We start from the raw sequence: 72,089 nt of genomic DNA, 5'->3' as shown, positions 1-72,089 counted from the left end.
GAGCTTTAAAGCTCCCTTCCAACCCAAACCATCCTATGATTCTATGATTTGTCCCTTTGGCAGTGTTTCTGTTGCTATGCACACAAACACACTTTGCCAAGTCCTAGCAGCCTTGCTGGCTACCACCATCTACACACAGAACCACAGAGACAGCTTCCTCTCTGCCTTTAGCTGCTAAGTCAGGAGTATGTTTCACTCTCCTGCCCCCAAAATCATCCAAACTGCTGTGAACTAATGCTAGGGCTTGCTTTTTCTGGCTGTTGGTGAACAAGAAACTCTTCTGAGAAAGATGATGGTAGAAGCCACTGAACCTTAGTCCCTCCGGCGGAGGCGGATGCTTGTCATACATGCTGTGGTCCCTCAGGAGCGCACATGTAAGCCACATCCTTCCCAGCCAGTCCCTGGCAAGTCCTTCCTCACCATGGTGGCCCTTCTTTGCTCCCTGGGTCTCCTCATGCCAGGACACCCCCCTCTTAGAAATTACTGGGTCTGGGCAAAGTGAAAAGGTAGGCCTCGTAGAAATCCCACTAGTCAACTTTGGGTTTCTCTAGGTGTGCCATATCCTTAGACCCCACAAGTGTTCTAGAACAAAAAGCTGGCTATACACTCCAGCATTTCTTGACTGGGCTGAGGCAACCCCTCAGACCACCCTAATCTAGTGCAAACTAATTCACAGATTTGGGGAGAAAAATGAATTGCATGCCCTCAAATCTAATTCAATCTTTCCATGCACTGTTTTCATAAAAACAGTGTGTGATTCATGGAATATTGCCTACATATTTTCTTTTGCAGCAACTCATTCTGCAGCCACTTATGGAAGTTGTTTCTGCCTAAGACTTGCTTCCATGGCAGTGAATTTTCTGTTTTCATTGTTTGACCCTTTATTTGTGGTCTCTTAATAACCATGCATTACGTAAGCCAGTTTTACAAGCTAAAACACAAGCTCTCCACAAGCCAGCCTCCACTTTTACACAATGGAACAATGAAGAAATGGATGTATGTTTATTACTGCATTGATGATCCGTCTTCAAGATTCTTCCACATTAAGCTCAGTACAACACAGGGTCTTTTATTGAAGCTCAGCATTATTGCCTTTTGCATTTCTTCTAACCATTACTTCTGTTAAAGGAAAGAATAAAGTGATGAGACCATCTGTATAAGAGCATTTAGGAAAACATCTCTGGGGATGTCATTATTGCTTTGAGACTAAAAAATAACCAGAAGGGGAACCAGAATGTTTCCTATTCATACAGTATTCCATCATCATTTCATTCTGTGGGTCTCACAGTTCCCAATATCTCCACTTTCAGGGATCACCAATTGCAAACTTGTTAGTGATAAAATTAATTTACTGCATTTCAAGAGTGTTTCCAGAAGCTGAAAAGCTTCTTGCCCCTTATATAATTTTTATTTGTGCTCTTTTCCATGGTTTTTTTTCAGATTTTTGACCCAAAGATCATTGTTTTAATAAATGAGTGCCTTTAAGATATGACATTGTTAATTATGTAGTAAATTATATTAAGAGACAAGATTAATGATAATAAGACAATGATAATGAAAAGCTATTATTTATTTATTCCAAAGGCGCAAAAGTATAAATTAAATCTTCTTTGAAAGTATTAATTAATGATTCTGCTACTGTTGCTAATACTGAGCCCACAAAGAGATGGAATATTATGTCAACGCAGTGCATGGGAAGTGATTCAATTAAAAGTATAAAATATTTATGTCTCCAGACTGTGAGCTGGCACTGTAGGTTAGAAATAAAACATGAAGTTTTGAGGCTGATAATTTTAACCCAGATAATTTTGCACAGAGATCTTTGTCCTTTTCCACAGCATCCATTTTTCAGCATGTTTTCTGATGATTGCATCAAGAATGTAAACACAAATGTGAAGATGGGCATGAGTCAGCGTGAGAGAAGGCTCCTGTCTTTTACAGAAAGACACTTCCCAAACAGGCAAACATACCAGCAAGATCTTACAGCTCTGATTTTGTTAGTTTTTTAAGGAAATGGCAGCTAGTGACCAATTCAGTACTGAGACGATATAGCAGCGGTACTTGGGTGGAGATGATGAAACAACACTCATGATGGCAGAAGATCTTCACTTGTGGAGTAGGCTACTACAATTACTTTGACCTCTTCTGTATAGCACACCAAGATAAAAACTGCTGTATCACAACTCAGTGAAACATGATGTCTTTCACAGCATTGTATGAAGGCAGCCACAACACAGGGATCAGCTCTGTCCCCAGCGCTATTCTAAACTGTGGTTGCTTTGGCCTGCATTCATTGAAACAAGGGCAGGGCTGGGAAGAAAAAGATAGAGGAGAGGATTATTTTACTCGCAGACCTGTAAAAGTAGCTGTTAAAATTACCAGGACTCTTCAAACCCCTGACAAAGTCAGTGGAAAGACTCCCTTTTTTGGGAAGGAGTCTTGTGTGTATTGGGTTAGTCTTTGTGGATGCAAAGGGAGTCAGTGCCCCTCAAGACATGATCCAAGGAACCAGGATAATCAAGACCTATAGCACTTCAGTATTTCAAAGGCACCTATTGCCATTTTCAAATTTAATGGAGTCCAGATTCTTAAACATTAAGGTATTCTCAGTATTTTCTAGACTACAGTTTAAAGATTGTCTTATCCTGATTTGTAAAAAAGTGTGGATAACACATACTTCACACACACACCTGGCCTCTTTCAGAAGAAGCCCCTTTACGAGCTCACTTGCAATATAGTTGTATTGTGTTTATAAAAATAGATGTGGTACACGCGTCTGTGCTGAAGCTTTCAGTTATGCATTTACATGCACCAGTGAAGGGTGGAATCTTTGTTACCGACATCAACAGTAGGCTCTCGCAGCTTACATGGGATTCAGGCTTACATTTACTAATGCCTGTGAGTGATGCTGAGCCTGTTGCAATGTACCTGTACAAATATGGATGGTTGTACACACAAAGTATCTGATTCTTCACACGCCTTTTCAGTCTCACTTGCAAATTATGTCATATTGCACAGCGGCTGAGAAAGTTAGCCAAAATTCAGTTGTTACTGTTTGCACCTCATGGTTTTGTTACTGGGGCAACTGGGGACCTTTGCTACGGAAATGTTGCTTTCAGACTTTGAGATATTGGCAGTGCTACATAGACTTATTTTGATTATTAAATAATTTTTAAAGATAAAACTGGAATTAATGGGCATGCTTTGAGAAAGGACTGGAATACTTTGTTTGATGTAAACAGCTAGACTAACTACGGCAGCAGATTAGCAACAGATTCACAAAATGGAAGTAAAACAAACTTCCAAGCCTTTTGACATAAATAAGATTAACTGTCAGAAGGGAGAAAATCTGCTTTAGTAATATGCTGGACCATGATTTCAAATCCAAATTTATGTCTTGAAACTTATTGCTCCTGAAGGACAATGTGGACATTAAAAGAACCTGCAGAGTGCCGGCTATATAAAGACCTGCCCAAATCTTTCATGATCCTCCCTGTTTTATAAAGTTTCCTTCCTCATTTTGTTTGGTCTGATCTGATTTCTAATACACCATGATGGGTTAAGAACCAAATCTCAAATCTCAGCTTCTCTCTGATGTGCTATGACTGTGTGACAGAACAGGAGCAGCAGCTTCATAGCATCAAAACGAGAGTCCTAGCTTGCTGATATCACAGAAGTCCAGAGAGACTTCCTGCTGTCCTACCTCAGCCGTTGTCAGAGGTCTGCAAAGGGCCATGTGCCAGCAGTCAGACATAGCAGAACCATATGTGGTCCTGCCAGGTTCTTACTTCAGTCCCAAAGTCTTTTCCGGGGAGCTGCCTGACTTGGGACCCCCAGTGCAGTTCTCTGTTGATAACTGCTGTTATGCCAGCTGCTACCCACAGTGGCTTTTCCTCCCCTATTTGAGGAATGAAGTATTCAGTACAGAGGAATGAACAGTGGTGAGGGCTTCCACATTTTTTTTCCAGGTCCTTTCCTCAAAATGTTCCCACAACAAAGGTGGCTTATGCTTAAATGCCTATCCTTTCCTAAGCCACTGTTCAAACTGAGCTCAGGTAAATCATAGGTATTTGATGGGAGAGGAGAAAATAATGAGTCATCTCATCTAAAATTATTATGAAGAGGAAAGTGATTAGTATCCCCTTACTCTAGTTGTCTTCAACATGGCTGCTTCCATCAGAGTACTCACCCTTGGAGCTTCTGTTAAAACCAAAGGAGCAAAATAGGCACCCTTATAGCAAGTCACCTGGCCTATTTTATCTCTATTAGGCTGCTCCAAAAGTGCCTCTTTCTCTCCATGAGCTAAACAGCCTAAATGACTGGCACTATGCTGGGGATGCCTGCATTTAATGAGATGAATTCCACTGCTTCTGACATTTTTTTGACACGTAATGAAGAGCCTCCTGATGGAGCGGAGCCACCAGTACCTGTTTGTCACCCACACTGCTGTGAAGCATCGTGAGGGGGCAGCGGAAGGAAGTGATCACTCCCGACGCTATTTCTGGCCCGAAAACGCATGCCTTACTTGGAAAACGGCAGTGGGAGTTTTATCTGAGTAAAGATGGGTAGGGAGAGGGGAGAGTCAACCAGTTATGGATAAACAAAGGATTTGCATCCCTGTCACCATCAGTCTGACATCTCTCACCTTCTCCTGTGTTCACCAGAAAACCATACATGCAGAGAAGTCAAAAAGCACAGAAAATTTAAAATGCTGCATGAAAATAAACTAAATGGTTATGAGAATTTGTCAGAAACATGGTTTCCAGAGCGAAGATACCTGTTGTTACCTATTATCTATAGCTGATGCTGTTCTCTGAAGTACCAAAGAATACTGTTTCTCACTAGGTTTTCTCTCATATTTGCTAGTGACTCATCAACAAAATCCAGCTTCTGACTGTAAGAAACATAGGGAAAAATATGTTTCCTCGAGTTTTTGTTATGCAGCTTACAAGCTGGGTTCCAGTTGCATGTGACTCATTACCTCCAGGCTGGGCACAAGCCATCCATGGCTTTTTGTGGGAGGCTTTGTAATTTGTTTTGGGAGCCAGATATGACAGACCCTGCCACCTCCTTGTAGGCAGGGATTTTCCTGGGGTTTAGGTGACCTGCTAAAAAGTACTTCTAGGTTTTGTTTTGCCCAGTGTAAAAAGTGCCCTAGAGACTGAAGAATACAGCTCCATTACCTAATTAATATTTAATAATTAATACTAAGTGGAGTATTTCTCACAAACGATTAGGAAAGAATCACTCCCACAGTTTGCTTGCAGGGACAAGCCCCTAATGCTAGTGCTCTTGATTCCCAGCAGGTTCTGACCCTAGGTTGCCACAGCCAAAGGGAATGCTCTTAGCATGCTGAAATCAGTATGTTTTAATAAAATTCCAATTTTCAGTGAAAATTGTTTTCCAAAATTTTTCAACCACCCCCACATTCTGGTTCCACTAATGGGCCATTGTGGCTCAAGTGTATTTTTCATTCAGTGGAGAATGCCTCCTGGGTTTCAAATGAGGGATTCAAAAATAAGAAGGTGAAACAGCAGCTTGAAATAGATGATGTTTTGCAGCGGCCTTTCTCTTTAGTGTCCTGAAAATTGCGGCCAAAACCTAACTTGACAGAGAAATACATGACTGGCGGATTGACCAATAGCCTGAAGATAGCTTTTTCCAAAGTTAATTCATCCAGACAGATTCTTCAGGGAATTCTTAAACACTGTGAAAGTTCCCAGGAGGTAAATTGGATGGATGAATCTTCAAATGTTAGTCACATTAAAATGAGCTGCTTTAAATTTGTCCTATGTCATGTGCTTGCTGTAATTGCCTACAGACAGTATATTGGATGCCATATCTGAACATCGGTGCGGTACATCTCTTTTATGCAGATAACAGTGCTTATACGGAGCAGATAGCATGGAAAATTCAGTCTGTGGATTGAACACCCACGTGCCAAGACTAGAAGCACAGAGCTTAATTTAATATGAGTTGTGACTGTAAATTAGTGACAGCAGGGTTATTGTTCTGTTTCACATGTATGAATTCTTGGCCTGCTACCAAAGGAAGAATAAATATTCAGGGAGAAGCAGCTGAAAAAGGAAGTGGTTGTATTTTGTTATTCCTGACTCCCTCAGCATGTAAATGCAAAAGGGGAGAATCCTCCAGCCTCCTCTCGGAGATGCTGAGTTCTGCTCCACCGGCACCTCTCGCTCCGGGCTGCGGCGGCTAGCGGGCGCAGGCAAGAGCCTCGCTAGAGGGGTGGTGAGGGAGTTCAGACACTCAAACCCAAGATGTGCTCAGTGGTGGAGACAGGCAGGATAAGCTAGCTGAATCAAAAATTTCTCAGATCGGATGAACCAGACCACTAAAAGTGAAACCTAACTGGAATGGTGTCTACTTCTCTTGATCACAGGAAAACACAAACCGAAGCGAGACAGTTACTTTCAAGTAATTCTGTGTGTAGACCAGCCATAGGTAGACAGTCATGATAAAACAGTTGGAATCTCTGAATCTCCAAGGTAGTCCCCCACTTAGAGAAGTTGTTTGGCTCTGGTCCTTCAGCTTCTCTGATGCACCAGAGAGGAATAAAACTTCACCACATTCAGCTGAAGTCTTGTGCAATCCTCAAGGAACTGGCAAGATAAGCTTCCCCAAACCAGAAGAGCAAAGTGAGATGATGTGGGACTTGGCAGGGCACTGGTGGCTGAAAATAAAGCCCCTACCAGTGATGGTAATGTTTTGATCGACTCCTGTGGTATTCAGATTAGGCTTTTAGTGGAAGAGAGTTGCTGTCTGTGTTCTGTCTTAGGACACAGGAGTGCTAATCCTAGTGCTTTGTTCAGGGAATTCAAGTGACTAATAAGGGACTTAAAATATTGGATTAAAAGATCTGTAGAGATTATTTTCATAATTGTATGTGTAAGTTTAAAAAGGATGTTGTAATTTCAGGTAAATCCCCATTTGTATTTTCCTTAAGTCTCAGCATAACCTGTGGGGGAGAACAGAGCTGGAAAGCTTTATCATAAGGGATCCCAAGCAAACTGGCATCCTCTCCCTGCTCTGGGCAATCCCCTGGGGCTGACTGCCAGAAGTGAGCCCACTGGCTATTTTTTTCAGTGTCTCTTCAATGCATGCAAGCTTTTCCTCAGTGCGCGTAGACTTGGCAGCCTGGAAAGTAGAGAAGTTGAGGGATGGGAAAGGACACAGTAAGCCTAACACAGGAACCAAATTTAAGCATTAAGTCTTAAATTTGCCTCCTCACAGCCATGGCTGCAGCAGAGTGGGTAGCAGTGACTTCAGTCCTGGTATAAGCATTTAATTTCCACGTGCTCTCACAAGAAGAAGTTTGCTCCTCAGCAGATGTCCAGAGGGAGACCCGGTTCACCTAAATTATGCACCCATTTCACTGAGGGCATAGTGAACCAATGTGAAACGTTAGATGCAATATCCAGTCAGCATACTTCTGAAAGCAGGTGTGTAATGGGGAGAGTTGGCTTTAAAAAATTGTGTCTGTACCCTGCTGTCATTTCTGTAGCTGCCTGGGAGACATTGCTATTTGAGGGGGCTTGGACCCACACTTGCCCCCTTTTAGAGCAGCGCCCTAACGAGGAGGCTGATGTGCAAAAACTATTCACAGCCGTCCCTATCTGCCACAAGAAGCTAACAGTGGTCAAAACAATAGTTACTCAGTTGAAAGGAAAGGTAGGTGCAGGTTAGGTAGCTATCTTGTATCCAACTTCTGTGTACCCAGCTTGGAATCACAACGGCGTTCTCTAGGTAGCAGATACCTCTCAAAACCACCAATTCCAGTGCAATTTGGGGTAAGCAGGGGAGCATCTAATAAGTTTAGCTGCCTACAGACTCAGCTGTTTTGTCAGTCTTCTTTCCAATATCCCCTTTGTAACATACCCAACAAGCCTTGCTTGAAGCTTTTTCATAAACTTTATTATATTTTTGTCTAATTTTTCTCACCAAAAGCAGTCAAATTTAATGATGGTAAAAATAATACTTTTTGAGATTCTGATATTTTTGGACCCTGAATTTCAAAATGGATAGGAAAGTAGATATTGCTGGCCTATATGAAGTGATGTACAAGATAAATAAAAAAAGATTGTCATGCAATCTGCAGTTGAGATTTATCACAATTTGTATTTCTTTGCAGTTCATGAATACTGCACTTCTGATATGAAAGACCTATTAATTTCCTTTCTGTTTTTACCTAGCAGTAACATTCAAGCTGTGATCAAGTAACCTTCATTCTTCTTGTTCAAATATCCATTAATATGGAATATGCTACCCAAGGGATTTGAACTGATTCCCAAAACTACCTGTAGATTTGAAAATGCTTCAGACTATAATACAGTACCAAAATCCAAATGAATAGTTCCTACGGCAACTACTGTTTACATGTGGAAATTATCTGTCATAAACAATCTATTCAGTGATGCCTGAATCAGATACTAGTAAGAATTACAGCATTTTCTATTACATTAATTTAAAATCCTAATTCTTTCTCACTAAGGCTAAGATCACACTAGGTGGATTACTGCCAGACTGTTGCCTTGCTGAGGTGCATTTAGAAGACCGTATCTGTTTGTAGCAAGGATGCTGACAATTCATTCTGATAGCGTTTGGCAATTTATAATTGCTATGTTCTGTCTGAAGACCTTCTGTCATATTAATATAATCTCTGTCAGAGATTTCCAAACAAAATGAATCATAAAGAGCCATAATTAATTGGAAGAAAGCCAGATATCTAAAACAAACACTACCATTAGCATCTCCGGCAAGCCCAAAATAGCCTCTAGAGATGCCACTGTCACGATGAAAAAGCAGTATGAAGATGTATTCTACATGTTAATGGAATGATTCTGCACAGTCCAAGACCTTGAGAGCTATATTTAGAGTACCATTTTATGAAACTAAGGTGACTACATCATTGCTGCTAGCTGTGTAACAGCTGCCTCTAATTTAAGGACCAGGTCATGGCACACTTTGTTTGCCCAAAGTGCAAAGGGAACCCAAAATGCCACCTTAACCCAGCTGAAAGCTCCAGCCTAGGAGGGCAACGTGAAGGAAGGAGATTTCACTTGACCACCATTTGCCATCATCTCTATGTATGTGGGAAGGTGTGAAGAGTGTGGAAATTCAGTAGTCAATATAGCAGCTAATTTGAGTGTGCAAACATTAGGGTGCACTGTAAAGCTTATAATCAACATTGCCATATCTTTCTCTTGTCTATCTGAATTATGGGAAAGGGCATGTACCTTGGATAAGCACATAAGCATGTTACTGGTATTAATTCAGGAAAAAAACTATTAGTAATCAAGAGAATATTTCATAGAAAAAAACCACGGGAAAACAGCACAGATAAACGAGATGGAGGGTGCTATTCAAGACATCTTTAATTGAATTAAACGTGCTTCATCAGTAACTTTTCCAATCCATAATGATACTGAAAATATACATAGTTCATCTTTTAATATAACAGGCCAAATTTCTACTTCATCAGCGAGGGCCGTAAGCAGCAAGTTATGGCTTCCTTGTTCTTTGCCTAACGTTGGCTTGTGAGCTGGTTAGGGCACGCTAGACACTGCTCTTAAGTGCATCTGCTGGCCAGTCCCCAGTGGGAAATTTAGAGCTGTGGGTTAGCTAAGTGCACAGCTTTCTAACCACATTTCCTCTCCGCCCTCCTTGTGCCTGACAGTGACCCTGCCATTAGAGGAGATAGGAGGGAAGGGTAAAAATTAGCTTAACCTGTTATATGCATAAGTGAAACTGTATATTATTGGCTTACTTGTAAGCTCTTTAGGGTAAGAGACTCTTAGTCTTTTTTATAGTGTATTTTATTGATTCAGATACATTAATGATTTTGTAATATAAATAATTAGGAGCCTGATTCTGTGGGTAACAGGGAGAGAAAGCTTTATGTGCCTTCCCCTGTATTGCAAAGTAGGTACCAACCAGACTGTTCAATACCAGCTATCAGTGAACTAGAGTATTCACGTTTATCTCCTTAATTTTGGAGGCCTGAAATGTACCTGAGTGAAGGCTAGCATTGTCACCTATTTCTATACTTTCTGTCAAATCAGAAAATCCTTCAGCTCTGACCTTTGAAAGGCTGAGTGTCTTCTGTGAGCATGTGCTCTGCTCAACGTCATATTAAAATCTATGTTTTTATCAACAATATACTTACTATAAGTGGGTCTTGTAAAGAGGTGCTTTCATGACGTTTTTTTCCTTTCTGAAAACTTTAACAATATTGGCTATATTGAATAAAAGGGGGTGAAAGGAGAAAGAGCTTTATTTGGAGTGCGCATACTGATTGATAGAAAACTGAATTAAATGGATACTTTCTACTCAGTAAGACCAAATCTGAAATTCCTCCTAAACTCTGTATGTGCCTAGAGCAATTTAAGATATATTTAAGCTACTGATAGAAAATAGATTACTCCTCTCCAGTTTTCATAGAATCATAGAATAGTTTGGGTTGGAAGGGACCTCTAAAGGTCATCTAGTCCAACCCCCTGCAGTGGGCAGGGACATCTTCAACTAGATCAGGTTGCTCAGAGCCCCGTCCAGCCTGACCTGGAATGTTTCCAGGGATGGGGCAACCACCACCTCTCTGGGCAACCTGTGCCAGTGTTTCACCACCCTCAGCGTAAAAAATTTCTTCCTTCTATCTAGTCCATATCTACCCCCCTTTAGTTTAAAGCCATTCCCCCTTGTCCTGTCGCAACAGGCCCTGCTAAAAAGTTTGCCACCATCTTTTTTATAAGCCCCCTTTAAGTACTGATAGGCTGCAAGAAGGTCTCCCCAAAGCCTTCTCTTCTCTAGGCTGAACAACCCCAACTCTCTCAGCCTTTCTTCATAGGAGAGGTGTTCCATCCCCCTGGTCATTTTCATGGCCCTCTTCTGGACCTGCTCCAGCAGGTCCGTGTCTTTCTTATGCTGAGGGCTCCAGAGCTGGACGCAGGACTCCAGGTGGGGTCTCACCAGAGCAGAGTAGAGGGGCAGAATCACCTCCCTCGACCTGCTGGCTGATATTCCAAAAAAAAAATCAAGTTCTGTGGTAGATCTGCCTGCAGATATGTAATTTCGTATAGCATGGCACAGAAAGAATTGCATATAACTGATTGGCTAAAGAGGAAAGATAGGTGAGTACAGGAAAGCTGTGAAGTGAAACATCCTGTCCCTGATGAAGTAAAAATCTGTAAGTCTGTGTTAACCTATAGGTGTGAACATTTCTCCTTGAATGCAAAATGGAAGCCCTAGCATCAATCAAGAGTGATCCTAGAGGAGATTGAGGAGAAATGCCTATTATTACCATTGTCAGGAAATGTAATGAAGCACTACCCCTCCCCATTAAAACGGGATGCTGGTCTGAAATGTAAGCATGCTAACCATCACGAAGTAAGATTAGCTGGAGCGATGGCTTTGTGGATGAGTCATGCTGACTAGTAGGCCTATAAACAAAGGTTCTTTTAAAGGTCTATTTTGCTTCTGTGCTACTGTTAAGTTCTCATACAGAAATAAAAGCAATGGAGTGAAAATCAAAGGGGATTTAAAAATTTCTAAAATCAGTGTTTCATCTATTTCTGTACAGCTTTCAAGATACACTGGTTTGATAACACAGGTAATAAAAGCAACACAATTCTACTTCAATCAGCTGCTCCAGGGGAAGAGCTACTCACTATGTGTTCCCTTTCTCTGCATGCAGTAATTCACCTCCTCATCAGGCTCATCCTCCCTGTTTTCCCAGTCACCTCTTCCTAACTGTTTCCTTGCCTGCACCCTGCATGCAATAACACCAACCCCCTTCAGCAAAGCTGTTGCTTCCCTTCCAGGCACAACTAGAATGTGTATGAATAATCCGTATGCTATGACCCAATCCTTTTCAATTCAAAATAAAAAGATTTCAGGGTAGGTAGGTGGACAAGGTTCCTTCAGCAGCTTCAAGAGTGTTTGACTAGCTAACCTAGATGAACTAGAAGATTTCTGTTAGAGTCCACTAGCTCCACCAGCCCTGATCTCTAACCTCTTCAGTGCAATCCTACCCCATTGCCCTCCTCATATGCCAGCAGGAAAAGCCACATGAAGATGACTGATTTGCTCACATTCATTTCTAGCCATTGACGTGCTTTCTGCTTGTTAGTAAATTAGAAGTGGCTAAAATCACTGTTGGTTTCTAGAAGTGCTTAACTTCTATGTTGCAAAAATTAGAAGGAAATATATCCCATTTACATGCTGTACTTATCCTGGATGATAATACTGCCTTTTGTACCCTGTTCTCCTTTGGAAACCACAGAACTGTGATATTTCCATGTCTAGTTCACTAATATGTTGGCACTGGAGCTGCCTTCCAATAAACATAGCTGGGAGATGATTCTGTGAAAGGTGTTTGGAAGATGTTAAGTCTGGAGGTAAGCCTCTGAACATGCAGATAACCCAATATGATTAAGAACCTTAATGTCTTTAGTTCGATTGATGCGTTTGATGGACCAGATGGACACGGTGCTGGTTGTGAGTAGCTATTGCTTTATGGCTCAACGGCACAACCAGAGCGACATCCTCTATTATTAAGATCATTAGGAAACAGGTTTTGTTTTGAATGATACTCAATAAAAGATGACAGGAGTAAAGAGAGCCACAGAAGGTATTTAATAATTGAATGGATGGTCAGGAAGTTCAGCAAGACATGCAGAAAGCTGGAAGCTGCTATATCATTTACTGTGCACTGCAGTCTGATGGTATGGACAAGCGGTTCCTCCAGGACAAGGCTTTTCCATGATGGTAGGCTGATGGAGGTGTAGGTAGAATCTGGATGTCTGTCTGCTAAAATTAGACCATACTAGACATCTTGTTAGGAAGTAAGTACCTTTCTCCCTAGAACTGTAATCTTGGAGCATGAATGTGCGAAAAACTACTTACTTAGGATTGCATTAAGCAGGGACCTATTTACAGAGTTACTGCTAGAAAGTTGTCAGATGAGAGCTAAGTGCTCTGTACTCTTTCCTTGTGTTAGCAGGGATAGCTGAGCACATGAAGACTGAGAACCGATTAGCTTGCTTGTCTCAAATCTAATATGCATCTCTCTCTTTCCTTAGGCCTAAGAAGGCATAAAGTGTAACTCACCCAAAGAGATAACTTCTTTAATTTTTAGAAGTTTGGGAGGTATCTTTGTATCTTAACACAGAAAGGGATCTCTGAGAGGGAATTGAGAATTAGTATCGCTGTCCATGGAGTACATGATATTGCTGAGAAATGCTGTGGAATGTGCAGGCATCTGTGGACTGAGCAATATTTTCCACTAGCACAAAAAATGAAACTTCTGTGATGTATATTACACTGCCACCTTCCATCTTCATTCACTTGTTTCGCTTAGGGATCTTCAGGATGGTTGCCTTGCAACTGTGGCTACACTGATATCTCCTGCCAGAGTGAAAAACCCTATTGTGTCTAAAAAGGTTTGCCTTTTCCAATGAAGAACTGTGTTGAAATGGGCTATCTTTCAAACCCAGGAAATGTTACAGGATATCTGCTGATTTCATCTTGCTTTGCTCCAGATGATTTTGCTTAGGCAATGAAAATATTTAGGCTGTAACATTTCCCCTCTCTAGTATTTGTTGGTGTTTTTTTATTTTAGTCTTCTGATAAGAATAAAAGGTCCCCATACCTTTGTAGGGAGATGGGAAGTAGAAACAGTTTAAACCCTGCTCTTGCCAATAGAAATAGAAGAGAGTGAGAATCTTATTCTCCTTATCTCCTTATCTCTAGGCCACTTTGCATCTGGACTAGAGCAAAATGAAATAAGCAGCATCAGATGTCATCTTATCCTCCAGCTGAAACACATAAAGAATGATAAAGCAGCTGTACTCCTGCCCTGAAAGAGGAATTCAACTCTTCAAATGGCCTTTTACATACTGTTTTGGTATACTTTGCTCCTAATAGTGCATATACCACAGCTTGACATTCTGGATGAGACTGAAGACTATGTATTAATGAGCCTTTGATAAAAATTCTCACACAGGTCCTGCTATTGATATAGCAAAGAGCGGAAAAAAACATGCCAGGAACTATTTAATGGCATTAGCTCTTCAATGATTAGGAGAAAATGTTAAATACATTGGGTAAAACCTCATCTGGTAGGAAGACATCAGTAAGTCACACTCATGAAAGTCTTTTTTCAATAGAAGAATATAACATAGATGTAGAGCCTAAGTGAAATGCCACTAGAACTATGATCTCTGTCTTTTGTGGCATCATTCATACCATTGTAGATATTCAGGTGAAGTGTGCGCTTTGCTTCATTTTTCCTTTCTTTTCATCTACAAAGGGAAAAAAACCCACTAGCTAAAAAACTCAGTTCTGTCAATGAGAAATAAAGTGTGCAAGCCCTTGTACTCTGAGATCCAAATGTATCAGAATGCAAAGTGAATTCACCTTTGGAAATCCAATTTAAATTGAAACTGAGGTCATGTGTTATCATTTTAATATGAAATAGTAGTATTGTTTTCAACTGGAGTCTACTCATCACTCTGTGAATACTTATAACAGGACTTTCCAAATGAAACTGGTCATAAAAGAGAGAAAGCTTTTCTGCTTTTTTTGCCAGCAGAAACCAGTTTGGAACTTAGCTGAATATTCACACCAGCCCTTCTTAGGTTTTTTATTTTTGTTATTTTTATTTTTGTAGCTCGGAGGTCATGGAAAATATGAATATGAAAAAATTCCATTATGATGTACTCTACAACTGAGTCAAAAAAGAGCACTGGATTCTGGGAAATGCACCACAACAGAAAAGAAATTCCACAAGGCTGTTGTTTATCGTATAAAACTATGTAACAAGCGGATACCTGCATATGAAAATATATTTTCTATCTTCTCAGATAAAGAAATTAGTGTTTAATGTATACACATTTATACATATGAAAAGTTTAATGTGTATATATATACACAAAAGTTAATGAAAAGCATGATAGTCATAACCATCTGGACAAATATGGCAGGTATCACTTTGCATTAGACTCTGCTCCTAGTGCTTGTTTGACTCACTATTCCTTGTCCAGAAACACTGTGTCTTGTATCAAGTAAGCAGGGGAAAGGCATGATGGAACAGCATCAACATCGAGCAGCAGAGGTTTCACCGGCAGAGCAGAAGAGCCTTGGGCATGGAACTTTTTAGAACCTGAAATTAACAGCCAAAGTCTCATTCATTGATTTTTGGCCTGTAGAAAGGACAGCAGAGCCATCGATTCCTGAGGGGTATCTGCTCTGAGAAGGGCTGAACTTAACAAGGTTGGTTCCATTGACTGTACCAGGCTTCATGTTGGGAAGCAGAGTGGCTATTCTGGGTCAGACCAGCCTCTATCTAACCTAGAATTGTCTCCTAGAACCTAGAATTGTAACCTAGAACCTTGTCTCCAATACTGTGCTTTTAACCTTGAGATAAGCTCAAAGAAGAGCTACAGAGGGCAGCAGCAGGATTAACATAGCCCATGGCATGCTTTCTTCCAGTCTTTCATACTTGGAGGTGGAGTGCTCCCCTAATGAAGCAGATCGCCTCACAGATTGGATCCTCTCTCAGACTTCAATTGTTTTGGGCTATTTTTTTAAATCATACCTAAGGATATTGTTTTTCACAAAACCGTATAAATATTTTGACTTGTAAGGTATATTTTTATATGCAGTTGCTGTTGACCGTGCTCCCCCCATCCATACAACAAGCAAAAGCCGATTTGAGATCTGGAAGCTGCGTGAATACAGTTCATTTGCTGAAGAGTGTGACCTAATTAGCCATGCTAAATGGGTATTTTACTAGCTGAGGAATGGTGTTTATTATGACAGTCCAGAATACAGATGACCCACTTTTCCCTTGCACCTGTCCCCACCCAGCCACAGGGGTGTTTGTTATGTGACTTTTGATCTCTGAAACACCCTGTACGTCTTTACTTCTTTTACATCATTTGAATGTTTTACCTTTTATTTTCACTTAATGTCTTGCTAGTTTTGAGGGTGCTTCTGAGGACTGATTGTTTTCCCCTTCTTATAAAACAGGCAGAGCAGAAGTTTTTACTTTGCCATCTGTAACCTGTACTTTTCTGTGTGCGTGTGTTTGCGTGTGCAGTTTGGAGGTCATGGAAAATATGTATGTGAAAAAATTCTATTATGATATACTTTCTCTTATTCATTGTGTTCCTTCGGTAGCCAATATCCCACTCTTTATACACAAGTTATTTTGGAAAGAATACTTTCCCAGAATTCTGACACAGAATTATGACACTTTTATGTGCTAAGGATAACAATAATCACCAAAAGGATTTGTCTTTTTAAGTGCACTGAACTAAAGTAAGGCTGGATCACTTTTTCTGTTTCCATTGTTATTTTCTCAAGTTTCAAATAGATTTAAACAAAACAGACAAACACACAAAAACTTCCTTCACTCACAAAACAGCTTTCAAATTTCTTGAGGAAAGCAGGAAATAATTTATAGAAAGTCCTTGATGCCTACAAAAACATAGAGGCCTTTGAGACTTCAGATGACTGAAATTCTGATAAATGAAATGGAAAGACAGAGGTCAGACCTTGAGATCTGCAGAAGCTTGGAAGGAATTTGGTTGCTAGGAAGTCATGTGTTTTTAAATTTACTATATAAAAAACTTTAGAAAGGATTTAAAAGAATTTGATATAAAATATTTTCTTAATTTACACAGTTATTTTTATTATATGCCCCGCTTTTATTGATTTGAAATGATAATGTCAGCCGTTTTCTATCTTGCAAATGTAAAGTTATGCAGTTTAACCTCTATGCTACCATGTTACTAACACATCAGAGATTATGCCTGCAAACGCCTATTCATCCATGTTTGGACATGTGGGTCATCCCGTGAAAATCAATGGCAAAGTTCCTGAATATGTAAAGTTTGTCACCTGTTTGAACTTTCTTCAGAAATCTATTTGCTTTGCCACTTCTTTATACTAGAGGCTAAGGAGAGCACCCTGCTATCAGCAAATTCAGTGTAAATCCAAAATAAATCTCCTAAATCCACTGGAATCATCTGGGATTTACAGCGGAGTGTACAGGGAATGGCAGCACTTCACTAATGCCCGTGGCAGAAGGAGCCCGCATGCAGTGCTGCAAAGAGCACGGGGAACAGACACGGGCAGATCGGCTGGGTAGCAGGTCCCTTGGATCCGGTCTGTGCCTCCAGCACAACCCCGGGGGCCACTCATGATGAGAAAAGGCAGCAGACTGTGCACACAGCATCTTCCGCTTAAGGAAAATCCCGCAACAGCAAAATCCCCTGCTAAACTGCATGAAAACAAAACCATGAATAGACTTGAAATATTTTGATGCAAGGTCGGTTTCACATTTTTCTTTCTACAGTCTGGCTGTAAAATGACATCAGCAATCAGCTCAGACTTTATAGCTGTACATTTGTCACCATGCCCAGAATACTCCCCTAAGGCAGGGTAGCTTGTGTGATCAAACAAGATCCCCAAGGTAGGACGGGTGGCTACCTGTCCAGAGCACCTTCCCAGTGATTCCTATTATAAATCTACATTCTTAGGATTGAGGAGAGGAAAAATAGGATCACATCCTAAAAACTACTCTGAGAAAGAGTGCAGCAGACAGTAACAGAGAGAAAAAATTGCAGTGATCTAATATTCCTATTATGTTATGATTATCTGCAGAGCTCTGGCTCTGCAGTCTTTCTCTCTTTCTCTTGCTGTAATCTATGTGGGCATTTCTATTATGCCTGTCAGCACAGCATCTGAATGCCTTCCAAGCAAGAAAAAATACTACCTCTTTTTTCCCCCCATCAGCAAAATATGGACTTTATCTCAGCTAGCATGGAGTCTTCTAAAAATGTCAGTGTGCCGAGAAGGAGAGCATGGAGATTCATCATAGATACAACACCTCATTCTCCAGTCTGTTTTCTGTTCTGTTTATGGTTTGCGTTGGCTCTCTCTGTGTCAATGAGAACAAGCTGATGACCGTGGTATTAATAGGGTATTTATATAAGGAATAGTTCTTTAAGTACAGCGACAAGGTTAAGTGTGATGTAGCAACTCAAGAAGTGCTTTCGATAAAATGGGTAACTCCTCCCAGAAGAGCATCGTCTGCTTTATTTATATTGCAAAGGGCACTTAAATGTAAGATACTTAGTGATACTACTTGCAGTATTAGGTCTGTATTCTATATGGTTTTGTCATGCACAGTCTCTATAGAAAGACACGGACTTACCAAAAGCCACAAAATAATCACAAGTCACTGTGTAACATGCTTTAGTTGTGGCTTCTATGATGTAAAACTCATAAAAAGATGCTCACAGTAAGTTCTGCTGTCTTCACAGGGCTTTAATTAAAGTTTCAACTCAGTCAGCCCCTGTTCTGCTGCTGTCCGAGGAAGCAGAGTAGAGCCCTCTCACCTCCATTCACATTTCAAAACGAATGAACCTGCTGACAACACTTTGCATTTTCATTGAATAGAGGGAGAGACAGAGAGGTAATGTGTAAAGGTCCTTATAATTTTATGAACATTTATTTTACCTTCGTTCTTCATATTAGTAATTCAAACTGTCATACAGTATACTTCAAGAATGAGACAGGAAGAAGCTTGTTCACTTCTTTGTGTGTTGGTTTTTTTTTTTTCCTTCTCAGAACAGTCCTTTGAAATCTTATTTGCATTGAAAATACTTATCGAAAAGCTGAGTCTCATGTCAGGGTTCCTATTCTACTCAGAGGATGTAATTTTGCTTTGTAAATGGGTCTCTCATCTTGAATGAGGAAATAAGCATCCTGGTAGATGCCAATTAGATGAACTTTTGTATCCCAAGTAGAACTGCTGAGAGCAATTTTGATGGACTGATTTTGCATTTCAATATGTTTTCAACTGGATATAAAACACATTGTAAAATCAGGTTGATCTATCCAGAGTTTCTCCAATGAAAAAGATTCCAGTAATGTTTAGACATTTTATTTGGACAGATTCAAAGCAAGACATTTTGATTTCTGTTTAGTTCCTAAGGCTTTTCTTTTTTTTTTTTTAACTACCTAAATATCATATCTTAAAAAGTCAGTGTGAAAATATTTCAATTTTGCTGAAAGTAAACATTGAGAATAACTCCAGCTTTTTTATTTGTATGCTTTTGAGACTTAACTTCAAGGAAAAATCTGGAACACTGATTCCTATCAGAATCAAGTCAAACATTGAAATCCTGAAATTCTTTTGAAATGCAACTTCCATTCTCACAGCTCATCTGTAGAGGGAAATGCATTGGTTGCTTAAAATGTTTCCAGCTGCAATAATCTAAATCAGGAATTTAAAAACATTTTTTATAGATGCTGCCATTGGTAATGGCAGCACTGGGTATAATCACTGACAGGAATAGCACTGATTACTGGTATCAGTCAAAAGCACTTCCAGCTCAGACTGTCTGTCTGTCATTTAGAGCCAGCTTCCATAGCCTTAATATTATATGTAGTGCCTCCAGAACTGCTGGGATTTGTACCAGGGTTTCTGGTTTACTAGAGTGTGTACTAACCTGGACTTTCACTGCTTCCTCATATCCAAGGCTGATGTTCAGGGAGTTCTAAGTAGGTTCAGGGAAACAATTTTTCAGGAGGAGGTGTCGGTCACCATCCTTCCACGAGCAGGCAGCATTGGTGTCCACTTTTAAAACCTTTTCCACCGCATCCTAAACCCCCGAGGCTCCAGTGAAAGCACGTCATTACTTCATCTTGCCTTCGGACAAATTATATACCAGCCTTTTGCTGTAAAAATGCTTTTCTCTCAGCTCCACAGAGCTACAGACTGGTGCTATTGATGTACTGTAATCCTTTTTCATCTGGACTCACACACATAACAGCAAATCTTTTTGGAAGCAACTGTCAGGGAAGCTGAAAGGTGCTGGACTTCCTATAAAACCACTTGTGAATTGTTAATTCTGGTTGGATTTAAAAGATCAGATTCAGCAGCAGTGGGCATTGCAGCATGAGGACAGGCACTGGCCAGCGCTCTGTGCTAAGGGATCACACCAACTGGCTGAATAGAGGTTACCCAAGAAATCACTCTTCTGTAGTTCCTGAAGTCTAAAACAAAATCTTGTATCAGTGAGAGGTATTGAGCCCAGCATTGCAGGCTAAAAAGCAATCACTAAAGGAAAGACAGCTCAGTGAACATATAGACAGTCTCCTATTCTTTAAAGTAGCAATGGTAAAAGTTACTGTGCTTCACTGGAACAGAGGGAGAGTGAGCAGGAGACGCCTCTCTCCCTTCTTTTATCAGCAGTCTACATCAAGGGCATTTTTCTAAGGACTTCCCAGCACAGCTAACCTTATCCCAGTGACAGACCTGACGGCAGCCCTGGTGAAGACATTTGGCTACTACTGTTGTTTTATGTAACCCTGATCAGAACAAACGTAACTGAATCAGTTATTTAAAATTAGCAACCCGAGGATGAGCTGGAGGAGCCATTCTGTGGGAAGCCTTCTCCTGCGGCAGGCTGCGAAGAGCAGCTAAGGGACTGCTCTGCAACCCAGAGTCTCCCGAGAGTGGCCATCCTCAGATGGCTGCTGTGTCCCCCACAGGCTCAATTCCCAGCCCCAGCACACCTTCCCTGACAGAGTTTGCAAGAGACAGTGAGTAACACCAGCCCTGGGGCGTTGTGCTGCTTCCGCTGCCTCTTACAGCACCCGTGTGCACTCAGGAGAATTGGGGAGGAAGAAGAAATGTCTTTCCTAGCTTTTTGCCCTTTCTTTTGAACGGAGCTATTTCTTCAGTCACCACCTTTACAATTCCCTCCTGTGCCATGAGCTGTTTCTTTGTAGCCAAAAGGAGGCTGAATTTACCAGATGATGTCCCTTCAGCCACTAAGTCTGCATCATGGTGAATGTTTCTGTGGACAGCCGATGTAATGACAGGGAACCTTTGAAGGGCCTGGAAGGGACAAAGGAGGGAGAGCTGTGTCATCTTGATGTCTCAAAAGGCTATCAGTTTCCAGGAATAAAGAGCACCCTTATCCCTTCCACACCCTCCCAGCCATCAGATCCCACCTCCCCAGACCCATCTCCCACAAAACCCTGGGCTGTATTGCTCTTTGAAGGAGAACCCCACATTCTTCAGTCTTTACATAAAGATCTGATGCACACAAAGGCAGGCCTCTGTTTGTAATGGCAGCTAGACAAACTCGTAAACAATACCTCTCATAATAGCCCAAGTTCATACAAAATCCTAGTCTTCAGGGAGCTGGAGGATAAACATGAATCTGCGTTGTTCTTTGCAAATGCTGAAGATCAGAGCCTTAAATAGAAAGTTCTACAGCAAATGACAGCTTTGTCTCTTTAAATGCCTGCCCCACAGTTTTGGGGGATGAAGTTTGACTCTTTATTATAGGTTACTAGAAGCACAAGAAACACTTTGCTACAGCTAAGAAAAGCCTTCAAATCATCATGAGTTTAAAGCTTCACGTTGTTCATGCTGTTGGGTTAGCAGCTTCCTAACTGCTGTAATTTTTGTAGCTGCAGAAAACGGCATGTTGCAGTTCAGAACTGTTTGGGAGAAAGTATCTATTGCATACAGATGGAGGGGTTGGGATTTTTTACCCCCAGGAGGGCTCTCTGAAATGGAATATATCAAAAGCAACCCATAAACTTTTCATATTCTCATATAAAGACACTTGCATGTATGCACACATGCGCATTTTGGCGCACCGCTTTGTTCTGACTTACATCCAGTGACAGCGCTTCATCTTGTAGGCCAAGTTTGCTTTAGCCATTTCTTTTCCAGACAGAGCTGGCCTAATATCTTCACCTCACTTCTATTCAGCTAGCCTGCTGAGAGGTCAAAGTTAGAAGTATGGTTTCCAGAGACTCTCTGTATAACCACTGCCATGATACAGTCACCTTCAGAAAGATTATCCAGGTCATCTTGCCCCTAGGAAACTTGGAAAATGGCAAAAGAAAAAAAAAAAAACCTTAACAGAAGGTTCAAAAGCCTTTAGATTGCTTGGCACAAGGCATGGGGGAAAACACCAGCCTAATTCCCTGCTTGAGCTTCTTTTTGTTGGTGGTCAGCTAGTGTTGCTGACCTGGACCTCTCAGACAACACGAAAGGTTACCTGGCAAATGTTTCTACAGTGCTTTGCAAACATGAAATGCAGATTTGATGCAGTCCCACTGAAGGCTGCAGCCTTGTCTGGAAGAAAGTGAAGGCAAAATCTGTCCTCGTTACATTGCATGTTTTTCCTCTCAACAAACAAAATTGCCAAAGTTCAGAATGTTTCACTGCAAATCACTTTCCTCAGAGGAAGAAAGCGAAGCTAATGAACCTGGGAAAGGAAAACTCAGTTAGCAATACAGAATCTCTCCTATTCATGAAGAACCCTCTGTTTCAACCTGCCACATTGAACAGTCATTATTAATCTCATTTCACAGCACTGATTACATTAACATTATTCTATTGTACAATACTATGTAACACTGAAACTTTGAGGAGTTAGAAGCTAAACAGTGAGGCTAACAAGAAGAATCCATTACTCCACAAGCTAAAAATATCTGACCTGTGGCTGCTGCAACTTGAGCAGGAAAGATCCACTTCCTAATAAACTATTCAGAGAGAGGGAGAAAGAGAGAACAGGCTGAACCTTTTACAAGATGCTATGTGCAAGTTTTTTCTTGGCTAACATTTTTTCAGTCATGACAGCTCTCAGTCAATTCCAGATGAAAGCAGCTGCTTCGCTAGAATGGGCTGCAGCTTTCCTGACTTCTCTCTCTTGGCCTCATGTCTGTCAGAATTTGATATACAAACTTTCACTAAAAAGCATATGCAAGCCTTTTTTTTTTGGTTATGAAAATATTCTTGCAATAATCTTTAAAGCTACCACATGTTCCATTGCCTCAGAAATGTGTTCTCTGTAGTACCTTTTTTCAATATTCTCTTTGTAACTACTCAATGTGCGGCTTTTTTACTTATTTTGACTGTATATGTAAATTCCATGATACGTTGCTGTTCTCTGTCATTAGGTGGGTGTTATTTGATTTTAGCATTCAATTAACATTAAGAAAATGGAAACATTGAGGCACATTCTGACTTTTGGCACTTTTGCTTATTTTCACAAATCCTATATGCTGTTCTTGTTGCAGAACCCTTTACGAAGCAAGTAATGTTTCAGGGCCCAATTCTATCAAGTGCTGAGTACTTCCAGCAAAGTGCTCAAGTCCCTTCACAAAGGGATCTAGGTAGCAAGGTCTTTTTTGGTATTGGATTCTCCTTCAAAGAGGCGTCTGCATTCCCACTTATGTTTAGAAAAGTCAATCTCTCTGCAGCAAATCCTTCTCTACGGGATTTCTTATTGACCGCACTGAGCTCCTTCTGCAGCATGCTGGCACTTGCTACCTCACTCTGACTTGCTGAACTCTTCCCTCTCACTTTGTAGGGAACTTCACCACTGTACTCAGGGGAGTGAATTTTGCCTCAAGAGCTCCTTGTCTGTGTCTAAATCCCTTTGCGCTGTGTAAATTTCCCAGCACCCAGGTCTGGATGTCTGCCTGAGCTACCTGCTGCAATGAGAGCCACCACCTTATTTTGGGTGCTTAAAAACTGAGAAATCTAAAAGCAAAGGCAATCTTTGAATAAGCTGTACTCTAAAAAAACAGTGAGTCTGTTTGCATTTTGCTTTCTGCCTGCTACTCCTTCACAATCCATCTGTTGGATCCATACCAGCAGTCAGAACCACGTGACTTGCACTACAGGATGAAATGACTTTAAATGGCAACGTGGCACTAGTACAGCATTACCATCTCAGCAGCAGACAGTGTGAGATTAATGTCACAATTAGCAAGTGGATGTTTGATATCTTAACCTCAAGGATTCATTGCACTTGTAAATCTGTAGGGGCTCAGTTGGGTGCTCGGTTGTTACAGATCACAGAGATAATGTACACAGGCATTTACTGGGGCCTGGTGGAACCAGAAGGTTTCTGTTTGCATGAATAGTCTTTTTAAAAGGTAGAAATCTTGTTATAATATAAACACCAAGGTATATGTATATAAACATTGTTTTATGGAAGAAAATGTAATAAACCTAAATTCAGTGAACAAAAGTTAAAAGCAACTCCATATTAAATACTGGAAGGGGAAAGCAGCAGCTCCTTCATACTTGTGAGCTCAGGGATGATAAATTTAAGCAAATATTGTGGGCAGAACTCCTCACTATTCCTGTCAACCTAAAGAAAAATATAAATGAGAACAGCAAAATACCGAGCACTATCACCTGTGCAGACCCTGAGCTGGGAGGACTAAGGCATAGCAAGCAGACCTGATTTTGAGAGAGTTTTCGGGATGCCACCTGTAAGTTAGTGCCCGCAGGCCCCACTGTGTACCTAAACCAAATAAAACCCACTTAGATCTTGCAGGGTCTAGCCCTTAATGATGGGGGTACTACTGCTCTCTGCTGTTGCAAAGTCAGACTTAGTAAAACATGGCTGAATGCAAACCAACTCTGAGAAAATGAAAGCTGCTGCCTAGAGCCATGCAGAGAATGGGCATTCCCCACCAGGGAAGATTCTGAGATTTTCACCGTTTCTCTTTGTTTCTGCTTTTAACAGATGCTGGTAGTTCTTCATACATGAAAAGGGAAAGAGTTGGGATCTATCAAAATATTTTATTTCAACAAAACAAACTGTTTTGTCTGAGCTTTGAAACTTTTCAGTTATAATATGCAAAATTAAAAAAATAAAAATGGTTTTGAGAGGGAGAAAATGAGTGTTATTTAGTCTGAAAATGTACCTGTCCTTCATTTAATTCCCTTTCCTTTGAGCCTGGCCACTTTCACCTTGTTTCTCTAGTTCCTGTTCTCTGAAGTCCCAAAATTGTTACACAAGTATTTTCTCTGCCTTATGTGGCTTTTCAGAGGGAGATTTATTTAGAATTTCAGATTACTTATAGTATGAAAAACACTGGCTGTAAATGAGCTCTAAAGTAAATGATAGCTTGTTTTTTCCAAAGAAGAGCTGTAATGTATTTTATTAAGATCCAGCTGTCATTTTACTTTCATGTAAGTTCTACTTACAGTCTCTATTTAACTAATGGTTTCTTTTTTTCAATGGAAGAAACCCTGTTTTTTCTAGCTGTTCTCTATTCTAAGCACTGAATTGAAGCACATTAGATTAAATAAGACACATTATTCAACAAGGTCATTATTGATCCCATGTAAAATAAAAACAAGGAAAGAGAGAAGAAAATAAACTTAGACATTGACACACATAGACATAAGAATTCAGTGAAAATTCTCAAAGAGCCAACATATAAACTAACTGCTAATTGCTGTTCTATTACTAATACAATATATAGTGAACATCAATTTTAAGCAGAACTCCTAAACAAGGTTTGTATTGGCTTTCCAATAATACAATACGGGAGAAAAAAGTTATCAGATCAAACTAAGCATGAGTTAAAAATATCCCCTATAGTACATCATGTTATTGATGTTAAGCAGAACAATCCACTAACTCTTAATTCACGGTGAGCTCTGATCAAAACTCAGTGGCATGACGTGATCCACCTATAACTACAGCGGGTATAGCTCACAAACCAACTAACTGCCTGTTTTACAGGGAAAAAATGCACTTAAAGGAGACATTAAGGTTTCCTTTTTACAAATCTCTATTCATAACAGGAATGAACATGATGTCCCCTTAAGCTGCAGCTCTTTAGCACAGCTTCAATCAACGCACACAGCTTGTAAAAATATCCTCAGTTCTACTATGTTCTTTCCCCTCATAAACCAAATAGAGTATCAGAGCACCTCATTCCTCTCTACACACAAAACCAGCTATCACAAAACCAGCCACTGAACAGTGCTGCTGGGTAGCAAATTGTAGTTTTATATCTTTTGCGTAAGATCCCATATGAATGCATCTCCTGGCTGTATAATTTCCTCTTACAGCTTCTTGCTCCTGTGTGGACAGGATTTGCACCCATGGGTAAACACAGCGCTTTTGATCAATGCGTGTTCAGCGGGTAAGTGCCCTTGGATCTTAGGTCTCAGATGATCCTCCTATGTGCTTCTTCAGAATTTATCATTTGTTTTTAATGGACTGTACCAAGGATAAGAAGCTTTCACAATGCTCATCATCAGAGTCTCACTGTCCTGTGATTTATATGCCATTCCTATGCTTTTAAAATGTTATAGAAAAGGGCTGGATTTATGGCAGGTTTTCTACAATGTTATAGAAAGTGGGTTTAGGACATGCAATGTATCTTATAGATACACATTATAAGGAGGGTATATTACCTTTTCTGAGTGTCTTGCAACCTTCATTGACACTAATAAGATTTACATGTCCCAGTGGACAAAAGAATGGACTGCAGAGTCTTTAATTCAATTTATTAGAATGAGTGGCTGACTCAGAGTTGAGAAGGAGCATGACCTTTCCACATCAGTTGTTTGCTCCTAGGGCCAATGTAGAAAAACTCCTTGTAATCCCCAGGGAGGAAAATATTCTTTGGGTGTTTCTGGAGTGGCCTTTCTGGCTATTTTGGCCCCAGTACAGCAGTTCTACAGTACAGCAGTTTTACTTGCTTAAACGGTTCTTTTCATGTTCTCAGTGACTGAGGTTTTTGCTAAATCAGGGCCTTGGGAAGTGTTTCATCTTCAAAGATAAAGCAGTGCAAAAGTAAGTACATCACAGGATGACTTGTTTCCTTCTCTAAGATTTTGCTTATTGCCAGTTCTCAAGGGAAGACTTAAGATTTTTTTTCCTCTCATGATAAAAGGAATCAAACATTGGAGCAGGTTGCCCAGAGAAGTTGTGGATGCCCCGTTCCTGGAAGTGTTCAAGTGTAGGTTGGACGGGGCTTTGAGCAGCCTGATCTAGTTGAGGATGTCCCTGCCCATGGCAAGGGGGGTGGAACTAGCTGATCTTTAAAGGTCCCTTCCAACCCAAACCATTCTGTGATTCTATGAGCCTTAATCCCTCTGGATGTTTCCTGGGATTAGATGCAGGAAAAGAGAAGAATAAATGGGGATGCAGTAAAAGCAAATATTTAGTTAAAAGAGAAAAGGGAAAGAAGATTGACAGAAACCTAGGAAAAGGAACTCTAGAATGCATGTAGAGATATCTTGTCACTGAAGTGGTCCATATCCCAGATAAGATCTCACGGATGTTTCACTTGTAACTTTTGAACTTCAGAACAGATGAAAGTAGTCAAGGTCTAGTCTATTTCTTGGAATTGTAGGGATAATAATATTAGTAATCAATCAGACATAAAAAATAAAACCCTACTGTCCTTGCCTATATAGAAACCCTCTTAGCAATGTTTAAGGTTGATGCACAGTGCTTCGTACCCTTTATGTAAGAGAGGGACACACCATCGGTACCAGTTCAATGCATGAACAAAATTATCTCACACAGCCAATCGAGCTGGATTTGCAGTGCTGCAATTGCGAGGTTTTGGATGCCAGTTTCAAATTAAAGTAAAGATGGGTCATTCAAACATTCATGGACTATCAAAGCCACATGTACAATAGTGTAACGATGGTACAAACTAAAAACAACTTAATGGCAATGCACTGAAAGCTGGCAGCTTTTGAACATTCCTTCCGTGGGTTAATGCTGCCTGTTGAAGACTTTGCAAAGTAAGCAAAAGCAATAATGTTCTTTACAACAAATCCTTTCTTTTCTCTTTTGCTATCTTCAAGAGTCCATACCCACAATAAATGCTGAAGAAACTTAGGAAATGGAATATACAGAATCAGAACTGTAGTTCTTGAAATGAGAAGCTCAAAGAGAGTTATGAAGACGTGTTGATGTCAAACGCAGCAAATCTTTTGTCATCTTATCCCATGCATTCCTGGAGATCATCTAAAGTACAAGGGCAGGGGTGAGATTACCAGTTTGATACCACTACTACCCCAGAGTATTTACATATCCCACATATGCTGTGCTTAAGCATCTTGTCATGGCCAAAGGAAGGACCACATCTTATACCAGAAGCCAAAATTTTATTGTTAATCTAATTTAAAGATTTGACTGTACAACCAAAACACAGAAAACAGTTAATGTTAGTTAGTTTAAATGCAGTTTAAATTTTCCAGATTAAAAACATATATCTCATCAACAATATTATAGTTAAAAGTTGTAATAAAATCCTCCTCCTAGTATCTAATGCTTTTTCTCTGGTACTACATTTACCTCTCCGCTGCTCCTCTAGCTGCTAATGCTGATGGTGTTTGTCTGAGAGAAGAGGTGTGACAGCAAGTTGTCCTCCTGAGATATTTGCTGGGAGGACTATGATGTTCATGGTAGGGTTTTTTCCTCCTCTTTGCCGGGAGGAGCATGATGGTGGTGTTGATGGCTGTTTCCTCCTTGCTCTAGGGGCCACTTGGGTCCATTTCTGTATATTTGTTAACATGCTCTACACCCTGCTTTTTCTTCCTTGGTCCACAACTCTTATGCTGCACCTAACTTTACTATTTATGGTAGGGTTTATACACATAAGACACTTTTTTGTTATACCTACAACTGGTTTTACCCAGCTCCTAGGTTGGCAGTGCCCTCACTGGTGAGTTACTGAAAGCCCTGGGGCCTCTGATATTATCCTACACTCAAACCTTTACAGCCACCACTACTGCACCATAACTTTACTTCTTTATGCTTCATCATTAGTCTAGGGTCACAGATAGTTCATTCTACACAGCCGAATTACTTGCTATTCCTATTTATATAAAAACTTTTAACAGACATTACACCAATTATACAAAGCTAAGCAAAACTAAAACAAAAAAGGTAAGAGGCACCTGCTCATTAGACAATTCCTGATGCAGATAAACAAGCTGAAACAAAGCTCCAAGCTAGTTGAGACTAGTCCATACAAAACCTCACAAGTGCTCTGGCCTGTGTTAACTTAACACAAAGCTTGTGGCTTGTTATCAGCAACAGCAATAACTGTATTTACTAATGCATGGGGCTACACAGGGCACTCTTAAATAAGAAGAAGAGATTCCAAGGGATCCAGTCCTTTTTTTACTATTTAATGATTAATTTTACATCTCTGAAATGTACAGTACTTGAACTGAAAGTTAGGGTGACAGCTGACAATAGGATTAAGGGTTTGGACAAGAACAGTTTTGAGAAACCTAAATTCTCAATGCATCATTGAGAACCCTGAGAAAACAGAAAAGGGCTCATCTTGGTTTAAAGTGCTAATTTACCTTCTGTCATTCACTTCTCAAGGACTGGACCAGATTTCTAGTCTAGGGTAGATTTAAATCTAGGAGTAGGGCTAGAATTTGGGAAAGTGCAGGCTGAGGAGCCCAGGTTCCTGCTGCACCCTGGAGGTCCCCTGGAGCTGGGAAGAGGACTCATGCCATTTTGCTCAAAACTATTTTTCCTTAACCCCTTGTTGGCTCCTGTCTCATGCCTACCTTTACATTTTTAAACGAGGTAGGACCAAGATCAGGGTTACAGCTATGGTTTTGGAAAGTACAGGCTCATGAGCCCAGGTTCCTGCTGCAACTTGGAGGTCCCCGAGTGTACAGAATAGGTTTCAAAACGTTGAAGACACCTTTTCTTCATCATTCTCTGCTCATGGGATCAACTTCATTTCTAGCTACGGCAAAAATTGCAGTTAGGATTAGGGATTGGGAAAGGTTTTTTCTATTATTTAGTGCCTTTTCTATGGAAAGTGCAGACACATCCCTGGGAAGATTTTCGGAAACCTCTGGCTATCTTTCCTCTGGAAGCCATGTTTCGTGTTTCCATCTGGTCGCAAACATTTCTTTCCCTTGTGAATAATCACCTGTTTTCAACAAAAATGGGAAGATGGTTTTTCTGTGTGTACATGGAGAGAAAAGTATAAAAAGTCTACCATGTACGAAAAACACATGGCAGGTATCACAGTCTTCCCCTTCCTCCTGCCCCCAAACACAGCCTGTTCACTGTAGTCCTCCTCCCGCCTCACTTTTTAGCCCTCCCTGGGAATTCAGGCACAGTTCGGGTCGCTGCAGGCCTATGGCAGGGTCAGGCGTCAGTGCCAGGAGCGTGTCAGTGCAGGTCTGGCGCTGCCAACCACGGGCTGGTGCCTGAGTTTAGATGCTCAGCGATTCCGCAAGGTAAGTTTGGAGATATTTAATGAATTTAAAGGATTAGCCAGCCTTGAGGAGAGAGTGATCCAGCTCGCCACCTGGGGTAATCCAGGCCAAGCGGGATATAGGTGACCTGGATTACACCCCACGTGGTACGGGGATCACGCCAGGTTCCCTACAAAAATGAAAATGAAGACGAACACCTCGTCTGCAGGACAGCGGGCTCCCTCTCCCGCGCCTTCCCTGCCTCCCTTAGCCAACCGAGCTCTCTGTCTGTCTGTGGGAAGAATTCGGGGGGGGGGCCGAGGCCGGACTCCCCGGCGCGGCCTGCCCCCCCCCCCCCCCCCCGTGCCCGCTTGGCCCCGGCCTGGCCCCGCCCGGGACCGGCCCCCCCCGGCGCCGCAGGCGGCTGCCGCCGTCGGGCCCAGCGGTGCCACTGCGGCCCCTGGCGGCCGCGCCTGGCGCCGCCCACGGCGGGCGGCCCCGGGGGAGGCCGGGCGCCCCTGCGGCGCCCGCCGGCCCGCTCCTCCCGGGTCGGGGTTATTTGGGCTCTAGCCGCCGGTTTTGGTCGGTCTGTCCCCAGCAGATCGCCGCAGCACACCTGCGTGCAGCGCTGGGTACAGGCGCCCGGCCCGCCCGCGCTGCCCGCGCTGCCCGCGCCCGGGAGTGCTGGTTTCCACTGGGCGCCGGAGCTGCCGGCTGGGCTGAGGGAGCTCCCCGCGCACTGTCCTGTCCTCACAGCTTGGCCCTCCAGCCCCTCGGGGAGCCCAGCGACACCACCCGCAGCCCTTTCTCTTGGAGGATCACAAAGCCCAGAGCTCCCTCCCGCCACTGGTTTGCCAGAAACTCGGGCAAACTTAGGCCGGCCTAACAACTTCTTAAAGCATGAGTAGGAAACCCAATCTGTACAGTCTTCTTGCCTGGGTTAACTTTCAGGCCACACTGTAAAGTCCGAGTTCTTAGGCGTTTGCTTGAAGAATGCGTTTGAGAGATGTGTTTGCACGTGGATTTGTTTCTTAAAGATCTTGGCTTTTATTATGCCATCAGGGATCCAGAAATTAATGTTGATGCCACCATAGTTCAAACCGTTCATTTTAAATTAGGTTTATTGCTGGAAATGAATCCAGAAACCTTACCACTGGAAATCCATTATTTTCAATACAAATAAGGAATTAATCAAGTGAAGCATTACAGATTGGGCAGCAACAGAAATCCAGGCAGTGCAAAATGTATTTTAGCTCTCCACTTCCTACTTCTGCTGGGAGACCCACGGACACCGATGACCTTGCTCATGTGGACGGCTTGCAGGACTGTTGCTCAGTGCCCAGGTTGCCTAGTCTAGTGTTTTCAATAATTAGATTAACCAGAACACAGTGAGAGTATGGTGAAAATTAGATCGAAATGTATTTAAAAAAAAGAAGAAAACAGAAGGAAACATTTTGTCAGTGGTCAGATTTCAAAAGTGAGTTTTGTTTCAAGACCAAATTTCAGAATTCGGTTGAATATATTTATAACTCCCATTCTGTTTAACATAGTTAAATATTCTCTGTAGTTATAGTCACAGTAAATCAGGAGACGTTAAAGGGGAGCGGTTCTTCATTAGCAAGTTCTTTGCATAGAGAATGGATCTCTGTGCCAAAGTCCCAAGGATGTGTTTTTGCCATGAGGACTGGTGGATTTACATCTGCTCTGCACTGGTGGAAATGTCTGTTGCAGTCACAGAGCACTGGAGAAGCTGTCCAGCAGCAGGACTATTAATTATTATTAAAAAAAAAAGTCTCATCTTTGTTAAAAAAAAAAGTTTCAACTTGCCTTTATGGCCTATGCAGGAACTGACAGTTACCATAATATTTTTTTCTCCCTTAGGGATTCAAAAAACTTGTCTCCATCTTACTGTGTTTTATTTTTTCCAAACTGGATAGCAGTATTTGTGAATTTTATACATGTGCAGTTTTTATGTCCATGTCCCTCAGCTCTTCTAACAAAACGGTATAATTAGACATTCAGATTTGCACTGCTCTTTGTCACGCACCAGTCAAGTCTGGGGGGTTTGCCTGTGTTGAATTAATGGTATGTAATTTTCAGTTGTGTGTGTAACATGAAAACGAGTACTGAATGGAGATTATCTATTGATGCTGTTTAATGCTATAGCTTTCTTAAGGCTTCAACTATAAATAAAAGTGATGTGTTATGTATTATCTTTTTTCTCCCATCACTAGAAAACACAGGATACTGAGGTGTCCCCAGTTTCCTGAGAAGTGCTGATTAACTTCAAATCATATTGATTAAAATAGGAATTTCCCTTTCATTCCGGTGGGATTTATCAGCAGCTGGCATCTCTGTGGAGCGTGAACATTTTTCTCAATCTTCTTATGACACACAGAAAGTCAGTGTTGGTCTGCGATGCTCAGGCTATACCCAAGGCTTCAAATGACAGCTAACGAAAGCCTAATTCATATTGTTTCTTCCCTAGAGTTTTTTATTTCAGTCAGCACACAGGAAAGTGGACTGAGATGAAGTCAGGCTATGAGCAAGGGAATGAATGGCTAGAAAAGCCCACAGTCTTTCAGATTTTCTTTGATTATTATGTCTGTTACTGCATCAAATACAAACTTGACATTCTGGGTGTCCGTGGCACATGTCAAGTGAGAATAAATCTCTTTATCTTCTTTCCTTATGTTCAACTCTAGAAATTGTTTCTTGATGCAATTTCCAGCATCTTCAAATGTATTTAGTCCTAGTGGAAAGAACAGTAAAAGAAAGAGAAGACACATTTCAACTGGTACTTCCTCACAGCTGCTAAGAAACAAGAATTCTTTTTTTCCCTTTTTTTCTTTCTTTTCTTTTTTTCTAAAGGGAATTAACTTCATGCATTAGGTATGAAAATTTTGTATCTAAACTGCCCACGTAAATTTAAATTTCAATGCCTAACCAGAAGCCCTCATTTCTGAAGTGAAATGCTCCTGAGTAAGTCAGTGTGAAACAGTTAAGGACCTGAGAGAGAGCAGAAAGTGAGAGAAACAGAAGAAAAAAGGAGCATAAATTCAAAGGGAATCAGGCAGATAGCAGACAAAGTTGTTGGGAAGTACGAAAATGAAGAGATAAAGAAATGAAGATGGAAAAAGGGAAAAATTCAGATGCTTTATTCAGTCATAATTTCTTCACGCAGCTTTTCTGCCTTTCGGTGGTGCTCCTTTAGAACAACAGCAGGTGTGAACACTGGTGCGGCAGACTCGCTATAGGTCTGGAGCAGGATGAGACTCCTGGAGGCAGGCTGCTGCTGAGAGCCCTCGCTGGCTCCCGTCCTGTCTGAAGCCTCAGGCAGTGTGAAGTGGCGTAGCTCCACTGAGTCTAGCACATAATGTTTAATTATCCCAGTAAAGCACTGAGCAATTTTGGGTTGCTGTGTTGATGTGTCCTGAGAAAGGGAGTGGAGGACCTGGTTTTCAGGAAGTGCACAGAACCCGTCTTCTAATAATAATATTGCTTTAAGTATGCTTCATTCTGGACATTCCCTGTCCCAAATACATTAGGTTAATACTAAAATACCAACAGATTTTGGGTTTTCTCTGGCACTTTCTGACATAGCCTCATATATTCTCTTGCATCAGCTGGGAACAGCTGCTGGGTTTTATTTCCAGTAGACAGTACTGTGACATACAAAAAGAGGCCGACTTCCTTTATGGAGTGGATTTTCAAAATAGGGACAAAAAACTTGGATTCAGTTATGGTGTGTTTGAGTGATAAGCCACCGACTTGTACTGAAATATTGGCTGGGTTCATCACACCACGCTTCAGTCATCTGAAACTTCTAGTTCTCTCAGCTTCCTCTACTACCGCCAATGGAGAGAGATAAGCATCTCCAGAGAGAGGTGACCCCACCCTAGGATAAGCATCATGAGTAGGTGAGACGAATTGGATTCTGGCCATGTCTGTCCCATACTATTCTTTTGAGAGAAAGGCTAGATGCTTAGATAAGATGCTTAGCATTTAAACGGTTATATATAGGTGACCTGAGTCAAAGTTTCAGTCTTTAATGCATGGCCTACGCTAATCATCTGAATGTATTTTTTTCTGAAAACCCCAAACTTACCATTATATTCAGGAAAGCAGATATTCAGATGAACTTTTGTTATTTTCTCTTGAAAGAGGTCTTTTTTGTTTAGAAACAGCACAATGGAAGTGGCTGCAAAGCACTTGTGGTTGCAGATGCTGTTGAACAGCTGAAGGCTTTCATGCATTCTGTTCTGTTGAGATGCAAAAGGTAAACATGAGAGACTGACAAATCTCATCCCCATATGTCACTTTTACTGTAATGTTCTTTACTGGCAAGAACCAATACAGCATAATAGCCTTTAAACGGTTATCAGGCAACAGGAATAGTTCTGATATGCCATCAGAGAGTACATTAAAACTTAGCAGCAAAAAGGGTTGTTTGTCTCTTCTGACTCACCACTTCTTTATCTTCCACCAGAACCATGTCATAGGCACTGAGTGCAGCACAGAATATGATGCAAGTAACTCCCTCAAAGCAATGAATCCACTTTTTTCTCTCTGATTGCTGTCCACCCACATCAAACATCCTTTGCAGAAAAAATAACATATGTACAATGTAAAGCACTAACTAATAAGGACGTAGGCATGCTGTTGATGTGCAGAGTGCAACTGGAGATGAATGACAATCAAATATCCAGCTTTTCCAAATATTGGTCTGTTTCTATCCCAACAGATCAAGTAGTACTATATATTATTTATGGCTTGGTAGTGGGCATAAAATGAAACGTAAAGGCTTGAATACCTGCATATAGGAAAGCATATGGGTGGCACTCCCATGTTGAGGAAGTGGGGCTCTGCATAAGAGCTGAGTGCAGGACTAAGCCCTGCAGGCAAGGATTTATTCAGGACAGAGTTCATACGTGAAACATTGGCGGAAGACCCTCAAATCCACAGTCATTTGTTACTTCATAGTTTTGCTTGCAGTGAACTGACACATTGATCAGTAAGGCGTATGACTGGAAGCCGGTCATGGGTTGACCCAGTGGTTATGTTTAATTGGCTAGTGTAGATCTATATTTAGTCATCTATTCATTGCCCTGGCGCGATCGCTTCGCTAGCTGTATAACGCAGCCTGCGTCTGCGTGGGGGGGTCTCTGCCCTATCAATCTCATTAGTTGCTCTTTGAGCAGCAATTCATGGGGAGCAGGAATCCCTTCATTTGTAGAGAGGAAAATGTGGGGCTGTCCTCCTCTGCATTAATTTCCTTCAGTCTTTGCCAGAAATTACTACCTTTGGGTAGTCATATGAACATTTTATGGACTCTTTATATGGGGTCCAAAGCCAACTGAGCATACCTAGCTGGGACCTAGTTAGGGCCCTAGTTAGGGCCCAACTGAGATGGAGCTGTCGTCAAAGCTACCATTGTTCTGCTTAGCACCAACTTTCAAAATTCCCACTTACATTTGCAGTTCTTCAGTGATAAGGGATAGGGCTTTCTTTTCACTATTTTTCTGACATAAAAGGTGCCAGACTTGAACATTTTTCAAGTGCATTAGAAAGGAGAAAAAACATGTAAAAAATTAAATTTACCCTTCCCTTACTTTTTCTGTTTCCTCGTGTGCATGACTTTTCCCCGTGCTGCCTGTTGTTGTACTTAAAACTGTATAAAACCTAATCCCCTGTTGCATTATCCCTTCCTTCAAGAAAATGCTCTGGATGTATCTCCTGCAGTATCTGAAAATGAAACACAACTCGATTTTTATAACAATGAAAATACTGGGATTCAGTATGAAAAAATCACGTCAGTAATAAACAGAACAAGAATAATTTGTTACTGAAACACCATTTTTTGCAGTATATTGATCCTCTCTTTTTTCCACCATCAGCAATGCAGCTGATGGAAACAAAGGTTATTGTTTACATTTTTCATCCTGCTTCGAAGAAATGAAACCTCTCCCAATGCTCGTGATGAACTGTTTCTGCAGCTGAGGAATAATTAGAGAAAATTATTTTTTTCTAGTACATTTCATCTCTTTGTCTCATCATTGGGTGTCTATAAACGTGAATTATTAGGAAATCAGGAAGCTGTTGTGGAGCAAGATTTTGATAACAGTAACGGCATTCTTCCAAGCATATCTTCACTGAGTTCAGTGTGTCTACTGAAGAGTGAGGTGAGTATGAATAAAGCATCTTGACTTTTGGCTGCGATTAGTGCCCCAAAATCACCTGCCATTACGTGTCTTCCTTGATTTGTGGGGTGTAACTCTGAAATCAGGGTTATGGGGGCAAAAAAAGCTTCAAAATTTAGTCTGCAGTAAAGTTTCGCAAGCGTACATAATCATATGAATCTGTATTCACTTCCTGCAAGGTTTTAGCATATGGCCCTGTGAATATTCATAAGAAGTCAACTAAAATAGGACAAGATCAAGGCCCGAGGCAATGCTTATGGGCAGTTTTTGTTGTACTAACGTTAGTTTGCTTAGCTCTTCTTATGTCAGCCCAGAACTTAACATATGCACATGTAAAACTGAAGTCCCTCTGTGAGCGGTAGAAAATGTATTTCTGAGATGATCTTTTTCTTTTACCGAGACAGTCAAAGTTAGTCTTGAAAGCTCTGTATTTTCCCAACACTGCTCTTGGAAAACTTAGCTACAGATATGGGACTAGCTGATATGTATCACTTGTCCTAATGGTACATATAACGAGACCTGAAGACTAAAATAAAGCTTGCCTGATTTCAGTTGAACTCTCCCTAGCACATCAGTGGAAGCGATAGCAGGAGAAGACCTATGAAGATCAGACCTTCTTTTAAAAATATTTAAGTATGTTCTGAGCTCTGGAAATCAAAGTCAACATTAGTGAAATAAATTGAAGAGCACGAGAAAGCCAAATTACACTAAACCAGCAAAGTAACCACTAAGAAGATAGCAAATAACAAGACCTGTTGTCAGTGCAACTGTAATTCAGTTCCCTGGAGCAGTACTCGAATTTAGACTTTTACTGCACAGATACAAAATGTTTTCTGCCTCATTCAGTTCAGAGGGGGACAAGTGTTTAGTGAATGAGGCATCTGTTCATGTCTTCTTTTTATCCATGTATGGCTTGTGACCCCAAGTCTCATTTAAGTACATCAACCAAAACTCAGTCTGAATGTGGAAGTGTTCCTCTCTTTATAGATGTTTCTATGGTACTTATCAAACTAAGTGCAGAGTCATCAGAATCCCCCAGCTGTTTTGCATTGCTCTGGCGATGCCAAGTAGCAGTAACTAGCTGGTTAAGATGGATTTATAGCTGCTCTGCATCCCTATAGCAGCTCAAAACCCTCAGACTATTTTGTAGTGTTTTACCCTCATATTAAGTGCCTAAAACCACCAATGAATTTACTCACATAACACTACCGCGATGCATAGCAGAGAGGCTAAGTACAGTGGTTTTTTGTGTTTGTGGTGGCATTAGGAGCCTTCCTCTTGTTTACAGACACTCGGGTAACTTAATTCTCGGTTGTGTTGCATTTCAGTTGGACCTAGGCACCAATTCTGATATTCTAATGTCAGGACTGGTAGCATTCATCTCAAAGAGGGTTTGCATTCTGATGATTTCTTTCTCTGTCCTGGTTTTGTATTTATTTCTTACATAAACTGGGGTTGTAACTGAAGGTGCTCAGATTTCCAATGTACAAAGCTGTCTGGCAATATGTTAATCAGAGAAAAAGAAGATGGTGTTTATGGCATTACACCGTAGTGTTTGTGGGTAAGTGCTGAATTTTCATGAGTGATCGGTGCATTAATAGGTGATAATAATTTATTTGTAGGGCATCTACTTCAGAATCTTATTTTGTGTATGTAATCTCCGTTGTGTCAAAGCAGCTGTGTGGTAGCATAGATGGTTTGGGGGATGTTTAATTGACACATGAGGAGAAAAAAAGAAGCCCAATGAGAAATGTAAAAGTTATAATCCTGGTGCTTTATACATCTATGTCTACAGACAGTTTCTTGTCTAGACTACATTCCTCAGTATGCAGCCCAGCCTTTAAATTAAGAATTAAATGGAATTCATTCCATAGAGAAAAGCATTATAGAACACTGAAACTATCATAATTCATTCAAATACATTTTCATGTGGAATTAGATGTTTTTAATTGGTTCACCAAGCATAACAAAATCTGAAAGTGTCAATTATTTTCAGTCAAATTTCTCAGAGACATTATTTTCAACATTTTTTTTTCTGAACATTTTGCTTTTCATCTTAAATGAGCATGAAGGCATGCATGCTAATACTGAAATTTCCCATGCGACAGAAATTATTATTTTTTTGCCAACTGTAATGCATTCCAGTGTTAAGAGCAGTTATTTCTGTTCTCAAGAGAGTGAAAGGTTGAGAGTGCATGCAAATTAGTAGTCATCAAATGTTTTGCATGCTGTTAAGGACAACATTTAGGTAGGCAAATTTCATAAATGTCACAAACAATTATTCAAATGGCAGGATACAAATAATGCTTTGTAGACACTTACATATGTAAAAATGTCCTTTTAGAACCTGATATTCTGAGATCTCTTAACGGTCCATTATATGCTTAAAGTTGGAGTACTGGTACTAAAATGTCTTGCTTTTTTGGCTGTTCCAAAATATTAAGTAAGAGTGGATTCAAGGATATCACAGTGGGATTACCAATATTATAATAGGTCAACAACTTTGAAAGAAAACACTTAAGAAAGATAAAACCACAGAAAACTGTCAAATATGGCTTTTGTACCCGAAGTTCAAATCCTTGAAAGAAAACTGAGTCTCTATAATCCCAGTTGTTTTCACTCGGGAGTGCAAAACCTCTTGCTCACTAGGCACATGGTCCGGCATTGCTAACCTATCCAAATCGTTGGGGTAGCTAAGGAGGGTAAAAAGAAATGGTGATTGGTGAATTCAAAGGGTGAAGTGAACATTACGTAATCACTTCATATTGAGCCGCTTTTAAATATTTTATGTAAATTACACATTTAAATACAATACTATTGGTATATAATGGTATATATACAACCTAGATCCACAATCCAGAGCCTTTCTTTTTTTCTTTTTTTTTTTTCCTTGTATATAGAAGTGTAATTTAGTTGTATATAATAAACATCTTTCTGAGAATTTCAGTTCAGGAAAATCCTTATTTTCCTCAGGGATGCTAAAAAGCCACCTTGTCGGGAAAGAGGTTTTGTCCATTTGCTTTCAGCAAGTGGGAATTGCCACCACAGGGGAAGAACCACAAGCATCTTTCAGAAGCAGATTGACTAGAAGTTATCGCAGCCTATCAGACCTGTTGTAACAGTATTTTCCTTCCTAAGTGAAAGGGAGGGCGTAATATTTTGGAGGAATTTGCATGTAGGGGCTGTTTTCCCTTCAGACCTATCAGTTTACAAGAGGAAGGTACCTGATAATTTAAAAAATATATATTTTGTAATCAAAACCAGAAGCTTCAATGAAGCTGAGGACCCCCTAGGCCAGTATTCTCACAACCGCCTGGGAAAGAGTGGATTATCTGGTTTTATGTCTGGCATACAGAGAGAAAATCTGCATGAAATGAGAATCCAAACCAGATCTTTGAAGCCTGTTCTTGTCCTACCACCAACCCTTCTCCTGTCTCTTCCAGGGGCACGCAGCTTTCTCAAGATGGCTGGACAGAGCCTATGAATCCTACTGGCTGGTCTAGGAATCTGTAAAGAGGTTACGAATTAACAAAAGGAAAAGAAGAGGTGATGTCTGGGTAGCTTCCTACCTTTTAACTACTAATATTAAAATAAAGAACAAAGCCAAAAGCAAGAAACCACATGCAATAGTTGAAGCATTTTCAAGCTTTCAGTGTCCCAGTTGGCACCTTTCCATTTGTAGCCTCTTGTCTCTGACCAACAAAACACAGTCTCTCTAATGTTTATTAGGCTTCGTGCCTTTTTTTTTTTCTTCTCTAACACAAAGTCTGCCCAGCATGAAGTTCTTCTGTTCAGTTTAACCAGGCAACTACCAAAACAAACCTCACAGCTCATCATTCTTGTCTGCAATATTTAATATAACTGTAAGTAAAAAAATAAAATAAATTTTAAAAAAGCTAGAATCTTCCATATGGAGATTTGTAAGTAATGCTTGGAAATGGGATTTTCTTATTTTAAGTTGAATAGACTGAATCGACTCAGCAAGGAATGCTGAAGTTGATCTGAGTAATTAAATGTTTGCCCATTATTTGAGTCCAGGAAACAATCTGTTTTTAAAAAAAATGCAATATAGCTCTGGTTCTCTGAGTAGGGCCTGAGGCAAACTAATCTCAGCTCACCTTTGTGGAAGGCAGAGACAAAAGACATTTTGCAATTGATAAAGCGTGTAAGCACTAAAATAAACACTTGTATATACAATTCATTTTGAAGATCTGATAGTTCTTAGTCACAAATACCTAAATTCAACACAGCCAGTTGTAATTGCTTAAAAAATTAGACCAAGTTAATTATCTAGTTAATGGAGCAAGAGAGGCATCTTCAGATTCTTCCTAGAGCTGTGGGCAGCTCCAAGGGGACACTCTGCAGGCCGGCTCTCCACTGGCAAAAGAGGGAACACAAACTAGTAGGTTAGTCTAAATGCCTGATCTTTCCTTGGCTTGAATTAGGTGACACAAATCCTACCCTGAGAGGCAAATGACTGAGCAAGCAAGAAGCACCATGTATTACTGGTAGCTATCCAATGACATTTAAGGTCACGATTTATAATCCTGATTTTGCCCCTTCCTTACGCATCACTCCATCTTAAAACAGGATTAATTCCAGGTGAGTCTAAGGAAGAAATTCCAGCCAAATTTGACATACAGGGGATTTTCTATTATTCAGAAGATCTAATCTTTTTCCAATTAAAATACACAGGGGAGAGGCAGTGATCAAACTTCATTAGCATGAATTAATAATGAAAAGACTCAGAGAAGATAACCTCAGAAAGTCAGAGTTTACATAGTATAAATCAATACTCTGTGTAGGAGCTGATTCACAGGAGCTGAGAAACAGGGGTTTGGTTTTAAAAGAAATTGAAATGTAACATTAGATGGTTGATTGACTCTAGCTGGTTTTGACCTGATCATTAGAAGCCCAGCAGCAAGGGCAAAAATTAAGTTGATTTTAGTGGTTCAGGGCCAAAGTCTAGATTTTCAGAAGCATCAGGTACTGAAAGACGAAGACAGAGGATTAGCGGGATTTTTGGAAGTGTTCAAGCAGATGAAAAACATATCACTGTTGTTTTTAATGTAATTCTAGCAATAAATAATGATTATTGGCTCCTTTACAGTCTGTACTAGCTCCCTTAAATACTGAAACCTGTTGCAGGTTAAAACATGACACAGCCCATAACACTGAGAGGGAACTACTTTAGACTGTCCTATCTTCTTTTTAGGCAACAAAACCTAATCTGCCAGGCATAGTGTACACACTAGAATGTTAGCTGGTAAACAGGTAATTTTTTTTTTTTCTGCATTAGGTTTTTTGTTGTTTTTTTGTTTTTTTTTTAAATTTCAAGAAGTGTTTTGCCTTTTAAGAATGATGACTGACCTGTTACAGTCTTTTAGTGCTGGGAACTGCAGTGTGGCCTGTCAGAAAGGATATGTTAGGCAACAAAAGATTGCTCTGTACTGTTCCTATAGAAATACAAGGCTGCCATAAAATACTGCCAAATCAGGCACAGATCAACACAGGCAATATTTTCTTTGTTTAGGTATCTTGCAGAAAGATCTTAATTCTTGTTTTGAAGATATAAAGAGATGAAGAATTTTTAATATTTTCGTGTATTAATACTTTCTACTATCTACAATTAGTGAGCTATTACTGCCTTCAGTTTGCCTGGCTCCTGGCCCAGACTTGGATCATGCCTTTCCCTGCTGAGCAGAAGGGACGCCTAACACCTTGTGAGGTTTCACCTTGCAGGTGCCCTCAGCCTGTAGGAGGACCTGCAGGAGCAGAGAAACCTCCAGCTGCAGATCTTGGAAGATGGACCTCAGCTGGAACAACCCTCTGCCCGAGGTCTAGAGTCAGACTTAATGCACTCTAGGCAAACTCCGGCCCAGGTGACATCTCCCTTCTGGGTCTTGTGTGAGCTTAGGGAGAAGACAGCAGAGCAGGACCACTCTAGCCTGCAAGAATAGCTGTAGAAGCAACCAAACCAGAGACTCCTGAAAAGTCTAAGCTTACTGACTACATCTAAGCTAGGAGATGTACCCCAGCTGAATGGTGACCCTTCGTGGAGTCGGAGCTGAGCAGCCCTAGTCCCCTGCGTATCTGCCTGCCACCTCCCAGGCTGCGGAAAGGGAACTGGGGCCATCAGGTTGGAGAGCAGCTGCAGCACCACGAGCCAAGACCAGCTGGATGCTGAGACAGTAATGGCCTGGGGAGCACCCGTCCGTACGGCCAGATTAGTTTACAGGAAAGTTTTTATAGTTTTCTCCAGACTTAAGATTAGCCGCTTGAAATGTATACGTTCAAAGTACAATTCTAGGTAAAACCTAAGCTGTTTCAATTCACCTTTTCCCTCATTTTGCCAATCTTAGAATTACCTAGAGAAAGAGTAGACCTTTTTTTTTTTTACAGTTTAAACAAACTCACAGAAACAAGTTGTTCCTTGCTTTCAATTGTTTCCTTCAGTTAAACGTTTCTAATATATTTTAAACATTAGCAAAAAGCCTAATTCTTTTTCAGGTTAATGAGCAATAATTTTCATAGGCTATTCTGCACGTGAGGAAGAGTTCTTGTCGCAAGCCTTCCTACGCTGCCTGTTCTGGTACTAGCCAGCTGTTCAGCACCTGCAGCCGGTGTCACCTACTAGGCTGCCGAGTCATTGAGCTGGTACTCCGCTGCCCTTGCGAAGCAGGCCTGGGTCCCGCCGTCGCTCCACAGTTGTTTGATGATTTCAACCAATTCGGAAGACATGTCGCCATCCTCCAGAGTTGTTGCCATGGCACACAGCTTCCTTTCATCTTCCTAAAGAGAAATTGCAGTAAATATTGTGCAAGCGCACTGTGCCTCTCCACCTCCTTGAAGACGTGCTTTGTTTACAATGAGTTGCAGGGGCAAAATTTCTCATTTTCACTGATTTTTCCAGGTAGCTGTACTCGCCTGTGCATGTAAGCATCCTTTTACAAGCTCACTTCCCTTTAGTTAGTGCCAAGGTTAGACTTAAATCATGATACACAGACTTTTCCTCTTTTTATTGTTTTGTTTTGTTCATACAAGGGCTCAGTTTCATCTTACCATCGATGCTCACAAAAGGTCCAACTTGGAAGGAAGGCTTTATTGTAAGAGAGAGTAGTGGGGTATCAAAAACTAAATTAAAAAGGATATTTAAAGCTTAAACATATTATAACTATATCAAAGCAGAAATATATAGCTAAATATATATTTGAATGTATTTGGAAAAAAAAAAATTTCTAGCTTTTGGCCACCGTGAGAAATGTGGCAAAGTTAATATAACTAGTGAATGCATTTCCCATATGTTTTTTTTTTATTTGGGGAAGAAGAAACCTGTAACTGAATAAAATCCCAAATATTTTAAACGTATTATTCTGTAATTTCTTCCTTTTGCAGTCAATCAAAAAAGACTTCAAGTAATCTATTTCATTAAAAATCTTTCTTTTTCGTGGTTAACAGCTTAGGAATGTACTGTAAATAAAGAGCATGATTAAAATAGGGTCATTTGATACACTGTCACAGCAGTGGATAATTATAGAAAATATTTCCTTCCTAGCCGTATAAGTAGACAACTGAAGTGACTTGCAGTCAATAGTTGCAAAAGTATAAATGGATTCTGACAGACAGTGTTTTGGCAGGGAGTATGTTTTATTCCAAAAATAGAAAACATCTTCACAATAATTTGTAACAAATTTATTTTAGGAATGTACTATATCTTTATGTTTCAATAGAAATTGCAGTTTATGGAAACTCTGTAAAAGTCAGAGACTCATAAAAAATAAAGCACTGCAGGTTTTCTAAAATATTGGAGAAATTGACTTAGCATGGAGAAAAAGAACAAAAAGGGCAAAATAACCACTAGAGAATTGCCTTCATTTGAAAGAGGAAGGAGGACAGCCATACAGTTGCCCTTCTACATTAAACAGCACTGGCTCCGTTTACACCCCCATCTTCTCGCTCGGTGCCAGGATCAGCAGAACTGAGTCATGCTTTCTCATGTGTGCCCCTCATTTGCCTCCAGGGCTGCTCTCCAGGGCGCACACTTGTTCAGCTTCAAGATAAGAGTTGGAATGTTCTCTCCTTCAAGATATCACATATCATTTAATGATTATAGCTATGTTGGATTTGTTGGCTGAATAGCCTACAATGAGAAGTCTTGAGCTCAGAGCTTCCAGGTGTACGGGAAATGTTCATTGATTATTATGCAAAAGTTGGCAACTGTGGATTTTGATGCTTACGTAAAAAAGGAAGATAGCAGCAGATTATCATAACCCTGATTTATATAATGTTTTGTTTCTCTCTGGCATTAGACAGACTTCAGATGATTTTCATATTAAAAATAGATTGCAATGGTGCTTTAGGAAGAAAAAAATACCTCTCTCCCCAGAACAGATGTTGTTCAAAATTATGTGCTGAGGCGCTTTCAGGATCACTAAGAGGTATTTGCAGGCAGTCCTGGAACACGGATAAACCCATTGCTTTCGGGCCCAAAATAAGCCCAGTCTTTGGGCTAGATAACTGTAAGCAGCTAAACCTGGACTAGAACACAGCAAGAACAAAGTTCAGCTGAAATCAAAGCTTATATCAAAACAACTCAAGCTCATAAATGGCTTATGATTTTACAGAATATATAAGCTAAGTTTGTTTTTGGAAGAAAAGGCAATGTTTAGTGGCGATTCAAATAAATGTGACCAAAATTTCTGTTTTCTTTAAAACTCACATCCAGGTTGCTCTTATGTGGTTCTGGGGGAAAAGAAGGCAGGCACTGGAAATATTTTGTACAGGTGTATTCAACTGTATTCCTAGAGGCCTGTTCTGCCAAGGACAGTAAGAGTGGGCTTACTGTACTATAAATGATAAACTTACAAAAGCTGTATTTTCTGCATTTCGTTATATGTAATGCTAAGGAATGAACTGGGCTTTTTAACAAAAACTTTCAATTCCCAGTTCCCCAGGCTGTGAAATCCCTTGAAAATAATGTCTGTGAAACTGGCATAGGTGATAGATGATGAGTGAACATGTATAAACCTCTCAAAGTCTGGCAGCGCTGAGAAAAGAGGCTGAAGTACAGGGGCACAGGCCCCTGTAGCTCAATTACAGATGGCAAACAGAGTCTGGACCACGTAGTGGATGTTAGAGGCTGAGCCAGGACCTGTGGCCAGGTGCTGCAAGGTCCAGCTGTCTTAGGCCATGTAGACTGGTCGATGGGTCCTTATGCAGTACACGTGTCTACCACAATTGAGGAGACGGGCCAAGCTGCAGCACATTCACATGGGCCTATTTTCTGCGTGCTGCTTTTGGGCACCGTTACATTTGTTTGAATGACTGGCGTTCATGGACCCTTAAAAGAATACAGGAAGAAAACATTTAGTTTCTATTTTGTCAAGTGACTGTATGAGCTTTAGTAACCTCTGAAGCATTTGTTTATCATTTTTTAGGTCAAAGTACCACATGTCATTACAATGAAATGTAGACTTCTGGAACAAGAAAAGCTCTTTCAGATAAGCAGATGTAATTCCCTCTAAGATAAACCTCTAGGGAACTTGCAGAATTTGCCAAAACTGGAACCAGCTGATATTCTGACAGGCCTTTGAGACATTCTCAGCAAGTCTGAATTACAGGCAATAGACTAAATCATTACACTGAGAAGAAAAGTACGTGTTTGTCCTTTACTTCTATCCCTGAAAATTCAGCGTGATTGCCAGAAGGTAGCAGGTCTTCTTACTGTGGCTTTTCCTCTGTGTGCTTGTGCATAGGATTGCTGACCGTGTCAGGAAGGTCAGACTCCGCTTCTCCGCAGTGCCAATGCGCCAGTGCGGCATCCGTACAACGGGGAGGTCTCTGCGCCAGGAGCAATGCCAAACTGAAATATTCCCAACATGTCTAGATGACCCTTCCTTACATGGCTGAGCCTCAAGGTTTGTTCATAAAAGGGAAATATTTATTACATTTCCCAATAGCAATAAATAAGTGACTAAACAGCTAAGAAAAGGTTCTTTTTTTTCTTTCTTATGTCTTTGCAAGTTGAACATTTCTTTTGTAACAAACAGAATGGCAGTTTATGCAAAGGTTAGACCTCAGGCATCAGTCTTGGGAAAATAAAAATAAGTAAGGACATCTGGTGACATATAACTCAAGCAGTACTTAGTTTCCACTGTCATAAAGCAAATACTGAACCCTCTTTGTTCTACTAGTCTCTACTATTACATTACAAAAAAATTGTATTCTAATGCCTATTTCAAGAGAAAGGTTGTCATACTCACAATTCTAGCTGGGTTTTCATAACTGATTCCTAACTTAGTCATTGCTTTCATGATAGACAGGATAGACTGCACTGCGTTACTGTAAATGACAGGTCTGAACTCCATGCGTTCCTGGTAGGTGAAACCATCTTTATGGATGATCCTGGTGCAAAAATAGAAAACAAAAGGTTTATGGGATGCATTAAAAAAAAAGAAAGTAGTGAAAAGCTGGATCAGATGCGTGAGAAAGAACTGGATCCATCTGGCCCTGGGAAAGGATTTATCAATGCTTGATCTGCCTGTTCTGCTGGAACAGGTAAACAGCAGTTTCTGCAACTACGTGAGGTTAAATTTATGAGCTAGGTTTTGACTTCGCAGTCTGAGTGAATAGGTATTGTTTTTTTGCTTTGTGGGTCAACGTAAGATAATGTATGAATCCAGAACAAGACCCAGACCCATTCCTGTGTATACAGGGCAAGATGCATAGCTGTACTTAGATCCCAAATCTTTTATTATTGGATCTACAATGTTAGTCATGGGCTGTCACATTGCTTGTTTAATCATTCTCATTTTTATCCAGAATCTTACCTAGAGTAGAAAAATTATTGCAGAAAATATTTCTACACCGTGAGGTACTTCCTCCCTCATCTTTAATATTTCTTTGTACATCAGTTACAATTTCTAGTTATTGAAAGGTGTTACTGTTATTATCTACAGGCTTTGGGGACATACATGTTACTCCAGAATATTTGGCCTGTATTCCAGAGGGCAAAGAACCTTAGCAGTCAAATTCAATTAATCTAATTCTGACAGAGGGATTATAATTTCATAATCCTCCTTGACTGGAGAATGGCATGTGTTAAAAGTTCTCCAAAATCAGTGTGCAGATTATATCATGTCTCAGAGACATCTTTTTCCATAAGTTGTGAAAAAGGATGAAAACTTCACCCATTTTGGTGTAGCGTACTCTCAATGAACAGACACCAAACTGCTTTGGCTGCTGCTGGAACCAAGGGTCATTCTTCCTCACCTCAGTTGTTCAGAGATGAAGGCCAGGTTATTTAAATAAATAATTTCTGGGGTTTGGGGTTTGTTTTATTTTCCCTGCCTCTTGCCAGAGATACAGTCTGGACAGAGCTATGCAAGGAGAAAGGGGTGATGTGAAAGGATCTGACAGGTAGCCCAGAATGAGTATAGGTGTGTGTCTTGGGGAGACTTTCCCTTCAAGGGGAGAAGTCAGCCCTGTCAGAAAATAATTCGCTCACGCGCGCACAAAACCCAGATCACAATTGAATGTGTCTTAACATCTCTCTGACTTATGGATGTCAGAAAATTCAAAAGTTGCATTCTTGTGTCTGTAGGGATAGCATCTGTAGGAAGAAAGGGTTGTCTAAATGTTTCCCCAATCACTGCTAGACCAGGCAAACCTGTAAACTCTGTTTGAAGCTTCGATTTTTTGAATGCTGTTTTCAGCATGAATTCAAGCGAATCTGCAAGATTCAAAGGAATCCTATTGAACTTGGGAGAAAGAAAAAGGGGATCTGTGTTATGCAGTCTGGCATACTAGGGAACCCTTTTTTGCCATCCTCTGAAATATCCATGTGTGCCTGTGTCAAAACAGTGATTTGAATGAAATAACAAGAATTGAGGCTTATTCGCTTGGTGGAGTCTAATGTAGCTCCGTGATAGTGCACTGGATAGTCTGGATTGCTGCTTGGTGACGGCCTGAGCACCGTCCTGTTTGTGAAGTGCCATGGAGCCCAGAGCTCCCCACTGGTGTGGGTGCCCTCCCTTAATGGGTCAGATCAGCTTTTACAGGAAATAATTTCAGCTGCCATCAATGTTGAACCTTGCACTGGTACTTCAGCATATTCCTCTCACTCTTACCCTTACTACCTGTGAAAGCAGCAGCTTTTCTATAAATAATGGAATGAAATATATGAATACAACTCAAACCCCATGAAGTACATGAACTTGGTTTAACTACTTTGTGTGTCTCACAGCGGTGCCCGTAACAGGATTTCTGGAAAAGATGGATGTTTTGCCTGTGGCTGCAAAAATCTGGGATGAGGGAGAAGGAAAGGCCCTAACACAGTGCAGAGATGGCTATTTTATATGTTGTTTTCATGCTTTTCCTTTGAAGAACAAAGGGAGAAAGAAAATATGAGAGTCTGAAATAAAACTAGGTTCTGTAATTACAGAAAGAAAACTTGTTTTTGCTTGAGGTTTTTCATGGTTTTTGCTGTTTGGTTGTTTTGGGTTTTTTTTAAATAATATATTTATGTCCTCTGGCAGAAGGTACATTAGCCAGCCTGTTAAATCAGTAGTGAATTTTGCTGCTTTTCTTAAAGGTCTGTCATTCTTAAGGAAGGATGGTAAAACAGGCTGACATCTTGTATGGCCAGAAGGAGCATTTTAGCAAATGGAAAATTTTGTTCCCTGATCCTCCTTGAAAAAATAAACAACTTTTAAAAAATAAATGCAGGATGCTGAAGGCATGAGGTGTTAGGCTACCAGTCATAATATCTAAATTATGTTTCTATTGGAAGAAAAAAGTTAGTCTCTTGTTTTTTTTCACGCAAGGAGGGCTTCTCACCAGCTAGGTGGAGTTGATTCAATCTCAACAGGCATGATGAGTTACTAAATATTTTGTTTCCTCCTTTTCCTTTGCTGAATTATTTGTAGTAGGTTTGTACTGCTAACTTAGGGCATAGCACAGAAATACTCAACTTGGTTTTAAAAAAGTTAGATCACACATTGGAAATGATCTAGTCAGAAGCACAGAGCTCCAGAGAAGCTTATATTTTTTTTCCTTTTTAGTTACCCCTCATAACCATTCTAGCCTTTTTAGGGCCTTGCAGCATATCTATATTTTGAGCATCAGAAAAGATTGTGCAAAGCTTAGTGGAAGGATTGAACTTTGATTGAAATAGTCTGGAAAGAATGAGGTTTATGAATTAGAAAATTATATTAATAGGAATAGAATTACCCTGATTTTGATGGAAAATTGTATTTTCAGCAAAATTATTTCTTTTGTAAGCAGCTATCAGTCTTCTCTAGAAAATGTTATGCTTCACTGAGAAAATTAATAACTGATTTTTTTTCCTGAAAAATTTCCCTTTTAGAAAAAAAAAAGTGCTTTGTTGTGACAGAATGATGACTTTTATATGAAAAATGATAATTTTCATGAACAGTTTTCTTGTAAAATAATTCATATTTGTGATCAGGTTGACGGCTCATAAATGCAAGGGCTTTAAAGACAACTCTCAGCTTTGCAGTTTTTTTGCTACCTCCTCGATGCTGTTAAGGGCTATCAGCCTTCTTAAAGTGCTCAATTCAGAGGAACATCTTTAATCTGCTTCTACTTGTGGAAGCTTTCAGCACGATACATTTCAATGGTTTGCTGAAGGAGGGTCTCCTGATTGGAACTCAAAACAGAAATAAAATCATCCACCATTTAACTGGAACAAAAAAGTTAGCAAAGTATTTGATGGATGGTTCTGAATCTGTCTTATTACAAAATGAGCTGCTTAAATAGTAGAAAATTGCTCTTATGACATAACATTTTTTACTTCACTCTTTAAAATGCATTGGTGAATATACGAAATAGTTAGGAGAACATAAATTCGGAAGAGTATTACTGATTTCTTTAAAACAGTCTGCTTGATTTTTACACAGGAAGAGATTGATGCTTACAAAGTGGGGTCATGTCTAAACAGTTGCAATTCCTGTGTAATTTTTTTCTGCTCTAGGAAGCAGACCTGGACACTGTCTGTGAAAATAAGACTAGATACAACAGCAATATTTTAGCAGGTTACACAGTGAAGGAGGATTTTTGCAGCCTGTGTAAGTATGATCTCTCAAACTCAGCTGGATTATCTATTTAAACCAGATACATGATTAGTATTTTGGCTACCCTTAAATGAATAACATGAATTAATTTAGTTTTAGCCTGTTTTACTATATGTGAAAATATTGTGATAGTAAATTATAAATGGAGACACACACACACAGATTTGACCTTCCTCTGAAGCCAGGGGAAATAAAGCTACTGACTTCAATCTGTGTGGAACCATGTGCATTTTGAACAAACATCTACAAGTATTCTTGTAGTAGATTTATGGTGCAGTCACAAGATCTTCCTAACCAGATACTCAGTCCAAATTTGAACAGGGATTTCTGCATTTGAGCTTGTTTTTTCCCAGCTTGATTACTGTATGAAAACTTTTTGGGGTGATACTTTCCATGCTAAAAGCAGTTCTCATGACTGTCCCTACCCATGCTGGATGATGGGTAGCAGCTGCTCACTGTGTAGGCTGGCGGCTAAATATGTTCTCACCTGGCCTGTGGGAGACCTGAGAACAATCTTTCTGACCTCTGGCTGGAGCTGGAATAAGTCTGTGGAGACCAAGAATGATCTACAGAGCACAGTTTGGGAAAAAAAAACCAACAAAACTTTGCGCTATTATACAATGTGAATGCTTCAGTATTTTCTCTTGCAATACAGTGAAATCAAATGAAATTAATAAGGACCAAATTAAAATTGAACAAAGGGAGATGATTCACATCATATGTAATTAAACTGTGGAATGACTTGCCGTAGAATATTATCGATGTTCTCAGTTTACATTGGTTCAAAAAAGATTCAGGAGAAACGTAGCCATGAATTAACTGAGGGCTATTAAACACAGTGATATCGTCTCTGGTTCAGGATGGTGCCTGAGTCGCAGATCATCAGATACTATCAGGGTGTCTAGCGCGAGTATTACTGTGTGTTTGCTTGTCTGGTTTGATGATCTGGAAACATTCTTCATTAGCTACTGCAGGAGACAGGACTAGGCTAGGCGGATCTGCCATGGCTGGTTGTCTTACACATTCGTGTTCTCACTACAGTACTGTAACTCCTACCAAAGCCGATGAAGAAGCTTCCCTGGTCTTCACTGAGGAGTTGGACCAGTGCATGATTTGATCAGACAGATCTGATATTACCAATCCAGCTGTGTGTCTTAGTCACTTTGTATTTTTCTTTATGTGGTTGAATGAGAACTTGATTTGAATGATGTTTCTTTGCATTTTATTCAAATAAGCATAAATACTGTAATAAGACATTTGCTAGATAGCTTATACTACAAATACCAGATTCAACAACTGATATGAATATTCATATACTTACTTCATTTGCTTTACAATAGTGCTCTTTCCTGACTCTCCAGCACCTGCAGAAGGGGAATGTTAAGAAGATGTGATTGATACATGATAAGTAGCAAGTATTAAAAATAGCTCTCTGCAATACAGAATTTTGTATCTATGAAGAGACATACAGATGTTTTAGATCCCCATTGTACTAATTATAACCCTCCCTAGTGTCCATTCAGACTTAAAAAGAATGAAATCTTGGTACGGATTCTGAATTCTGAAAAGGAAAGGGATATTTGAAAAGACAGGAACATTCAGTCAATTAAGAGAAATATATAGACTCTTTAATTATCAAGTAAATAAAATATGGGTCATATTTTGATTTCATCTCTGGCAGATGGTGTCGTGGTTTAACCTCAGTCGGCAACTGAGCACCACGCAGCCACTCGCTCACTCCCCCCACAGTGGGATGGGGGAGAGAATTGGAAGGGTAAAATGAGAAAACTCATGGGTTGAGATAAAGACAGTTTAATAGGTAAAGCAAAAGCCGTGCACACAAGTAAAGCAAAACAAGGAATTCATTCACTCCTTCCCATGGGCAGGCAGGTGTTCAGCCATCTCCAGGAAAGCACCCACCCCGCTTTCCATCCTTTGATATAACACACAGATATCATTCCCTTAGTCTATGGACCACCCTTGTGGAATGTCTGTAAAATGTCCAGAAATGTCCATGAAATATCCATTGAGTTCATTTAGTCCGTGACTTTGGGCTCCATCTGTGATGGTGGTCACTCAGGACAGGAGAGGTGGTGTGTTGCATGGAGTTACTGGGCACCAAAGCCAGCTCAGGTCAGGTTACTGCTGCACTTGCACTGCTTCTTGTAAGGCTTGTCCTCCACTGGTTCGGGTGGTTCCTGCTATAGTAATTCCCATAACATGCAACTCAAATCATGGGTTACAACAATTTAAAGTTATTTCCCTTACAGTCTCCACCCCTGGTCCCTTTGGGTCAGGTTATAGGGTTTAACATTGCAATGAACTCCTTCCCTTGCTCCTAGCCTGGCTAGCAACAAGGGGTTCCTGCTATAGTAATTCCTATAACATGCAACTCAAATCATGGGTTACAACAATTTAAAGGTGTTTCCATTACAATCTCCACCCCTGGTCCCTTCGGATCAAACCATAGGGTTTAACATTGCAATGAACTCCTCCCCTTGCCCCTGCTCTGGCTTGGACTTATCCACAGACTGCAGTCCCTTAGGGCTGTACCTGCTCCAAGTGGAGCCTTATCTATGAGCCACAGTCTCTCCAGGGATACACCTGCTGTGGCATAGACTTATCCACAGTCACTTTGAGATGCACCTGTTCCAACATGGTCTTCTTCATGGGCCACAATGTCTTCAGAGATATACCTGCTCCAGCGTGGTCTTACTCACAGCCACCGTCCCTTCAGAAGTAAACCTGCTGTAGCACAAACGTAACCGCGGCCACAGACGCTTCGAGATGTACCTGCTCTGGCATGGGCTTATCCACGGCCACAGACGCTTTGGGGTGTCCTGCTCCCGCATGGACTCATCCACAGGTCACAGTCCCTTCGACTCGAGTTCACACTGGAGTTCCAGCCTGTCCAGTACAGCAGCACAGAAACAGCAGGGATGCCCTGGCCATCTGCCAGCCCAGGCACATCGCCATTGCTGTTATCAAAATGTTCCCAGGCACAGTAGAATATGATGATAAGATGTACTGCAGTACAGCAGTACAGCAAGCAGTGAAAGCAAAAATCAGCCACTAACGAGCATTAGACTCTAATATACAGTAAGGCAAGCAAGCCCCATGGCAAGCACAGGAGCCTGCCAATTAATAGCTAAACAGCTATAACAGGTATAAATTCGATCTAGCACATTCCAATCAAACCTGTCATTATCTCGAACCCTTTGAGCCCCACGTTGGGCACCAAAGAGGACTGTCGTGGTTTAACCTCAGTTGGCAACTGAGCACCACGCAGCCGCTCGCTCACTCCCCCCACAGTGGGATGGGGGAGAGAATCGGAAGGGTAAAAGTGAGAAAACTCATGGGTTGAGATAAAGGCAGTTTAATAGGTAAAGCAAAAGCTGCACACGCAAGCAAAGCAAAACAAGGAATTCATCCACTCCTTCCCATGGGCAGGCAGGTGTTCAGCCATCTCCAGGAAAGCAGGGCTCCATCACGCGTAACAGTTACTTGGGAAGACAAACGCCATCACTCCAAACGTCCCCCCCTTCCTTCTTCTTCCCCCAGCTTTATGTACTGAGCATGACGTCACATGGTATGGAATGTCCCTTTGGCCAGTTGGGGTCAGCTGTCCTGGCTGTGCCCCCTCCCAGCTTCTTGTGCACCTCCAGCCTTCTCAGTCGGTAGAGCATGGGAAGCTGAAAAGTCCTTGGCTAGTGTAAGCACTGCTTAGCAACAACTAAAACATCAGTGAGTTATCACATTATTCTCACCCTAAATCCAAACCCAGCACTGTACCAGCTACTAGGAAGGAAATTAACTCTATCCCTGCCGAAACCAGGACAGATGGGCAGAAAGACATGAACAAACTACAGCTTCTGACAGTGTCCCGTTCATTACATGATTTGTAGCTGCCCATTTAATATGCATCATGACCGTTTGTAAGCAAAACCAGACGGTTCCATGCCCTTTAGCCAGCATCTTTGAGCAACTGGAAAAACAGAGCGTGGAGACTTGCATGTGGTCTAGCTCATGATGCAGAGGCAGCACATGAGCAAATGTCTTGACACTGGTGTTTTGCCAGTTCCTCTGCCCCGTGGTCTTCTGCTATGAAGTGATGCGGCTGGAAGTGGGAAACCTGCAGAGCAGTGCCACAGACCCAGCTTGGGAACGATTCTGCAGGAAATCCCCACAGCTGGCGGGGAGGTACAGGCATTTGCTTGCACAGCCAGTTGCAGAACTAGGGCATAGGTTTGGTCAGATTATGTACGATTAATTTGCCCTTCTTATCTCATGCAAAGTGAGTAATCACAATGCAAACCTTCTCCATTGGAAATCGGTGCCAGTGACTATCATCTTAACTTTTGTCAGTGAGAGTGGTCACGCTTGGCAAGAACTGCCAAATGAGCCAGATTTTGAAAGTACCTGAAGAGAGGATTTAATTTTGGCTGTGAATCCATGGGACAGGATTCATGACTGCTTTTCTCTTTGCAGATTATCATTTACCTCACTGGACGGTGTCAAATACTTTTGACAAAAGAGGAAATCTGGGGCATAGCTATTTTAACTGAGGGCTTCTCAGTGAATGGAACAAACTGATCACAGACTTTCCAAACAGATTTTGTAAAACTAATAACATTTAAATGACAGGGATTAATTTACTCAAATGAATCACAACGGACAGTAAACCATATGCAAAGCATTTTCTAAAGCCCATGATGTGAATGGCAGAAAGTGCAAGAGAAAAATGAGCCTATGCAAAATGGGCTGATGCTGCCATCTGCCACAGTTTGGAAAAAATGCAAATTTGCCATAGATCATCTATTATCCCTTCAATGCCCTTCTGAAGAACTTGGTAAAGCCCTGTCAGCAAGGTGGTGTTTGCTATACTTTTTGTAGGGAAGAGAGCAGGCTGTGCTGAGAATTCATATATTCACCTCATGGAAAGATGCCAGGAAACATTATATAGAAATGAACCTCTCTTCCAGATCTGAAAGGCAAAGTTAAAATAGAGTGGGAGGCATAATTTATATCTTTTGGGTGCATTTTTCTACCTCTGCTCATCTTTAATTTATGATCCAGTAATGCCTTTATCTAAACAACAGATGACTCTCAGACTTTGGCTTCACTCTGGAGTACCGTGTTAGTTGTAGCAGCATTTGCACCCCAGGAAATGGGTCAGAAACAATTTACTTTGCACCTGCTTCCTTTCTTCCTTCCCCCTCCTGTGCAGCCTGCAGGGCCCCAGGATGGGAGAGTAGGGACAGGGCTGCGTTTCCACCCACCGCAGTAGCCTTCCGCTTGCAGAAACAGCAAGAGAGCGTCATGATAGCCCTTACGTGACTGCATGGGGATCTGAAGGCAGCTTGCCTTTAGGAGGCAGTGAAAAGGTCAATTATAATCAGGCCCAGGTTTTCTGAATGAAAGATGAGAACTTAGGCTAAACTTAGTCCTGTCTTGAAGCTTGGAAAGTTTAATTGCCTTTTGAAAAACTCTCTGTCACTGCGAAGATTTATTGCTCAGCCTGATAGGGACCAGGGATAATATGCCATAGCCTGTATTTTGCATTTCACGTGTTTAAGAATTCACTTTTTCAAATTTACCTCTGATTTCTCTACCTCTATTTGGATGCCAAATTTCCTTGAGATGGATAAAGGCACAGAAAATAAAGGCACAGGAATCTCGGTCAATGGTTGAAACTCTGGCCCCGCTCCTGGGAGCTGAAAGATGTCCCCGCTGCCAGTAAGGTCGATGGAAGTTTGCTCCCATGCTTCTTCCCAGAGATCACTTTCACCACGCCCTGGGGCATGCCACATCCACCTTCAGTGTGGTGCCATACACACAGCAGTCTGGCAGACTGTGACCTGCCTCTCTTCTTGTTTTGGATGTTTCAAACTGCACCCCCCCACTTCCCAAGCCCTTTACGTTTCTAGGCACGCTGGGGCTGCAGAGGAGACTCAAGAAGTGCCGTGCAGCGTGGCTGCAGGCACCGAGCTGCAAAGGAGCCAGCAGCCTGACGTGAACTGCCCCGCTGCTCGGGGACTGCCTCACCTCTTCTCTGCAGGCCACCAAGGCATATAGACAGAGCAGAAATAGAGAAAAAACTGGAGGCGGCTTGAAAGCCGGTGAGAATCTCTCGAATTCAAAGGAGAACAGAACCCAGGACCTCAGCTGCAACTTGACATTACTGGTTTTTTCTAAGCAGAATTTGTTTGAATAGTTGTGGAAACTGGGGAGAGTACAAGCCTCTTTCAAGGTCAGCATCTGCTGAGCTGTTGAAGAAGGTTCTTTTTATATATTAAGCTGCTTTTGTGTCTCAAAGCAAGAGCTATTATCTCTTTACAATTATTATTTATGCTGAAGTAAACGTTTGGTTTAGGAAAGTTTCCAGAAGTAAAGGCAAGAAAATTAAAAAGCCTGCTGCCTGAATATTTTGTTTGAAACCTGTCACAAGAGCCACTGACAATGACACAAACCAGCAAAAAGCAGGAAAATAAAATCTTCAAATTAAAATCAGAAAAATTTTCACGCCTCTGCCTGAGCCTTGTCTGTGCCATTCAGAGCTCTGGAAACTGTGAACTAGAGTGGAAATTGTATCTTTCTGGTCCTTTTACCAAACTGGACAAACTTTTTCCATGGGAGAAAGAAACTAGAGAAAAGATCTAAGATCTAAGCCTTTTGAGGGAATAAGGTCCTTAAATGCTGCCCCACCCCCAAGAAAAGAAAATCGGTGTATTCCAGTCAATAGGATTATTGGGCCATCTTTGTGCTCAGAGTCTTTCCTTCCATTGTTCCAGTGCAGGTGTTAGTAACAGGAACTTTAACCTGACTTCAGTACTACAGTAACTCATTAATTTAACTGGTTTTGAATGTCTATACTATAAACTTCTACATTCAGACTACTTATCAGAGACCTCTTATAGTCAGTGGAGAAAAATATTTGCTACTAAAACTGAAACAAACAAACAGCTTCAATTTTTGTCACCCTGAAGCAGATGTTTAAATTAAATTGGGTGAGTCGTGCCCTAAAAGTATTTCTCAGTAAAGTGAGCTGAGGATGACCAGCTCAAATGAGGGTGAGTTTTGTCCTGCCACTGAAAACTGTAGACATGGAGTAGTACTTTGAAAAGAACTAAGTTCAAAGTTTAATGATTATTTAAACTGCAACTAAGTTCTTATTTCTGTGAAACATCACTGTGAGCATCAGCTGTTTTGGCCACATTTCAAATGTGCGCTGTACTTTGCACACAAATAAATTACGGGCTGGCCTCCTACAAAGTATATAAACTGCCTGTGATGTGGTAGGCAAGATATGGCCCTGATACAAAGCAAATAAAACTTTCACCTTGGAGTTTGTTCCAGACTCATAAAGCAATCTGATTTTTTGGCAGTATAAATATATAGAGGCTAGGTTTGTGGACAAGGTGGGGGGGTGGGATGACCTTGACAACGTAGGAACGCCTGGCACAGATGACTTAACCCTCCTGGCTCCTGGACAACTTGTGAAGAACAGCAGAAAGTGGCACAATTTTCCACCTCCCCCAGTTTATATGTGCAGTTTTTATGTGCATGTCCTATAAACTTTAACTTATCACCTCAACACAGATAATGTGTTTGCCCAGATCATGGAATTTAACATAAACAACTGTGGTGTCTTTGGTTTCTGGATATAATTTCATTTTTGTCAAGGGACCTACTGGAGGATGCAGAGAGACCAGACTAGATATTAAATAATCCTCTCAGGAAATGGTCAGAAAACTTTTTTTTTTTTTACATTTTAAGGGTAAGAGCATAATGATCACACTGAAAAACTTATGATATACATATCCATTTCTTTCTGAGTATTTTCTACCAATCTGCCTACTGCAAAAGAAATAATGATGACATCTGGGCTGTAATATAGAAGCAACATGTGGTCTGGATGAGCGGAAACCTAGGACTAGGGTAGGACTAGGCTGGTTGGCTTGAATGGAGCTGCCCTTGATTTACGAAGTGTAAAATTTGAATAATTTCTGAGACCACCTCAGAGTTATGGAACGATAACAGGCCCAGATCTGAATACAGTAGATTTAATCCTCTCCTATCTGGCCATTTCACTGGTTGACTATGGAAGGGGCTATATGGTGCCCCTTATACACGTTGCTTCAGCAGCTGTGATTCCAGGTGTTCAAGAGACACTTTCACTCTAGCTGTGCTATAGGCTCAAAACACTCACGTTTTATTCACCTCTTGCTTTTTTAAGAACAAGAAAATTCAAACTGTTGTCTATAATATTCCTCCCTGCCCTCCCCCCCCCCCCCCATGTTTTTTTACCAAGTCTTTGGTTCTTTGTGATTTGTCATAACAGTTCCCCGGAGAAAAAATGTTCAAAAACCTTACCCACTGACAAATTTGAATCTTTATCATGTGTGACATGAATAAAGGAAGATATTATGGAAATATAAACTATAAAGAAGACTTCAGCAAAAGTATTTCAGATTCTGATGATCATCTTCTCTCATGAAAAGAGTGCTTGTATAGTTAATGAAACTGAAATATGTTCAGATTTGAAATGAATGAACTAGAAGTCTATTTCACATAGCTTGTGATTAATCTCAAAGTATTTTACTGAAGTTATCTTGAGAATGTGATATTAATAGTGTCAGAAAAAGACTGATTATATACATTGGGAAACATTAAAAACTGAAGTTCTTAATACTAAATACATACATGTGTTCTGGGAGGGGTAATTTAGTTTGTGTCCTAGTGTAAGACAGCCTCCAGTACTACTTCCAAGACATGAAGGCTTGAAGATCAAAATATATCACGAAACTGCTTATCTTATAAATTTCTCTTTATCTTATAAATTCCTCTTTATCCTATAAACTCCTCTTAAAGGATTTCTTACATCTTCCTCATGTATCAGTGTTGGATAAGGTCAGAGACAGGATGCTGGAGTAGATAGATAGACCCTGGTTCTAACTCAATATGCCAATTCCTTTTTGTAAGAGTATACAGAAAGTATTGAAATTTTATGAAAGTTTAAATGAAAATATTATTCTGTTTTTTGATCAACTCAAGCTTGTCTCAGTAGGGGCAATATTTTGTATTAATGTGGCACACAAAATCTTCATATTCTCCACTGGACTGAAAAGCTTTGTAAACTGCAATCTGAATACTGATGTACATAAAATGTATCAAACTGCTACTTTCCTGTTATTATTTGAGAAAGCTGCATGGCTGTGTTTTTCTCTTCTTTCTTTATTAATAATAATAGTTAGATTCTCAGCAGGTATAAATAGCCATTTTGCATAAGATACAAAACAACAGTTAAGCCGATTTACTTTATCGAAGGGCTCTGGCTAAGTCTGAATAAATGTCAGTTTAAAAGCATTTGTAAGCATTGTGGTTATAATAGAGAAAAAATAGAAACATTTCAATGATCAAAGGCTGTTTATCTATTCATTTGGTGAAACCAATGTAAACTGTCATAGCAGGCATCATACTGTTAGAAGAAAAATATTAAGATGGTGGCAGTGTTATTGTGCTCTTGGAAATTTCTTGTAGGCTATGCAGTACCATGGAAAAAAAAGAGAGAAGAATAAAGCTGTATCAAGAAAAAAAAAAAATTTCTTTTGCCATTACACCCGCCGGCTGTTAATAAATCGATCATAGTGTGGATTAGAAGCAGTAGTCTGTGAGAATATTCATCTGTATTCATGTCATTTCATTACCTTCCATTCCACTCTCCACAATATCATTTTTATACATCAAAAAAAGCCCTTCCATGTCACTTTTTGCCTCTGTAAAAAATGAAGTGCAACAGTTTGGAAAATAAACACTATCAATACCTTGTGATACCTGCGGATTTTCTGTGCAACCAGTTATCTCACTTAATCCTGTAAATGAATGCATATAGATCCATGGGGGAAAAAAAAAAAAAAGTCTGTGCTACATTCTGTGTAAGTAAGCATCATAACATTTATTCCAACAGTAGGTACTCATTTCTCAAACCTTTCCAAAGTCAAGGATTTATAATATTTAAAATTGAATACATGCAGTGACATGGCCATTTCCAACCTGTTCCTTGTGACTTAACTGCTTGCTTCATGAGCGTTCACAACTAGAGAACACTTTGTGCATGTATAACAGGATTGTCTTCTTCAAATAAAATAGTGAGAGGTGGGAAATTCACTGTACTGAAATGTAATTCCAGAGCAAAATAACCCCTCAGTGGAAAAGCATTATGAATAATTTTTATTCTATTTACCCAACAGTAGTAGTTTGACCGTCCTGGCTTCCCTCTCTGCATCTGCCTGCAGTTTCTTTTCCAGTTCTCTGGATCTCCTGGCTGACTCCTTGCTCTCAGAAGTGGCTCCACTGCCCATCTTGAGGTGTTAAAAATCCTCTCTTTGTCCAGCTGATTTGCTTCTTATCAGACTAGTTGCTTTAATTCAGAAGAAGGACAACAGCCCGTGCTTCAAGAAAATTTAAAAATCCCATTCAACCTCTGTGTTCAGCCTTCAAATCAAACGGTCCCTTTTCGCCTGTCACATGATCTGGAGATGCTACAGTCAAGGATTTATATAGGGACATAAAAACATACTGTTATGATGTCATAGAATTAAAATGATCCATTCAAGGGCAAAACCAAGGTCCGCAGAGATCTCTGTCTTTCTTCGGACAGGTTCCAGCTTCACATGCTTCAAAGAAATGTGCGGAATATCTTGAAACAATAAAATTGGGCATAACTCAGCTCAAGGAAAAATTTTTCAGCTTGTGAATCGGTGTTGGTGCCCTGAAGCAAAAACAGGTTTATAAGTTTTTGAAGCATTTGCATAATTTATTTTTCATCTTTCTCAGTGGTCATAGCTAAATATATGTATTCTTTATTTAAAAATGACAGAATTTGGATTTATACAGTTAAGACATATTTTGTTTTGAATTATTAATGAACATGCAGAATGTTTGCTGCATTTTCATATTATGGCAAGTGCATTTATTTTCTTGTTATGGTAATGGGCAACTTACTGCAATTTGTAATATCTTTGGGATACTTTTGTGCAGCCATTCCTTGATGAATGTCATAGTCTTTTCCATTTTTTGATGATGTTATTAGCAGTTATCAGTTTTGGCTGAAAGCACCACAACTTTTCTGTGTAAGAAAGGGCACAGGTCAGAGTCTCCTCACTGATGTAATAATTTCATCTACGTTCCTTCATAGTGTAATAGTAATATAGAAGTATTTTATGCAGTACGGTGGAAATACTACTTGGCATGTGGTGTCAGCATTATATTGAGAAAATACACTCTGCTGTAATATTGTGGTAGTGGGTGAGAGTAGAATTACCGTCAGGACTAAAAGATCCAAAATACTTTATTTTTGGTCCCTCCTCTTCAGATTAAGAATTTCAATAAAATAAGTCTTATTAGTGTGCAATACTATAATTAATTGCAATATTATACTTACTCACTTTGTAAAGTATTTCAATTATATAAAACATACAAACATAAAAATATTAAAATTTTAAAATTATTGGCTAGTAATAGTCAGCAACGCTCTGACTTTACAGTGTGTAAGCTTATAAGGTGTAGCCTGGAAAGAACGTTGAAGGCAAATGTGAGCGTACAGGTCAGTTTGAGTGATGTTAGACGTATTTTCAGGTCAGAAGATAAATGAGGAAGAGGGCCAGAGCAAAGCATTTAACTCATCCTGTCCGATAGAAAAGCAACTTTCCCGCAGCAGAAGTAGGTGGACCCCAGATGTAACAGGAAGGCAACTAGTGCTGGATGGGGAAGATGGGAGTGAGAGGAATAAAGATCATCAGTGGTACTAACGAGTTCTGTGCCATTGGAGCAGGAGAGCGCTGTCCTCTGAGAAAAGACAGGTCCTTTGCTGTGCTCATGCCATTCAATGTGAGTGTCTTCTCAGACTTAAGACCACATACTGCAATAAAGATCTGAAGTTGTGCTTTTTCAGCATGTGCTGCTCAACCAGCGGAGCAGGAAGCCCTGTCTTCAGTCTCCTTGCACTGCTTTGCCAGAAATGAATAATCAGTACTTGTTAACAGCTGAATTTTTGCACATACATTTACAATGCAAGAAAATGCTCTGTTTTGTTAAGCCTATATTCTTAGTTTGTTTATTCTTTAAAATAGGCTGTAATAAGATCTTTATGCAGCCATAGTAACAACTGCTTTGTTTAAAAAATGAAAATAAGCAGCTTCAGAAGTGTGATATCAGTGCCAGGTGTCTGTTTATCAGAACCCTAGGCAAGTACAGTGCTCCTGTGGATTTCAGTGGGTTTGAAAATTAAATCTGAGCATTCCTGAACACTAACGGAACTTACAAATTAACTTATACAGTCACAAATCATGGAGAAGAACATAATCTCCAGATTAAGGGCCCATTTCACTACTGAGTTGTTCCAGGCATATACTAGTATAACTCTACTCATTTTGCATTTAATTTTCACAGTATCAAACTGGAATAGTGAAATGGTAAACTAGGTCCTATTCAGTTATACTGGAAGAAAATGAGTGTAAATAAATCAAGATAGAAAGCTGTACATCATTTTTCCTAGATGGAAAGCAATGGAAAATCAAGTGTGCATCCCATAGCATAAGTTTCCTACCATCCTCTAGGTTGCTATTATGACTACATACAGGAATTGGCTTTAAATAAGTCGGTGTCTGGTACAAGCAGGCTGTAAACAGAATAAAGAAATAAAGATATAAACAATTACTTCATAAACATACAATATCTGTAACTTCTTATCCATTTGATTTGCTCATTTCTGCCTTCAAACCCTTAACTAAATAGTTTACTGAAAAAACAACAATCTGTTTCTATTTCTCTGGAGAGTTGAAGCAGATTTAGGAGAATGAACAGGATTCTGTTCTGCTTTAGACATCTTCATCGTCATCATCGTCACTAACTGTATTTTGATTGAGGAACTTGCTGATGATGATCAAGCCAGAAGCAATGAGACACCGCCTTACAGGGTTCAGTTGAATCTAAAATGTCTTGTGGTATCATTTCTCCACATCTTCTAGGTGCAATAATAAAAATACTGCCTCTCCCTGCCTCTCTTCTATTGTATCAGCCACATATATTTGATACGGAAGTCTTTGAAAGACAGTAAGTCTGGAAAATGTTCCTTTGAAATACAGTCATACTTTGTAAATAATATTAACTTTATGATTTTGGAGCTGTTTCTAGTGATGCGCTCTAGGTGGTGCTGATAATACAGAGTGTACACTAAAGGGCATTCTGTAGCTAGTAAGAGTTGTAAGAGACTTTCTGAAAGGCTCTTTCAAACGATATGTTCAGAAGTAATGGATTTGTGATTCTGGATTCCAATTCCAAATTTTTATTTTGGAACTTACATTAAAGGTGTACTGGTTTGGGATTTTTGTTTGGCAAATAATATAGATTGTTCTGTTAATAGTCTTTCAATTCACTCAGGTTTTTATTTTCAGTTTCTTCTGTAAGTACTATACTCTTCCCAGTCAAAGAAAGAGGGATAGCTTAGGAAATTCACACCTTCTAAGTTTTTCTCTCTTATTTTCTTTCTAGGTCTTTGCGTTTACAAACTGTTCAGACTGGAGTCTCTTCATCTTTTCCACGTTTCACTGTAACTAATGTTTTCCCTTCTCCATGATAAAATTTGGAGGAATGACATTGATGAAAAAGGAGGAAGTTTTAGTAAGAATAGAATTCTCTAAATTTAGGAACTTTCAATACATTTCCTTCAGTATACTCCTAAATAAAGGAAGCCCGAAAAATCTTCAGTACAATGCCTGTTACAATCAAAGGAAACCCTTCAGCTCTTTCAGTTGGCTACTGAATTGCTTGCGATGCACAAGAAGAAACAAAACAGCTCCGAATTACTCTGTTGCACATTGGCAACATTTTAGTGGGAAAAAATGTTTCCCTGACACCCTGAACGTTGACAAGCCCATCTAGACTTTTGTAACTACTGATGTGCAGAGATACCTGCTGAATGACAGAAATTCTAGAGACATAATGAAGCAGGTACAGAGACTCCTTATATCCCAGTCAGCACTGGTATTAGCTTGGATCCATGGCAAGCTGCATTAACGTGGCACAAAGCCAGAGCTTTTGAAACCTGTTAAGAGTCAAGGTTTATTACCTCTGGCACTCAGCCACAGTCATGGGGCTGAAATGTTTGTGGATCTGAGGTACTATGGCCACATAGGGCTGTGTTTCACTATGTGATGTTTACAGTTTGGATTGTCATCTGCCTTGTACAGTGTAGGCATACCCATATGGTTTGGCTGCTGTAAGTGATATACCAGATGGATGTTAGTCCTTCTGTAAGCTTTTCATCTCTCAGACTCACAAGAATGTAAGATAGACCTAGAAGGAGCTGTTAGGGTTGACTTCAGAACTGGCCATCTAGCCTAGCATTAAAGTGTAAGAGCAGTAGATTGGCCATGGTGCTCTTCTCAAGCTATCTCCTCTTGCCACTCTGATTTTCTTCCAAGTTATTGTGACTCAGTCACTAACTGAAACTGTTAAAGCTTGAGTTTGACGTGAAGCCCGCAAAAAATTGCCCAGATAAGTATCCAGCTCCTCTTAAGAATCGTATCCATATATCTCAAGCCAAAGGGAAAATGCATCAATCTCAACACCAACTGTACTATGGCTCTGAGATATCTGACATAGACCAAGTAAATGTGACAATCGTCAAACTGGTGTTACCAGTTTACACTAGCTTCATACTAGTGTAAATGTTTATAGAAATGACAGTAGGAGACTGAATTACTTCTGTTATTCATCATTCTGTCTTCATGATGGAAGCAGACCTTCCAGTGTAGCTGGCAGCAGGTTCTCCAGGTTCTCTGGTTTTCCCTGTAGCACTACTGCCATCCATTCTACCAGTGCACATATGTGACATGCTCAATCTTGTTGACTCAAGGGTAGTCAGAGCTCGAACTTCCTCTGTTTCCTACTAGGGAATCAAGAAACACTCCTTTGGGCACACTACCTTTAAGAATTTGGCCACAAGATCTGATGGAGAGATGAGTATTTAGATCTTACTATGCTACTACCCTCTGTTCAGTTATCTTATATGTATAACATAAGGTGACTTAATCAGAAAACCCCCTCTGGACTGTCTGTCCTCTCAGCAGGGGAGTATATTGAAATTCATGGTTGCAGATCAAGTTCACAGGTCGATCTCCTGTGTTCTGTTCTGGATGAGCAGTAGTTCTGTTTGTGAATGTGCACAATTATAAAGTGGGATCCATTGAGTTTATGGACAGAGAAGGTTGAGATGTTATGGGATGGAGGTCCGTTTATACTCCAGATACCTTTGCTGGAGGAGTCAAAACAGAATACACTGACATGAAAGTCAGGTGATACATGAGATATTTCATTCACCAGCAAAGATGGCTCATCTTTTCCTAATCCCCCCTTCTCCAGACACACAGGTAAGTGGTCTTTTACTGAAATGTTTTTATATTAAAATACAGAGGTTCCTTAAGAAAGAGGCATTGCAGAGTGTCATGTCAAACTCCTTGAGGCCTTAGGAACTCATAGACCAGCTTCATAAATTAAAGTTAAGGTAAAACTAGTTGAGATTTCTCTAATAAAATAATAGAACAATTATGTTGGAAGGGACCTCCAGAGGTCTCTAGTCCAACCCTCAGCTCAAAGCAGAGAGTAAGTTCAACGTTAAAGTTTCTCAGGGCTTTGCATTGCTAAATTGTGAAGTATCCAAAGAGGAAAATTTCAAAGCCTCTCCAGGTAGCCTGTTCCAGCACTTAAACACTCAGTGTGAAGAATTTTTTCCATTTCGCTGGTTGGAATTTCCTTTGCTGGAGCATGTTGCCTCTTTTCTCAGGAGAGTTTGGCTCTGTCAGCTCGCCTTTTTCTTAATGGAAGACTACAGTTAGATTACTCTCCTTAGCCATGCTGAGCAAACCCAGCACCATCTTCCCCATGTGCTTCAGCCTTCTGATATTCTTCATTGGCGCATGACAATCTCTTTTTTTTTTAATTAGTGGTCTGTCATGGTTTAACCCCAACCGGCAACTAAGCACCACACAGCTGCTCTCTCACTCACCCCCTGGTGGGATGGGGGAGAGAATCGAAAGAGTACAAGTGAGAAAACTCATGGGTTGAGATAGAGACAGTTTAATAGGTAAAGCAAAAGCTGCGCACGCAAGCAAAGCAAAACAAGGAATTCATTCACTCCTTCCCATCAGCAGGCAGGTGTTCAGCCATCTCCAGGAAAGCAGGGCTCCATCACATGTTAACGGTGACCTGGGAAGACAAACGCCATCACTCCGAACGTCCCCCCCTTCTTTCTTCTTCCCCCAGCTTTATATGCTGAGCATGACGTCATATGGTATGCAATATCCCTTTGGCCAGTTGGGGTCAGCTGTCCTGGCTGTGCCCCCTCCCAGCTTCTTGTGCACCCCCAGCCTGCTCGTTGGTGGGGTGGTGTGAGAAGCAGAAAAGGCCTTGACTGTGTGTAAGCACTGCTCAGCACTAACAAAAACATCCCAGTGTTATCAATGCAGCACAAATCCAAAATGTAGCCCCATGCTAGCTACTAGGAAGAAAATTAACTCTATCCCAGCCAAAACCAGCACATGGTCCAAAACCTAGAAACATTTCTCTGGATGTGCTCTCAAGAGAGCTCAGTGGAGGGATTCCCTTGACCTGATGGCTGTAGTCTTAAGGCAGCCCAGTATGTGTCTGGCCTTGCCTAAGGGCATGTTGCTATTCATACTCAATGTCCACCATTCAGGTCCTTTTCTGCAAAGCCACTTTCCCTCGAGTCAGCTCCCAGCCCCTAATGTTTCATGAAGTTATTCTGTCCCAGATGCAGGAGTTTGCATTTGCCCTTCAGCTTCATGAGGTTCATGTTGGCTCATTCCTCCAGCTTACTGAGGTCTGTCTGAAAGGCAGCCCTGCCCTGTAGCATACCAACCACTAATAAGCACTGTCCAAAGTTAATGTTAAGTAAGTTAATCCAGAGCAGTACACAAGCACACTTGAAATTCAGTGTTTGGGCAATAGCACTATTTGCTATTGGAAAAAATTAACAAGTTACCTGAGTCTTTTCAAGCACAAATGAAAGCATATCCTCATAAAAACAGATGGGCATTTAACTCAGAGCAACTCAAGTATATGAACTAGCAACTCCTTAATTTTATTCCTATTATGTACCCATTGTGAAGCCTTTTTCTGTATGCACTTCATGCTTCCACAGTGATTTAAATATTATGTTATATGAAAGATAAACTTCTTGTAGTCCTGGTGCCTGTAATCATCCATGTTTACTTCAGATTCCATTTATTGATGAATCCTGCTGTTCATGCTCTTGCTTCAATCAAGAAAAAAAAAAAAAATCAGATCTACATCGCTTTCCTCATGTTTTTTCAGAAACTAAAATAACTCTAACATAGCTGTTTCAGAAGGGTCACATACCTGAACTTAGTGTTCTAGATATGGGCCTGGATGCTTGTGTGGTGAACTATCATCTGTATTTTCCATGCTATGGAAAAAAATAATTATTAAAATAAGAATAACTAATATACTGATAATTGGTAAGAAAAAAATGATGTGGTTAATATCAGCTAAGACACTTATATGTCTGTTTATTAATACTTCACATTTTTGTGCTCTTCTTTTCACACTGTCTCCACATTTTGACATAGAATATTTTGCAGATTTAATATCCTTGTTAACTGTATTCATGTGGGAAAAGGATTTGATTGTGGGTCTTCAGCTCTGTGGCTTTCTTTATAAGCAATATTATTCTTAAACCTCAGGTTCCTGAAATTTTCCAAATGAAAACAAAAAAAACACTCTTAAGTTTTTCATGGGGAAGAAAATATTGTTTCTATGAAAAACATTCAAAAGCAAAGAATACATTGATAGTATTCTTATTTAAGTTGAAAATATTGCCTTTTTTCCTCAAAATATTAAGAAATATAAAATCTGGATTCTTTTCTTTTTATTTGCTCTGCTCCTTCCTAAACTTTCTGTTTCCTTTTTCTGCACTGGATATAAATGCGTGAGTGAAGTCTAAGATTTTTGGGTTCCCCCCCCCACGCCCTTAATTTGTCATCTCCTATCTAGGAAGCATTATGAAATAGCAGAAGAAAAAAGGAAATCTTGTCAGTAATAACACTGTAACATTTGCAAAGCCATTTAGTTATATAAGAGGGAAAAGGAATGGTGTAGTAATTAGGTTTTACTGCTTACAGAGGTGAAAAGGAAAGGAAGTAGAAGAAGGAAAGAAACATTACAAATGTCAAGAGGAAATATTTTTTAAAATAATAAAGAGTTGTTACATTTTCAATCCTGTCAAACAGATTTTTTTCCCAAAATATTGATATATGCAATAATTCTTTTCCTTTTTTGTGAAAATCTGAAACTCACTATGAGATACGTGAACTGTACTAGCTTCAGTACACTCATTATCCTTAGTTCTATATTTGCAACACATGCTGATGCAATGGAATATGTGACATTGTGTAAGCAAAGATTATTGAGCGCTGGGTGGGGGCTCGCTGGCTGAATATCGGTCCAGATAAGACTCACATAATTTTGGCAAGTTTACCAATACTTCAGCTGAACATAGGCTGTGTTCTCAGTGAACCTATGCCAATTTTGAGACAGTAGATATGTGGCTGAGCTACTATGTTCAGATTAAGAACTGGTCATTCCAAAAGTTTGAAACTTGATGTATAGATTTGGCTCACCAGTGAAAAAGCAACATCCAGTGTAAAGCTATAAAAGAAGCCCAAACCCTTCACTCTCTCCTGAACCAATACTTTGACTCCAGACCATGCTTACGGGATGTCTGTGATGTATTTGAAAGAGCTGTGAACTGCACGGAGCACTGATTTCCCCTGATTTCTCACATGAGGACAGCAAAAATCTCAGGGTCTGACCTTTCTACAAAGATTAACAAATGATCTCTCTGCTATGGTGAGTTTAAATTTTCTCCTGGCTTATTGATGATTCACCCAAGAAAATTAAAAAGAACAGTCAGAATGTAGTGCATTATAATGAATAAATGATTTGAGGTCTTTGAACTGATTCACATGTATTGCGCACTGGAGTGTCTGACACTCTCTCCTGCTCATTCCTGCCAGAGGTGCATCTTATATTTTGGGGGGGAAAAAAAAGAAAAAAAAAAGAAAAAAGGAATCTTAGCAAGAAAATGGGTGATGCCTGCTATCTCTGCTAAAAGAATTTAGTTTCTAGTACAAGGTGAACAGTCAACATAGTACGTTAAAAAAAGGCTTAAAACAATGGGGAAATATTTTGTCAACGTCCCACTCTGAACATTTCCAATTCCCAGTAGACCCATATATTAAGACCTGCCAAGTCCCACAGTGCCTTGCACAGCCAGAAATGAACAAAGAGTAAAAGCAAACACAATTCTGATTTGACTTGTAGAACTCCTTGGATAACAAACATTTTAACCTTTCCTTTTGGTGTCAAACTAACATGCAGGGAAAAGTATGGAAAAGACGAAAAGACATTTTTCCCAGCAGACTAGCATTCCTTCCCTTTTATCTGGCAGACGTGTTCCAGCTAAGCCAGCCTGTGACTGCAGTCCCTTCAGCAGAATACGAGCAGCTCTGTACTGTAACACAGCTGTGTAGTGGCTGGATAAAATTTGATTTCTGAATGCTGAAGAGGACCTAAGTAGGGAGCTTCAGAGCTTGGAGCAATTTCCAGGATGTCAGCTGAATTGAGCTATGCTGTGTGGAGTGTGTCCACAAAATTTCTTTTCCATGAGAGCTGTTGCCATATTGTAATAATCCCTATAGAAAAGACTGTAGAAGAGATTGTTCTGCCGCTGACATAATGCACTGCATCTGAAGAGATCTGTTTTATTCTATATGGATTCTTATACTACATACTTATGGAAGCTGTCTAACATCTGCTGCATGATACTTGTTCTTTCATTCACACTCCAGGCCATAATAATAACTAAATAACATCCTTATTTTGGTAGATTTTTAGAGAGGATGGTGGTGTTAAATTTTTTAAAGATACATTTCACTGTAACTCTGCGTTAGACCTGATTAATTCAAAGGATGGAGCATGGCAGCAAAATGTGGTAAGGCAAAAGAGAGAGAGATTTCCTAGGGAAATCCATCTATAATATTGAAATTATTCTAGGAAAACTCTGTCTCCTGCTCAATATAACTTCTGGAAGGAAAGTTATTTCTCCAGAGGAGCAAAGTTGTCTCTCGTTATCATTGTGGCTTGTAACCATTTTAGCCTCTGATTGAGCCCTATACATTGTCATCTTCTATGGTCAGATCTGCTTAACTTTCAACTGTCTTCAACCAAGATACCAAAAGTACTTTCCGTCTTGATGGCACCCTGAAATACTGTGAGATAGCGGCATGACGTACCTCATCCTGACCCAGGCAGCATTGTGGAGGAATTTTCACTCTTTGGGGACTGTAAGAATTAATTATATTTTTAGTATTCTTCCATTCTGCTTATAAAGCAGTGTTCTAATTAATACAACTCTAGCTGACACTTCCCCTAGAAAAATATGTATTGTCCTGGGAAGAATTCAAGGGAAAATGGAAATTATCTCATTCTTCTCAGCTCCTACTCCCCTTAAAGAGGAACTTAAAAGCTGAGCATTTCTTCCTGAGCTAGGCTGGCCTCCGCCCCAAAAATGTCCTGTTCTTAGAGAGGGAAGGAAAAACAAAAACAAAATGTTTTTACTACTCTCCTGAATGGAATGAGCATAGATCAGACTCCCTGGATATTTGGGAAAGGCGATCCTAAGCATATATGTTAAGAACTCCACCCACATACAATAAGTCGATGGGAAAAAAAGTAAACTTCTGGATCCTCAGGTCTCATAAGAAATGAGGTCAGGACTTAGGTGCAAAGGAAATGGAAGAGCCTGCAAGACTAGCCAGACGTTTTGTGAATGCCAATAGTGTCTAAGTGTTGTTCCATAACGGATCACAGCTGGGAGTGGGTCTCCATCTTCAATGGTGTCCAACTTCAACTGCCTAAAAGGAAGCGCGAACCTCATTTGGTAATTACAGAATAACATGTTGAGATGGGGAACGCCTCTGTACCTTCAGGCAGCACATTAGTTTGTGACTTCAAGAGTGATGTTTTTGTTCCTTATAACCACACGATCATTTCTAGAATTAAATATTATCCTTCCAGTTTTATTCTCAAAGTTGTAACTTTAAGTAGAATTACTTTCTAGTCTCCTGAGGTCTTGTTCCTTTGGTGTCTACAGACGCTTTGTGCAAATCTCTCTCTCCTTAATTTCTTCTCTTTCCAGCATTTATCATGTCTCAAAGTTGTCTTTATCTGAGTCTGGCGCTAACTGAAGTGCAGAACAGAATCTGCCGGTTCTTTGGACAGTGACGGTCTTTCCCATTTGCTCATTTGAGTATTTTTCTCATTAGAGATTCTGCAAGGTAGGGCTGCAGCTATTTAAGATACTCTGTGGGATAACTTGAGTTATCCCATGTTATAGTGTCCCGTGTCCCAAATGTTTTGTTTGTTCTGGCAATTGATTTTATGTTTTCATATTTATTATTAAGTCTGTTGTGGCAGTACTTTCATGGGGTGCAGGGTGAGATTTCCTCCAGAAGTCACTGTAGCGCCCATCCCTTATTTTAAAGTGTTGTGCAGCTGGCAAGCTGTGTTACTGATATTTATATACTCTGTCAGGCTCTGTTGTATTTATAACTCTGTCAGGCTCTTTATTTATCT

General features: G+C 40.3%; 1 protein-coding gene across 1 annotated transcript; it reads right to left on the bottom strand.

The window, feature by feature from the left end:
- Positions 1-32,622: 32,622 nt before the first annotated feature.
- On the bottom strand, positions 32,623-60,715 carry GNAT3 (G protein subunit alpha transducin 3). Its single transcript, XM_076328623.1, has 8 exons — positions 60,598-60,715; positions 51,676-51,718; positions 46,524-46,665; positions 42,896-43,053; positions 38,826-38,954; positions 34,530-34,659; positions 34,170-34,323; positions 32,623-32,813 (listed from the first exon to the last, which is right to left on the bottom strand). Exons 1-8 carry the CDS (start codon positions 60,713-60,715, stop codon positions 32,623-32,625), a joined length of 1,065 nt encoding a protein of 354 aa, XP_076184738.1.
- Positions 60,716-72,089: the final 11,374 nt, after the last annotated feature.

Source organism: Aptenodytes patagonicus, chromosome 1 (genome assembly GCF_965638725.1).
Source record: "Aptenodytes patagonicus chromosome 1, bAptPat1.pri.cur, whole genome shotgun sequence".
In the NCBI taxonomy this organism is placed as follows: domain Eukaryota; kingdom Metazoa; phylum Chordata; class Aves; order Sphenisciformes; family Spheniscidae; genus Aptenodytes; species Aptenodytes patagonicus.
This window is presented reverse-complemented; position numbering and strand designations above follow the sequence as displayed.

Excerpts from the sequence above, each read along its gene's own strand:
- GNAT3 (XM_076328623.1), bottom strand. The coding sequence starts at position 60,715 with ATGGGCAGTGGAGCCACTTCTGAGAGCAAGGAGTCAGCCAGGAGATCC. Across the intron at positions 46,666-51,675 it reads ACTATTGTAAAGCAAATGAA|GATCATCCATAAAGATGGTT; the intron begins GTAAGTATATGA and ends TTTTTGCACCAG. Across the intron at positions 32,814-34,169 it reads CTGCTTTCCTGAATATAATG|GACTAAATACATTTGAAGAT; the intron begins GTAAGTTTGGGG and ends TCTTTCCACTAG.